Source organism: Rhinichthys klamathensis, unplaced genomic scaffold, assembly GCF_029890125.1.
Source record: "Rhinichthys klamathensis goyatoka isolate OS25496 unplaced genomic scaffold, OSU_Roscu_1.1 h1tg000067l_1, whole genome shotgun sequence".
Classification (NCBI taxonomy): domain Eukaryota; kingdom Metazoa; phylum Chordata; class Actinopteri; order Cypriniformes; family Leuciscidae; genus Rhinichthys; species Rhinichthys klamathensis.
This window is the reverse complement of record NW_026606610.1, coordinates 688,162-760,250: the sequence shown is the minus strand read 5'-3', so window position 1 is coordinate 760,250 and position 72,089 is coordinate 688,162. Positions and strand designations below refer to the sequence as shown.

The following is a 72,089-nucleotide window of genomic DNA, read 5'->3' as shown; positions in this document are numbered from 1 at the left end:
GGACAAGAGCCACACTTTATGCAAGTAGGGCTCCAGACTGCGACCAAATAGGCGACAAGAGGTCAGACTGGTGCGACCACCATGTTGTCCAATTGATAAGAGCTGCAACTTGTGTTACATATGAGAAACATCAAACAAAACGAAAGTGAAACGAAACCCTATTCGTTTGAGCTGAGCTGAACGTTTAGCGCAGCGCGAGCTCAGAACAGGTTTACTTGTGGGCCGATCTCAATCACGTGACATTTTTATTACACAGCGCTGGGCGATCCAGTGAGAAAGCGTTTGAATTCACTGCATTATTCTGTTATAACCACACGTCAGATTAAACAGCGCTGACGTGGAAACCATGACAAGCTTAAAAGCTTCCACCCAACTCGGAAAATACAAACTCTATCGCAACATTTCCAAATCACTTCCATTTGTTTAATTAATAAAATAAATTGAAAGTAAATTCATTATGGATCATTACAAATACTTTGCTTTAAAAGTAACAAGTAGTCACACAGTGAGAAAAAAGAAAATCTGTGTAGAAAAAAAAAAATGCATCGATAATCGTTTTATCATTGCAGCCCTCTGAATCGTAATCAAATCGTGAGGTGCCTAGAGATCCCCACCCCTAGTGAGTACAAATGTCTTACGTGGTCATCAGATGCACTTAGCAGACAGCCACTCAGGTTGGGATTCCAGGACAGACCATAACCTTCTTTCTGATGGCCCCTCAGACGCAGGTCAGGAGTGCACTCTCCAGAGGGGTCTTCAGGGGCACAGGAGAATACAAATTTAGATAAAAAAAAAAAAAAAAAAAAAAAAGAATATACATCTCCTGGGACCCAGGAATAGACTTTTGTCCACTGTAGTGGACATTATATTTTAGTGTATTTCTCTGACACCATGCATGTCACAATTTTATTCTGGATGTCCTGTAAAGAGCACATTCAGGGCTCTACAGAGATAGCAAACGTTTGGAGGTTTCACCATGAAAACAACTTCTCCTTATATTGACATCTGACGCCACAACAGACTCGATAAGAAGCTTGGAGATTAGAAGTAAGAGTTAAGTCTCCCATTATCATGTTTTCCCTAAAAAAAGGGAAGTTTTTTTTTTTAAGTCATGAATTTAAGTTATAAAATTAAGAATTTATTCTTATCTTAGTTTAGGTATTTTTAGTGCTTTGCCATAGTTTAGCTGTTAAACAGTTAGTATTTTGCATGGCGTCTTTAAAGCATTGCCTCTCAATACATTCAGATGGACGTCTTTGGCCATTGTGTTTTTCTAAGTTAAAATATGAACAAAATGTTTCTAGCTCATACCAGGTTTGGAGGGGTGTTTGGTGTAGTCAAAGACCAGCACATCACTAGTGGGAGTCTTGGTGGCAATGATGCAGGGGTTCTGTGGCATGTAGCGAGCCCTGTTAACCTCTCCCTCGTGATTAATCTTGATTTCAATCTCTATCTTGCCACTCACCGAGCCAAAACCACCAAATTCTATAAACAAACAGAACAAAAATGTGATAACTTGTCATAAGTACATAAGTGGAGATTATGGATTCAAATACAACAGTTTATGATCTACACATCTTCATATATGATAAGCCACTCACCTCCTTTTTCACTGTCATAATGTGAGGCATCAAACTGGGCATCATCATTGGGCAGCTGGACGCTGGCAATAACCAAGTGATTCTGCTCATCAGAGGTATGTGTGCCGAGAACCAGGCGGTGGACACTAAAATCCTTCCCTTCAGGTCTGTGAAACATGACAAGTATAAATGTTATTTACAATGACTTTTAGAAAAATGTATACATAATCTCTACCCACACAATATTCATTATCTGCTATTCTTAAAGCAAAAGAAAAGAAAACCACCTAAACATTAAAAAGATCATTTGGAGCCCCACCTAATCAACCAATTGACAATACTTCAAAGTAGGGCTCCGACAACCATTCAAAATCGATAATGAAGATCGACGAGTTTCATTGATTAATAAGCACACAGAAAACATCTGCCAGTCATGTAATTGCCCAGCCATGAATACATTATGGACAAAACGCATGTGGAAAACCAAAGAGGATGCAGAGTAAGCTGCTGCAGGAAGTGCTTGACCCAAGTTGTCCTAAACATGAGACTGTGTCATTAAACACTTCAAACAAAAGCAAAGTTTAAAATAGGTGTGAACCGGAAGTTGCGACCAACTTGAGTATTGTGACGTATTTTCCAAGTGAAACGGAATATTGAAATAGAAAAATAGAGGGTGTGGCTTAGAAAAGCAGGCATTCCATTCAACTCGCTGTCAAAGATCGCATCAGGCTGACAGTTGGAGTGGACGTTCTACCAAAGCAGTCAAACTGACGTCATCACTGGAGGCAAATAGGGTCAATTTTAATTTCATGCCGACTTTAATGCGGCTTGCTTTGACAGATGCGTGTGCAGTTTCAAACTAGGGATCGACCGATATGGATTTTTTAGTGCCAATACCGATACCGATTTTTTCCCCATAAGCCTTAGCCGATGACCGATACGGGCTGCCGATTTTCTTGAGCCGATACATTTTGCTCCCTCAATTTACATCATAAAAATGACATGATGTTAACAAATGTTACAGGTCTCAATTTAATAAAAGTAACATTTATTTAAGGTAAAAAAATCAATATTTAACAAATAGTAAAAAGATGTGAGGTAGAACAAGAACAAGTAGATAAACAATATTTAACAAATATTAAAAACATGAGGTAGAACAAAAAAAAGTTCACTGCTGAAAATAAATATTTAAGCATAAATAAAATAATTACACTATTGCACACAGTAGCAACCAGGATAATAAAGTGCACAGTGCACACTGTACTTCATTTTAAAAGTAACGAACTATTTACTGCCATGGTTTAAAATTTTCTACATAAAATAAAATGAGCATGTCTAGTCTCTAATATCACTGAGATGGCGAGGGAGACACACACCACACGCGTCCAAACCTCAGCCAGGTGGTCGCTGAATAAATCTCCCACAAAAAGCACGGAACAACGTTGGTATTACTTAATCCTATGACCAGTGTTCGTAACAGCTACCGTACGCATACTAGGGCTGTCAAAATTGCTCAAATGGCGTTTGTATATTCCCTCTAAAAAACATATTTGAACATATCGTCGTGCATTTGGTCAATGACGCGCATTACGTCAATAACAGGACAAATTAATACAAAGACACATAACTCAGGGTACCCCCAGGATCCTCCAACTTAAATTCAAGGCTTTTTAAGACCTTTTTAATACCATTTCAAATGAAATTCAATGCCAACTTCGTACCCATTCCGACAGAAGTATGAGGGGAAAATGTCAAATCTGCATACATTTTAAACCCTAGAAAATAATTATGTACAAGGAGGCTACTTGACTGATAATTTAAGTAAAATGTTTTATTTAATTCATTTAATACATACGCAACAGCATTGTAGCGCGCACGTGTATGTAGGCCAGTGTAATTTTGGCAGCCATTTTTTATTTAGTCTTAAGATGAAAATGTTTATTGGTCTTAATCACATTTGAGTCATCCAGTTTTTTATAGTTGTAGTTGACGAAAAGTCTTTGCATTTTTTGTCCACTTTTAGTCAAACTGCAGTTACTTTACTTTTGGTAGTTATTTTATATGTAGTCTTTAGACAGAAAATGTCATAATAATTATTCTCTCTAGGCCAATTCAATTAGGCTTATGAGAAATTATTGACATTGCACGACTTTAGCAGTAGCACTTGTGCAGTTCTAATTATCCCTTTTTTTTACCTTTGTAATACCTTAAAAAAAGACAGAAATAATGCTTTAAATAAAACAATGTTCATTAAATTTGCAATGTTAAAAAACATTAAAATCGCCAGTAGGTGGCGGTAACTCCCTATCTTTATGAGTGAGTCTTTGAGTCATTCATTAATTGGATCTCACGATTCGTTCAAAGCCACATATTTCGTTGCAAAACAGAGCAATAAGCCTAACAATGCTGTTTTAAATGTAGTACATCACTTAATGTTACCCTTTTTTCTTTTCTTTTTTACTGTTGTATAAAATCAATGTCACATTTGAAATCGTGTGGATATTCGGGAAACATTGCATTCTTGCTCGTATGAACACTGGTGGATATCAGCCTGCATTTTGATCGCAGATTTAGTCACACAAACAGGGCAAGCGGCTCGTGACAGAACACAGACCGACTGGATGACACTTTAATTCAAGTGCAACATTTTAAATAAAGATCGCTGAATGCCAACTGTTGCCAACCAGCTTGTCTGTGTTTTCAGATAATCCGCGCTTCAGCAGTGTAGAGAGAGAGCGTGCGCATGGTTGCCAGATACTATTGAAAAGACCGGGTAGAAAATATGTTCTTTTAACAGAAAAGCTCGTATTTGGGGTTTAAATTCTGTCATTTGTGGCCACAGCGGATTAAACTAGGCTAGGTACTATCTTGTTCTGTACCTCACTTGCCTAGTAACCATAGTAACGGATGCGCACGCGATCGCTTTTTCTGCTATGACGTGGAGCGCGAGGTGCACTCAACCAAAATTGTCTCTGACTCAACGTTGCATACATTTTGAATTAGCCTACATTAGTAACAGTTAATTTAGTTACGGTATGAACTTAATCCTAGCAAAGGCAAACACATAAATAAGACCTTTGTAACGAAATCCAAGACTTGGTATACAAAATTCAAGGCTTTTAAGGCCTTAATTTGAGATGATCAAATTCAAGACTTTTTCAAGGCTTTTAAGACCCGCGGGTACCCTGTAACTACTAGTATTAAGTAGGGATGTGCACGAATATTCGATCTGTAATTATTATTCGAAAAATAAAATACTATTCGAATTTTATCGAATTTATGAAGCCGTAGCCTAAATGCTTTGCCGGCCGTAAATGCAGTGAATCCCTGATAAATCCCAAGCACTAACTCGCAGTTATAACTAAATCCTCTGGGTGGCGCGTGTTTAACAAGTTGTTTGTATTTGATCACATATTGTCGTCGTCTGCCTCGCGAAGTTTGGAATTAGACTACTAGTTGAAAATTATGTTACTAAATGATCTTACAGAAGGGAATTACTTTTGATCAAATGAATGAATTAATCTGAGTTATAATATCATCAACACAATGAGAAATCACATGAAATCCAAACAGCAGGCGACTGAGGAAAGACAGCTGTCCATCACTACGACTGCAGGTAAGCGCAGCTGTAGCGCGCGTGATCCGAGAGATGATACTAATCTAATAGTAAAATTATTTTTTTAGACATATACTTCCCTTAAGTTTCATTGAGAGAGACAGGTTTAAGAACAGAAAACGCAAAGTGCTGTTAGAAACTGGTTGTGTCTCTGAATCGTCTGTCAGTGCAGCGCGTTTTCTCACTCGAGCATAAATTGCTGGCGGCGCCCCTGCATGTGGACATTATTGTTTTTCTCAACATAAACGTGAAACAATATACACGATAATCATGCTGACTCGAGTGTGTGTACGTTCTGTTCGATATCTGGCGCAGTCTGCTACTCTGCTTTATTAGGCGTTTTTTTCCCGCTCGCGCTGCTTGAGCTTAAATCCTTTTGTTATTTATATTTTGTTTACACATAGGCCAACTGTTTAATGTTTTCAACTAAAAGAAAACTGTAACATTTATTGTAAGCTTGTTGTTTATTGCCTAATCGTAAGCTTGTTAAGAAATGGTGACAAAAACTTTTTGAAAAATGTACTTAAAAAATAACGTCTTTTTCGTTAAATGTCATTTAAATAGGCTAAACGAATATTCGATTTCTATGAGCCCGAATATTCGAATGCATTATTTTTGAAAAATGCCCATCCCTAGTATTAAGTAGCTTATTTGAGTTTAAACATATTTGACAACGTATTACTATTACTAAAAAAAAAAAAAAGAGTAAATCAACTAATGGCCAAGACCGCAGAGCTCACTCTGGCTCGCCCGGACTCGCAGGCGCACTCTCTCTCTCTCTCTCTCTCTCGCACTCACCCTCACGCTCTCCGCGCATACCGGTTTAAATGAACAACAACAAACAAATGTTGAGTGCTGATCAAGAGTTTTGTGCAAGCAATTTAAGGTATATAGCAGGCTTCATTCAGTGATTGAAACAAATACATTAATTGAAGTTTCACAGTACATAGAACCGACACTGAGCGCTCCGAGCGAGCTGTGCTGTGGTAACGTTAGTCTGCTACCGCGGGCGTGTTTTTCCACATTCGAATATTAATTTTCACCTTCAAAATTCAGTTTTTTAAACTATTCGAATATATATTCGTATTTAGAATATTCATTGACAGCCCTAATGCATACTGAACGGATAGCCTACAGCTATTTGCAGCTCCCTAAATACAATGGCAAGCAAGCAGTTTTATAGACGAGTCATTCGCGTTTTCCATTTGGACCCACAAACTTGCTTAGCTATATAGTTGCAACCACATAACAGTTATAGAGCAACGTGTTTCCATTTTCAAAGTGTTTGACAATATTTCAGCAGTCAAACAGTTAAAAGATGCTTTGAAAGTTTAAAAGTTACCGTTATCTTGAAGCGCAGGTTGCACTCTGCTAGTGGGGGAGGGACAGTGCAGGGTCTGCACGTGAACTGCAGCGTCTCCAGCAGCACAGAGCTGCCTGTGGACGCCTGTCTATAAATAATGCCGGGAAAAAACTATCGCCGAACGCAGCAGCCGCGTATCGGCCGATTCCGATACACGTAAAAACCGCAAATATCGGCCCGATATATCGGCTGGCCGATATATCGGTCGATCACTATTTCAAACGCTTGAGACATTTTCCACAGTGCATAATTTTGTTTTTATTGTTGTATCCTTATCTGTAAATGTTAGAAAGCCAAGCGAGTATTTCTATTTTGCATAAAGGCTTGCCCTGACAAAGAGGGTCTACGTTAAGCTTCTGTGAATGCACAGTTATTCTTGTTAGAAAATAAATATGAGTTTAAAAATCTACATGTCACACAAGTAATTGTATTTTCTGAGAGCAGTAAGTGTAAAGGGCTATTGAAATGTAGTAATAAATGTAATGTTCAGATGAGTGAATCTTTTCCTCCAACCTCATACCAGTGAATTTAGTCTGTACTTTTGTTATTATTTTAAATTAGTGATTTTTACTTTAAAATGGTAGGAATCAGTATTTCAGGGTTTAATTGCACAGATACATTCACTTTATTTGTATTCATTTCACATTGTTTGCAGGACAACATTGGACAGAATGTAAAAAAAAATGTGTGAATTTTTATTAATTACTATTTTTCTCTCCATCCGATTAATCAAGAAATAATCGACAGATTAATCGCTTATCAAAATATTGCCTAGTTTTAGCTCTTTTTTAAAGCTGATGACAGTAGTTGTGAATGTGTTAACTTACCTGGTGACATCTGGCAACCATTGAGCAGTAAGACTGGGCCACTCCAGAGCGTGAGTCATAACCAGATCGTAAAGAAACGGAGTGTTTTTCTTCCATATTTTATATTCTTCATTTATCACCCTCTCCTCCACCGCGTCATCAAATGCAGCTGTAACAAAAAAGGGGCGGGAAAACAAGATGAGATCTGTCAAAACGCCTTCAATGCGGCGTGAATATGTAAGGTCATTAAGTCGTTTATATTTTCTAAATTTCTACCCCAACACTGCTATGCGACAAGTTACTTTACGTATAATCTATTAGCATCACAATTCGAAGATGCAATTAATATTGTCTAATTTTATAGACAAACTCTATGGAAAACGACTTAAATTAATAGCATAGCCCAACATTTTGCATTAAGAATCAGATAGAAGAGAGAGAGAAAAAAGAAAACCCTCAAAACAACACTGAAAGCTTCAAGAAAAAAAGCGACGCATAACATTGATGTACATACTTCAACTTAAAAACTAAACAAACTAGCCGAAGCTAATTCGGCGCTATTTCACCTAAACTATTAAGCTCTTTAATTACTTTCCAACATGTTGTTCCCATCACGAAAGAATGGATTTATACCGAATAACAGTTCATGTGTGCTCATAAGCTCTAGAGTGAAAACTGTATTGATGTAGCAAAGACTGTGTCGTTATGGCGGGATTCGGCCTGCCCAGAAAACACACCAACAAACACCTCAGCTGCCGCTACCGGCTTCATTTAACCGGTCGCCGCTAAAAGAGAGTCCATCGGATGCACGAAACCATACTAACCTTCTTTATCAGCCATAACGACTCGACAGACAGCTATCACTTGTAAACTGAACCGATAACAAGATACCGGTGTAGTTTCCTCTGGAGTGCAGGATGCTCTTTGTCTCGCGCCGGCGTGCACGTTCGCGCCAACTCGGACAGACACAGCAGAGCACGCGCCACCAATGAGCGGAGAGAAGAAGAGCGGCTTCTTCTGCAGAGGAGGCTGATTGCACACTACAACTATTATACTGCCCTCTGTTGATACCACGCGACAAAATGAATATGATTTTTTTTTTTTTTTACAGTATTTGTATAATGTAACAGTATTGAGACTTGAGCAAACAAATGAGCAAAATTGATAATACAAAAAATACAATAGTGTTTACTATAATTTTTTTTTTTTACAGTATGCACATTTAACAGTATTGATGCTCAAATGAGAATAATAATCGAGAATGATACAATACAAAAACAAAACAACTAAAGTGAAACAACCCATCAAATTACAGTAATTAAACCATTAAGGGGAAATATGGTTATTCACCTAAAATGCTCAAAATCTTATTTGCCCTAAAACTGGCTTGTTTATTTATGCAAATTAAATAATTTCTTTGAATTTTTTAGTGTGAAATGTACCCAGTTATTGAGGGTGACTCAGAAACACTTTTTAAAAAGCAATTCATTTTAAGGAAATAAAATTTCATCTTCTGTGAGTTGATTTTAGTTTTCTAATGCATGTGAAGTCTATAAGGTAATTTATAATCACATTTATAATTCTTCTCTCCATGTTAATGTTGAAAACAAATGACTCAATATGTGAGTGAGACAGACATAGTGAAGTCCTTGACATCATTAGCAGGATTTAGGGAAGTAATTAATAAAGTCCTAATCAATATGCAAGTTTGCAAAGACATTGTTTATTCATTTGGCAGATGTTTTTCTCCAAAGCGACTTACAAATGAGGAGATAAAGAGAAATCAGACAAATTAAAAGAGACAAATTCTTGAAACAGAGTACATATAAAACACCTTTTATTCATAAAACAATTCAAAGCAGTCCCATACAACATATACACGTGTCTTTTGAAAAAAAAAAAAGTAATAATAAAATAAAATCAATTGCACAAAACTAATATGTGACTGTGCAGTACCTGAATGGTATTAATATAAAATCCATGTTAAAGTGTTTGTTATTAAAGGCTGTCTATATGTAGCTCCCTGCACTCTTTTCCTAGTGCTCAGAAGCTTTTCCCTGGATTGGGCAGTGTATGTGACTTTCTCTCTCTGAACACAAATGTAACGAACATGGAGCCTAAATAAATATGCACTAAAAAGCTGGTCATAGAGAGTTGACAGTGTAAAACCTATAAAATCTTCAGGATCCTCAAGATTATTAGTCTTCATCCCCCTCTGACTCAGACTCTGTTGGAGAGAATTAAGAAATAATTTGATTGATTTACATTTCGTATGGCAGAGGTTATTTTTATCTAATATAATTCCTCACCTTCCTCCGCATTCTGAAGCCACTCCACAAATTTCTTCATTTGCTCCAGAAATATGCTTTTTCCTTTGGCAGCATGGGCTTCTTTGTACCATTTCAAAATGGCCTCCTCACTAAGGACATCAGCTATGGATTGAGAAACAGATGTCATATCTTATATTACATGCCAATAATATATAATTGAATCACTGATCGGGTGGGACATGGGTACCTTTATAGAAGAGCACCACTATTTTGGAGAAGGATTTCATGAAGTGGATGTTGTCATAGCAGTACTCCTGAATCTTGAGCAGTAAGACCAGCTCTGATTGGCCCTGAGTACTGAACACAGCCAGGAGAGGTGCATAGTGCTATTGGAAAAACAGTAATGAATATAGTAATATTATATTATCCCACAGCTTTCTCTCTAAAAAATTAAATGTATAACAAATAAAATTCATAAAAAAAAAAAAAAATGCATATATAATGTTTGTAAATAAAAACAGTGGGTGTCATTCACTAACCGTGCGTACACATACATTTGTGAGTGAAATCTGGATACAAATGGTTTTCACGAACAAATCATGATTCAATAAATCAACTTTTTTCTAAAATTTTATCTAAATTTACGAAAAATATGTAGGAACAACTTAAACCACATGTTCATATGGAGATTGTTTGCGTGTGTTTTATGCAAATTATTCACTTTTGCCATGGTTGCTCATTTAAAACAAGGTTAAGAACAAATGCACATGTTGTGAATTATGCAGAATTTTTTGTAAGAAGCTCTCCTGTGCATTTAAATACGAATAATTCACACCGTTATTAGTGAATGAGATCCATTGAATTTCAGACCAACATGACATCATGACTTTGCGTAAACATACACGCCACTTTCAATTCAAGTGGCGTGTTATCTATATGCATTTTGAGCTATCCGCGTGTATGTCCACGCCGAAATCTTTTGCGTGTATGTCTACGCCATTAAACGTCCGAGTGATTCCGCGTGTATGTGTACGCCGTTAAATGTCCGAGCGAAACGAAGCAAAATCTATATTCTACATCTGTGGAGCGATATTTCTTTTCCTAGGATGGTAGGAGAAGACTCATAAATGGTATTAACCCCAGTGACGGGTAGGTTTAGGGACGGGGTTGGGGTAGGTCATATATTTATATGTACATAATACAGTAATATAACGTTAAGTCAAAGGCGTTGATAAACACGCTGAAAAGCGATTATGCGTGTTGATAGCACGCCAAAAATGGAAATACGAATTGGCGTGTCATACATACGCCATTTCATGCAAATTATTCACTTTTGCCATGGTTGCTCATTTAAAACAAGGTTAAGAACAAATGCACATGTTGTGAATTATGCAGAATTTTTTGTAAGAAGCTCTCCTGTGCATTTAAATACGAATAATTCACACCGTTATTAGTGAATGAGATCCATTGAATTTCAGACAGACAAAGTGGCTTGAGTAGCTCTACACTACATCAAAAATAGATGTATGCTATAACCCGCTGCAACAGACTCTTCCAGTGTAGACAGCTTCATTGATTATAACTGAAGCTATTAAGTGGTAAGCATTCAAAAAAAGTGCAGACAGTGTAAGAATTCATTCAAGAACTAAAAAGATGGAGTACAGCTACAAAACTCACTCGCATTTAAATGATCATTTAATTGCAATGTGTGTATAGATATGAGCATTACAAATTACAGTGTGGCATTAGAAAGTCAGTGTTGATACTGTGCCTTCAGGTGTTTGAGGGCCTGCTCAGTGACCAGCTCCTCTTTCTTGTTCCATTCAACATCATTCATGAGGCAAGTCCACAGTAAGCCAATCACAGCCTGCTCCTGAAGATCATTCTTTTTCATTTCCTCTTTCACATACACCACGATCTGTACACAATTCACAACAGAACAAATACTTTTTAACATTTAAAAATTTCTTTAGTGTTGTTGAGCATGAAAAAGGTCTGCAAAGCCCCTCCCCCCTTGCTAACGATACTTTTGGGAAATGCACCCCAGAGGAATACTGACAGACTGGGAAGAGAGGTGCTGCAACAATGTAAAATGTGAAAAATAAGGTGTTTTATTGAACAGTAAAGCATGAAAACCTATTCTAGTAAACGCCAAAAACAAAATCAAGACTTTGTAAAAGAGCATAATATGGCCTATTTAAGTTTTTTTTGTTGTTGTAAATTTCTAGATCCTGAAGCCAATTCAGTTGAGAAGCCCTGATCTATAACGTTTAATGTGTGTGAATGGGAGAAGCAGGATGCACCTCTCTGATGGGACACTGTTGAGACAGGCGCTCCTGCAGCTCTTTCTGAAGTTCCTTGCGTGTGCCCAGAGACTGTTGGACGCGCAGGAATTCTGACAGCTCTTTCAATCCTGCATCAGTGAAGTACTTTGAGAAGTGCTCCACATTCTGCTTATTGGCAGGGAAAAGTTCCTGGAGTCAGAGCCGATTACACAATTAGATTCATTACAGGAGGAACCTTTAACTTACTAAGACTTAAGGTGAAGTGTGTCATTATTCCAATGTTAAAATACTTTCTCATTTCCCAGCTTGATTTCAATGGAAGTGATTGAGAAACCATGTTTGAAAACCATTGTTGTTTTTAATATTCTGTTTGGTGGCACATAAATTATACACGTCACCTTTAAGCATCAACACTGTGGTAAACAAAATCTTGAGTTTAAACCCACCAATTAAAAAAAAAAAAAAAAAAACTACCGTTTAAAAGTTTGGGGCGAGTGAGATCTTTTGTTACAAAATATTTTTATTTTAAATAAATGCTTTAAATGCAAAAAACGTATATTCATAAAATGACAGGAGTTATTTTAAACAGTAATAACATTTCAGAATATTACTGTTTACTGTAATTTGGATTAAATAAATGCAGCCTTGGGGAGCATACAACACTTATAACATTCAAAAAAACATTACCATCCCCCAACATTTTAAAGCTAGTGTGTGTGTGTTTACTACCTGTGACTGAATACCAAAACCTTTGCTTTACAGAAATCTGCATTGATTTTTGTTGTACTGTGCACATCAAGGTCATGAGTGAGTTTAGAGGCGTTAAGGCACATGTCTGCCAGGCGATGAATGTCTCCATGGAAACAATTAATCTGCATAATGGTTCATTATCTCCTCATAATTTTCAGAGGTTAATGAATTCAGAATCAAAACTGATGAGCAGCAAGCATCATACCAGGAGTTTCTTATCCAGGTTGGCTTTTCTGAGGGCAGATGTCACAGCATTAGCGTCCTTCTCTGCTATCCAAGCTTTAAACATCTTCACTGCAAAAGAGGCTGATATTCCTACGAACCAGAGAGTGGGGGGGAAAGCAGACTCCATAATACATTTTTTAAATAGTTACATGAAGAATTTGCTCCTTATGCAAATCAATTCTGAATTCTCTTTAAGAGGAAGACGACATAAAAGCACAAACCTTCTTTGACAAGGTTATCGCTGAAGAGGCTGGTCAGGATAGGTGGCGGCAGTGTGCCGTTGGCCAACAGGACGCCTGTAAGCATGGCTAGTTTGGTCTGCTCGGACTCAGTGAAGGCCTTCAGGAAGAGAAGCAGCTATGCAGGGATAAGAAATATGAATCAAAACATACTGTATATCAGCCTATTTGGCCCGCAGCAATACCATGAATATTAAACTACATTGGCATCATGTTTGTTTGTCCTGCAGTGGTGTATTTTTCATATGCGAGACAACATCCTCCGCAGTAAAACACATTACTGAATACTGATAATAGTTACCTTTTTGATTTCCTCTTCAAAGGTCTTCTCCAGATATTTGTACCTTCTGATAAGTTTATTAAACACCTGTATATAGACATAAAGATCCATCAGTAATAACAGTTTTTGAAGCATTTATTTAATAATTTTTTGTATAATAATAATAATAATAATAATAATTAATACAAATGATAATTATTATAAAAATGTTTTATATATGCATGCATTACTGTGCAAATTAATATTTTATCTAAAACTATTATTATTCCTCATGATATGACCCCTTCACGGACGAAAACGCTGAAAACAAGAACACACTTTCAAGCTCGCAGCGGTTGATGATGGAGAGACATTGTAATCCAAGGGATTATTATGAAGTGACCGTATAAATGGTATACTGGTTCGACCAAGGGGATTTGGGTACTAAGTACATCTAATGCAATTTTGAAACAGGATTCCCCGCCTCCCTGCCACCTTGGTATCGGCTGCTCATTTTTCATATACAAAAATGGAAAAAAGCATCTCATTGAACACAGTAAAGAGGGGTGTTCACCTGAGCATAGCTGCGAACAGCAGTGTGGTTTTCCTCCGCCTTGAACACACAGTGCTCCGTCACCTTGGTCTTGTCCACATCGTCAATGCGCGTTCCCCCGGGAGCTGAGACAGGGAAAGTGAGGTTACAGGTTAATGCTGTAAATCCTTTGAGAACACAGCGTTAACACATTGTTAACCCTTACTGAGAAAATCTCACTGCAGTGCCTACTGCACACTTATAATTGAGAAGAATTGCTAGAATGCATGATTCGTCCTGTATCATGTGCTACAATTGCAATGTTTACAGTTTTGTATAATGTACATTATACTGTACAGCTTTATTTATAAAGGGAGTGATGTAGTGTAGATTGAGTTCAGCACTAGCCGCTGTAGTACAGAGTGGATTCATTTCAAAATCATTTAATCAAATTAGGAAAGAAATTTAATCACAACGTTGCTTCCACTCAAAAATAGAACATTCAATTTCAATTTCCTCCTGTTATTATTTTATATGATGGCATAATATCACCAAATTACTATGCAAGAACATTTTCAAAAGAACATATTTTACTTGCATAATGGACTGGACATTGAAAAAAAAAAAAAGAGAAGTATTTTGGGAATTAATTTAATTCATCAGGAATTGACTGGATTATGTTAAAATGTCTTTAGGACAGAGGTTTAAGAAAGGAAAAAAAAACACTTAATGGCATTAACCATATAGGAAAATCAGTTTCAGAGGCAGATCATTTTGCAGAAATAGTATGAAGAACAAGTAATAAATGATGTGTACAAATGATTTGTTGTTCACGATAACACCAGCATTAAGAAAGTAAAAAGTTCATTTTCATGTCATGCCAACTTGAAAGTAGTATAATTATCACACATGCATAATATATCCCACTCTATTTTCACAGAGTTCAGGGAAATACGTCTTTGTTAAGGACTTATAAAGGGCAAAGGTGATGTGTAACAGGAAGTCTAGTGATACGTAACAGAGGATTTGGACTTAATCTCTATTTGAACAGAGTTAAAGGCAGCCTTCTGCTCACCAGGGCTCTATACCGTAGATGGAGTAATCTGACTTCTGACTGGATGCTTGACCAGGGTGCTCTTCTTCCTCTCTCGTGTGCCCTCACTGTTCTGTAGGCTTTATATAGAGCCAGAGTAAACCTTTTAGCTGTAATTGGGTTGACAGAGACAGTCCCTTCCTGGAGACATCCATGTCAGTGCTTGAAACTGAACTAATTCTATATGGACTGAACAGAATGTAGTGTTTGAGAGGAAGAATGTAAACTCACTGAATTGAAGCTGTTCTCGCACAGAGGATTCCCCTGTACATACTGTATAGCAGGGTTATTATAGTTAACAAACTAAAACTAAATCCATCAAATGAAAACATTTTTGTTGCTATAAATAAAATTAACATTTTTCTTCTAAGAAAAACAATTTTATTTCAGTTAAATGTTTGTGTTTATTGACCTTGGATGCACATAAACCTATTGTAGGAGACCTCCAAAATTAAGAATCTTTAAAACGGCATAATAGGGGCACTTTAAAGTTAAATTGCTATAATCTAATTACGTGCTGTGTGAACTACCAGCATATGTGCTTCACAACCCCTTTACATGCATACAATTATAACACATTCAACCTTGAAAAAATCCTATAATATGCCTTCATGCTGTTCTCTACACTGGCTTTCCATATCTGCTCGAACCAAATTCAACACTCTGCTTCTGTACCACAGAGAAGCCGCCCACTCACTCACTCTCAGCCTGCTTATGTGCAAAAGATCTGAAGATTTCCACCCGGCTGTGACAGCTCCTAGGAGACAACTAAGACAGGGTAAAAATCCTGTTGTGTATTCTCTGCAGTCCTCATCTTTAACCATCAATGGGATTTGTACGTTGATGGGCTGCATGGAGGTACTTCACTATAAACACTTTGATCCAAAGATGCGCTGCAAGTGTTGTAGCAACAGCCTGCTGTCCCGGGGGAGTGAGCTAATGACCTCTTATTCTGTTAATCTGCTAAAGATGGTAGTGTCTTTGTATGAGCTAACAGCACAAAGGATGGCTCAGTCGGACCTAGTCTCTATAAGTGTACACCAAGCAATTTTCTGTCCTTTACAATTGTTGCTTGTCAGATTGTACAATATGACACCAGTCATATCTTGGGTAAAAGGCATCAATGGTCTTATGTCAAACTACGCGACACAAAAGTTATGTCATCGAGCGATTCATGTCACGCTGTGAGTGCCATTTTGCCTTATGACAAATTAATCCCGAAAAAAATTTCAATGCAAATTTACAAGCAAAATTACATACACAATACAAAAAAAAAAAGACAAAAAAAAAAAAAAAAAAAAAAAACTGTATATATGGAACGACAACAACAACAGGCTAACATGTTCTCAGGATCTGAATGCTGAATAATGAGCTTTCAAATCAGAGACTTGGTGTAAGAGGTGTAATTGGATTTTTACGTTTATTGACCATACTTTGAAGTACACTGTAGAATTCTATCATAAGGATATTTCCATGGGCCCTGGGTATTACCAGAGACATTAAACAGTAAGAGATGGACCACTGGAAGAAAAATGAATAGGAAAAATCCTAAAGCTCAATATGACGCTTTTAAAATGGATCCTATATTTCAGTAAAAAGAGCCTTTTGTCTTTTTGTTGAGGTTAAAGTTAAGTTATGTAACGGAAGTAGCAAAAGATATTTTTTTTCGTATTCCAATGGTGTAGTGCTCAAGACCAGACCAATCTGAGTCCAAGACCTTTTTTTGTTTGACTAGTTAAGACCAGCTCATTCAAGTCAGAGTCCAAATGCTCCTAAAAAATTTGGTCTTGTCTGGTCTCAAGTAGTGGTCGTCCGATATTGTTTTTTTGATGGCCGATGCCGATATCTTATACACTTTATATTTATTTTAAAGGTGCATTGCGCAACATTTCATGTTAAAAATACCCGTTATTCTAACCCATACATGCTTAAACAATTGCCAGATGGGCTGAATGAGCCCTTCTCTGATCACTGCAATTGCCTCTATAATCCTGTACAGTAAAATAAATAAGAGGGATTCGGGACGGAATTTGAGACTGGGCGTGACGTCATGCGCGTTCACGCTCACCTGGCTATGTCTGGCAGGTTTGTGTATTCGCCGCCATTCTCCGTATCAGCGAAGACAACTCGAGTGACAAAACTTTAGTCAACTTTCGACAAAAGTAGAAGATGGATTCTAAGAGACCGGCTTGTAGTTCGTTCCAAACCCCAACGCAAACTCCACGTAAGACAAAGAAAAGAAAACGTTTGTCTAGTGCCACCAAAAGGGCCAAATTGGAGTCAGACAGGCGTCGGAATAAGACGAGAGTCAACATCGGGAAGGCTTTCAACAAATGGAGAGATCTCCGGTCTGCTCTAGGGCTCAAACGGGATCCTCAGTTGGCTTTTACTAAGTAATAACTTATGATTGTATTATTATGGAAACACGTTCATGAATAATATAAGTGGATATAGTAAACACGTAAAACAGTTCAACATGGAGATAGATGGAAACAAAAACCGAAGTTTTCTACTACCCCCGTTTTCCCCTCACACATAAGTGTGTAATTTACTCAAATGCCTTTCATATATTTAAAATGACTTGCAGATTTATAACTTTATTACCTCTGAAGACATTATGACTGTAAACAAAAGATTTGTGCGGCTGATGCTCCTTTGGTTATGAACAGTTCGTGCAAGCGTGCGTATGCATGTGGTCCATGAGCGTGCACACCTCTGGTTGCAGTTTCGCTTGTCACCAGAGGGGGCATAGTTCTGCAAAAACTCAGAGACTTGCGCAATGCACCTTTAATCAATATTTACTAAATTAGAAAACAAATCTTTAAAAAAAAAACATGCTATAATTTAGATGGCAACTTCTTGAATCTGCAATCCTATTACAGTATTTTTCACAAATAAAGTAATTGTTTAAATATATATGAATAAAAAGGAAGTAAACACTGTAACAGGGCAGTCAGTAATCTGGTAATTTCGTACGCACAGGTAATCATATTTTTTCAAATAAAGACAAGGTAACGCTAATTTTACATACAGCACACAGTGAAAACAATATGAATATGACACAGTGGGCAACTGGATATAGCACAGCATATTTAAAAAAATAATACAAAGTAAAAAATAAAAATAAATAAAAGTCCAGCTTCCAACACATCGGCCAATCAGAAAAACTTATATTTAAAAAAATACCAAATATCGGCCATGGTGATATATCGGTCGACTACTAGTCTCAAGTACAACACTGCCATATTGTGATACATCCGAGTGAAACGGAGTATCGAAAAGGGGGGGGGGGGGGGGAATGTAGGGCTGGGGACTTGCCTTTCACCTTAAGATCGAGTTATGACATTTTGATTACATCTTTTTTTAAATTAAATATACGCATAGGTGAGTTGTTCACAATAAGATAAATAAAGCATTTAGAAAACACATAGGGTGAATTTTCATTTCATGCCAACTTTAAATGCTCAGAAGCGCATAAGCTGGACCAGCCTGAAAAACCAAAACGTTGAAACGTATATTATTAAATGTATCTCTGTATGAAGATGGTATACATAAAATCATCTATAATGGGGTATCACCAAAGTCATGACTCTGGATCTACAAAACAATAATTATGCAATATAAAGTGAACACGAAACAGAACTGATAAGTGATAATTGAAGTAATAATTGAAAAGTGATAGTTTTTCTTCCCTATTGTAACGTATAGCTGAGTGAAACGGCTTCTCAAAAAAAAAAAAAAATGTAGGGCGGGGCTTGAATTTGATTGGATCGTTAGATGGTTGTGGTTTGCTATCACTGTGATGTCATGCGATTGACAAGCTTTTGGACCTTCTCACCAAGCATGCTCCCAGCGATGAGGATGTCAAACAGGGTGTCGGCATAGCGACGGTAGTCTAGTCTCGACCCATTGACATCCAGAAACTTGGCTACAGCATCAAGATCACCACCTGCTTCGTTGAGGCCTTGAACAATTGTGTCTCGGAAAACCGTAGGCTCAAACTTCTCCTTTTCATCTGGAAGAGGGAAAACACAAGAAAGCCAGGGTTACCACAGCAGAGATTCAGAATTCACAATAGCCCCTTATAGATATAATATAATGATTTAATTGATTTTGAGTTGATCCTTAATTTGTATTCATCTGTAAAGAACACTTGAAAACAAAGCAGGTGGTCACACACAAAAATATGCAAGCCGCACTTATACCTAACTTATGTAAACAAGTTCCCTTGCCTCGCTGCTGGCTAGGAATTCTGATTATAGCACACGCTAAAGAACATGTTGAGTGTCTTCCTGTGAGATCTCACATTTGAAGAGCCAGTCACACCTACAGCGCAAGCCAGTGAAGCATAACACTAATGCCCTGTTGAAAACGCCCTCACATTTGTCAGTCAAAAGCTATTAAGTAACGTTCCTAAGCTGTCCGCAATTTCTAACGGTGTTCACCTTTCACTCAAATAATACACCTACATGGAAGATTCAATTTAGAATTGTATAGCAAATACCGTACAGTTTCTTTCTATGTTAAATCATTAAGTGTGAATTACATTTTTAATGTAAGATCTAAAACTTGACTAATTTTGTTTAACCATACACTACCATTCAAATTGTTTAACCTAATACTTCTATTCAGCATGGATGCATTCAAATTATCAAAGGTGACAGTAAGGAAATTTACAATGTTACAAAATATTTCTATTTTTAAATTATTTTGTTTTTAACTTATTCAAATAATCCTGAAAAAAAAAAATCAACTGTGGAATTATTTCACAATTACTGTACTGTATTTTTATCAAATGCAGCCTTGGTGATCATAAAAAAAAAAAACAATAAAAAAAACACTTACCAACCCCAAACATTTGAACAGTAATGCATGTTATGTTTAAATGTCTGAAACAGAACCAATTTGTAGTTATTGTTTTTATTTAGCCTTTTTGCCACAATAATAACAAATTATCCGTACACCACAATAATAATAATATCAATCCTATGATTTTGTGACTGGAGGCACAGAAATTAGACATTTCATATAAACAGAGAATAAGATGTTCTAATGCAACAGGCGATTTGTTAACTTCTGTGATTCTGTGAGATTGCAGCACTAAAAATAAGAGTGTTTTTACACTCGGCCCTTTTCAGGTGTCCGAGTTCGGTTCGTTTAGGGTGTGTTCACACTTATAGTTCTGTTCACTTGGTTCGGACCAAAAAAAAAACATTTAGTCCTGGTCCTCTTAGCGTTCAGATTGGCATTTTTAACACCGAACCTAAAGATACTGAACCTAAAGGCATAGGGATATGTTCCCAACCTGATTGGTCGGCTTTATGTATCGTCTATTTTGAGACGAAACTTACCGAACATCCAAAACAATTCTGTGTGCTGGGATAAATGCACTCGTTGTATGTGCGTAGCTTACATATGATGGTATTTTGACCAGCTGAGAACTCGTGAAGAGTTTATAAAATTTGAGTCCAAACAGCGGCAGGAATCCCTCGGTCTCACACAAATGAAGATCTGCTGCGAGAAGATGCGGTTCTGATGCATGTAATGAACTGTGATGACAACATCAAGACTATGAAAAAACAGGTATGACCAGCTTTTCAGGGGTCTCAGTCCACTTGTTTGCTGCGCACCAGGGTTCGGATAGCAGCGTTCACACTTATTCAAATGAACGGAACTAACAGAGCAATGGTTTTCGTTTTAATCGAACCAAACATGGCAAGTGTGAACACGCACTTAAAAGAGGACTCAAGTGTGAAAATACCCTAAAATAGCCAGATGACAGGGTCTGCACTGTTCTCACTACTATTGTATGAGACATGAAGTACACAGAAGAACACAAACAAGCTATTAATGGAACATGAATTGAGACCCTGCATTGCTGAGTGAGCGTCTGCAACATGTGTGGTCATTTCTACAGTGTGTGTGTGTGTGTGTGTGTACACATATTAAAAACAATCATTGTACACTTGCCCCACAGACTTTCATTGTAAGCGCATAACTGTCAAGTGTCAACATCTGTTATTATAAATTAAAATTATTTTCTGTGGTAATCAAAATCATGTCACATGTATTTGACCTGGAATCTGAAAATAAACTAAGAGGTAGAATGTGAAATATTGGGATAAAAAGTGACTCACCCCTTTTCCGGGTCTTAAACCGCTGGCCTGTAAGCACTGGCTTCTGTTGCTTACCGGTATTCATAAAAGTCCTTCACAAACAGGAAGACAAAATACATTCAAATAAGCAACAAAAACATAGATGACCCATTTTGTGTGCTATGATAGATCCATTATTGAAAAAGCCAGATGACCCACAAAACAAAACAATGAAACAACTCCTGACGCATCTTTACACTACACCCTCCCATCATCACACACCTTGTTTATATAGTGCACTGTACAAGGTGGGGAAAAGCTAGCGATCCAAAGCTCATCAGCTGAGAGGTCCTCTCCAGTGCGCAGCGAGTGCTCCAGCAGAAAGCGAGTGCACCAACAAGCCTTTCGCTGCCCTGTTCTAAATATAGAGGGGCTCATCCCCGACAGTGTAAACTTCAGTCACCCAAGCCTGGGACACGTGTCGTATTACAGCAAGGACATGTCTGATCACCGCTTACAGCCCTGTGTTTGTGTGTGTACACAAGCAAACTGGCAAAGTGCACACGTGCAAACATATACCGGTACACAAACAAAAATCAGCATTTTCCATAGCTGCCTCAACAACTTATTGACACTCAAACTATGCAGATCTACAAAACAATGTGGGATAAATAAAGGCGCTTGTTATTAGCTCCGAACTACCAGTGCATTACCAGCAAAAAAATTCCTTGATGTTATCATCCAGTTATGGCATTTCAATTAAACATTTGAATAATTTGTCTAAATAAACAATATGCATGGATGAATTGTTCACAACAGGATCTATATCCTGTATGTATTGAACATTGTTATTGCAAATTCTGCTGATATGAATATGCACCATGGTATGGTTGTCACCAAGGTAGTGAAGGTACCAAGGTCTGAATTGCGAGAATAATTTGTGATGGTCTTAGAAACATTAGTTACATTGGATATAATATAATATATTGGTTAAATAAATCCTATTGTAAACATATAGTAATAAGGTTTCATTTTGAAATTTAGTAAAAAAAAAAAAAAAAAAAGATCTTTAAATAAACTACCATTCAAAAGTTTGGGGTCAGTAAGAATCTTTTGGAAGAAATTAATACTTATTCAGCAAGGGTGCATTCAATTGATTACAGTGTCAGTAAAGACAAAGTACAAATGTTACAATATTTCAAATAAATGCTCATTTGAAATTTCTATTCATCAAAGAATCCTAAATTAAAATGCATCACGTTTCCACAAAAATATTTATGTTTCTCTCATTATAAGAATAGCTCTTGATTTGTCCTCAAAGCTGCAGCTGCATGAACTCAGTGATTTTTCATTGAAATCTGAACAATTGTATTTAAACAGCATTGTGCACCATGGCTCACTGCTTTTCTAACATCGAGTCCATTCAAGCAGCACTGAACAATATGTACTCATCATGTGCAAGTCCCGTGTGATTTATAAATGATATCAACAACCACGTTCACCAGGGATGAGCCCACAAAGGGGATGATTAAGCTGATTGTCACCCACCCAAACTTAATCCTTTACAACAGACAACGCAGTAAACTGCACCTAGATCAGCTCAAAAAATTCCTCCCTGGACCAGTTAGTACTGGTGTCAATGGAAAACTAGAAACACAGTGAGAAACTCTGGAGAGGAAGTGTCAGAGTCTGGTCTTTGATGTTTTCTGTTATTTCACTCGCTTTCTACATAATAAGTGCCATTCCTATAAAACAAATTAAACTAGGGACAAATATCACATAGCATCTGGCGACCACAAAAAGATGTACATGCAGACTTGTGTGTTGACATATAGCTGAATGTTTATGTTCCATTCCATGGCACACACTCTTTAGGTAGTGTCGCACTCGCAGGTCCCAATTTATAAGTCCTCCAGTGCCAAGAATAACACAGGCTATGGCATTCCTGGAAGAGAATGCAACCTGGTTATATAAAGTCGGAATGAGGTGCTAGGACAAAGCACAGGACCAAAGCTTTGATAGGATATAGATATTATATACTGTAAATATAACTATAAATATTGCAAAAAACAAACAAACAATCAGACCATGAATTGTTTCATGGGCATTCATATTTTACAAGATATATATGGACAACTGAGATCAACAATCAGAGTAAAGTATTCCAGAAAACTAGTTACATGTAAAGGCGTCATGTAATTTAATTATAAAATAACTGTAACTGTAATCCGTTACAATTACGGAGAAAAAATGTGTAATTAAAAAACAGTTGCTTATGAAAATGTTAACGATTACAAAGGGGGTTACATCTGAATATTTTCAGTAAAAAGCAAGGATATGTTGAATAATATAAATTTGTCGCTTTGCCATTTAAAGGCTGTATAGCAATGCTATACTGATGCTTTTGATTGTTTCTCTTGTTTAAATTTGCAGCGCACCATGTCTGCCAAGGACACATGCTTATTCGATAACAGTTTTATTTCCTATTTGAGCTTATGCGTACATGCTTTATTTTTAACTGTTTATTCCAAGGCATTGTTAGATGCCAGTGTTTCCTGTCATTGCTATGCAAAGATTTTTTTAAAACAGTATCATAGCTATTAAACAATTTCTTGCTATGGTTTTAAATCTGTATTTAACCTCAGAATGATCTCAAAGTAAAAAGAGGTGCTAAAGTCTGATTGTGTGGTGGCTGTAGTTTAAAATTAAATGATTATAATAAATTCAAGTGATGGATTCAGAAAGTCTGACAGTAATCAGTGTTGAGTACTACTGTAAGGTAACCCTGCCTGGTTTAAATGCTTGAGAATGATTAACAAGTTGAAAACATTCATTAGAAATGTAATGTAATCAGTTACATTACTTTAATAAAGTAATTGAAATAGTTACACTACTTATTTAACTTACTAAATTACATTTAAATAGGGTAATCTGTAACCCATTACATTTCCAAAGTAACCTTCCCAACACTGTATGCTATAGCCTAATTACTTTATTATAATTATTATAAAGTGGTTAACCCCTTGAAAATATAGATATCACTGTCTGAGACGGAGACAGTGGGAGAAATAAATTTTAGACATGTTTGATGCACTGAAATGGCAGAAGAGTTTTGTTGTGCGCTCGTGTCAAGCAAGCTGTCGACTTGTGATTCAATCAATGCACTTGTTTCACTGCTGGTACATGCATCACATACAGTTAGTAGATTTACCAATGAAGATAAACATCCTCGGATTATACAGACAACGTGCTTAAAAATCATTACAATAAGTAATCCGACTTCACCAGTACTTGCATGCCTCCGTCTGTTCTGTTTACAAATGTGGCATTTTGCACACGTACTTTACTATCATCCAAAATTAATCAGTTTTTCAAGACCAGGTTAAGCTTTAAAAACCAAAGCTTAGAAGCTTGCTGCTCAGACGAAACTCAGGAATATGAGGCACGAATCAGACTTGTTCTCATATTTAGGCTAATAACATGTTGCATTTTGACATTCCATCATGTGATTGTACTTACCTGTCTGTGATTCTGCCTGGTGTGGTGATGATGATGATGATGTCGAGTCGAGCACAGCTTCACGCAAGTATCTCACGCGACAGTTTGAGAAAGCAAGTTAAGTACAGATGGACTGATCTACTCCTGACAGGGGTAGATTGCACGACATAAAGTACTAATGGAATTATAATACAAATATTTTAATTAAAAAAGTAATAACATTTATTTTCAGTAAATATTTTAATGATATAGATGTTTATATGCTAAAATATTCATTATGACTCGTTCACATCGTGTACTCGGATATCCATCCCCCCTCCTTTTAATCTCCATCGTGGTATGATCCGAGGATGTTTTCTCTTTTTTTTTTTTACATTTGAGTATTATATTATAAGGTCTGTGTTCAAAGGAAGAATTTTTTCACATCGATTATCCCTTTAATAAATAATAACCGGCTGGTGTCAATATGTCGTGTGTGACCACTGCAAAAAAAGGTGATTTCACTTCTGAAGAGAGAGTGATGCTACAGGTGGCTGTTGCAGGTAGCCTACTGGACATTTTTAGTTTTCTTCTGTTTTTGTTGTTGTTGTTACATTTACATTCAGTGAATCTTAATGCTCTAAAATCTTGGAACAAACTTTCTATAAAACGTTATACAAGTTATTCATTTTATTTATTTAATTGGTTGGGTGTTTGTTTATTTATTTGTTCAGCAGAACTGTTTTCAACACTGATAATAAGAAAAGTCTCTTGAGCACCAAATCAGCATATTAGAATGATTTATGAATTACTCTAATATGTGTGTGTGTGTGTGTGTGTGTGTGTGTATGTGTGTTCACATTGAAATACTATTTCACAATATTAATGTTTTACTGTATTATTTGATCAAATAAATGCAGCCTTGGTGAGCATAAGAGACTTCCTTCAAAAACATTACAAAAAATCTTACCGACCACAAACTTGAACAGTAGTGTACTTGTTTCATGCTAAACACACTTTGATATTGTAGAGAGAATGGTGTAATATTTGTTCACATAATCCACTTTATCTATAAACTATGACCAGGGCTGCGTTTCCCAAAAGCGATCAAAAGTTGATCGTTGGAACAATTTCCACCAGTGGTCTCTATGATCAGCTTAGGCTTGCGAAGCTAATGGGAAACGCTGCCCAGTGCAGTTAAATTTTCTGCTGGTCTTTGAACTGTATTTTACTGAATCCTAGCATAATTATAAAAGCGTAGATAATAAAACTGTTGAAAATACCTCAATATACTACAAGTGTCTTCATAGACAGTAATTACAGTTGGGTATGCAGACTGTCTAAGGGAATAAAATGGTGTATCATCATTGTCAACTTGTCCATGATACCTAATGTTTAGTTTTTAAACTGTAGACTGTGTTCTCTCAAAAGGTGATGTGCAAGAGGCCACCCAGATGCTCAGCAATCCAAATGTGCGTGTTAACTGTCTGGATGAGGTAAGAACATAAAGATGACAAATGGGTAGTAATTTGCAGGCCATTAAGCACCAGTTATAGCTCATTGGGATTCACCAACTGTAACACAACAAAACATAAAATCAGACATAGGGTTGTTTGTCAAACACAACCCATACTTAATGTCACCGTACTTATATTAATGTTTGTGTTATTTTACTGTAGCCTTATTACTTAAACACAGTCCTTACACTGTAAATAGTGGTATTATGTGGTTGTTTTCTGATGATCAGCCCTTATATAAACAAGTGCAGTGGCTGACGGGCTGGTGAGGTGACGGCATATGTTCCGCGTTGTAATTCAGGCATATGGCAGAGACTCTTGAGTGGCGGATATGTTACTTAAGGAGTCAAGAAGGTACTTAAAGAGGTGGGATAATGGATACATGCCACTAGATGTAACCTACAGACAACTTGAGGTCTTTTTGGGGCCAGAATGGTTCGAAACAGCAGCTGATAAGTGTGTCCCACCTGTCAAAATCAGATGTGTTGCTTGTTCACTGTGCCACCAACGCAGTCTTTCAACTTCATCCAAGGAGCAGCAAAGATTATGACTCACCCTGCTCATGTCACTCTCAACAAGTGCCAGTGTTTTGACAGAATCACCATACTGAAGACATTTCCTGGATTTTCACAATTTGTGAAAGGGTTGAACAAGGCTAAATGTCATTTGCTTTTGAGTCATGCAGATGAAAAGATTGGCAAGAACATTTATAAAGTCTTTTCCCTCATGTCATTTCAGTATGGCATGACCCCTCTCATGTATGTGGCCTATAAGGGAAAAGCAGACATGTGCAGACTGCTGCTGCAGCACGGAGCTGATGTCAACTGTAATGAGCATGAGTATGGTACTGCCCTCATGTTCGCTGGCCTCTCAGGTAAACTTGCTCATCTAGCTAGCAATGCTAACAAGTTTCATTTTATCTAACATTTATTTAACCAGCAAGGTAATTTAATGAATTTTTATGGAAGTCCTGGCATTAGGTTGCACAGCTGTCATTAATAAACCACAGAATTAAGAAATTCGAATAAGCATTAGATCAATGTCACAGTTTCTATATAGGATGATAAGCTTATGCCGAGTTCAGACTGCACGATTTTCAAAATAATCGGGTCACTGTTGTTTTCACACTGCATGACTATCTGGGGTAACATTCAGTTGCTGCTGTGTTCACACTGCACGGTGGATCGGCGACAGGAGGTTTCACACTGCATGACTTTACAACAGAAAGAATCGCCGACAACTTCTGCCTGGTCCGCAAACTACGTTTCACAACCAAACAAACGCGAGAAGTGATAGGAAATAACGGAAGATCACGCGTGCGTGAGACCGGAGTTCTCGCGCGACACTGAATTTATTATTAAAAATGATAGCCTACAAATTGTCTGTGCACTGATTTGTAGCGAAAATGAAAATAATAATAAACAGTTTATGCAGGAAATGGTTGGGAAGACGAGGGGAGCAAGGACTGTGTTTTGCAAAGAGAGTTGCGGGTAAATAAATAATTTTGCAAATGTCCTGCTGTTGCTGCTGGTCATGCAAATGTTTGTGCTTTGTTTCTGTTTGATATAATTGTAAATATAAGCCTATCTACCCTTATATGCTGTTGTTGTTGTTTGCGGTCTTTTGAAGTATCTTGTTATTGCAATAATGTTTTATAAATTTGCAGTAATGCCAAATAAATTTGCAATAATGCCACATAAGTTGCCACTAAAAGAAAATACTTGATTGCAATTACATATTTCAATAATCGAAATTTATAAAATGATTAACTTTAGAATAAGAAATTAATTTTTAAAAAGTAAATATAAACAAAAAACAAAACGCTATAGCCGGATAGGAACAGTGAAGAGTAAACCCACCTGTGTGTCTGTGTGTGTTTGTGTGCGTGCGCGCACGTGCATGTGTGTGTGTGTGTAATCATGCTCATTCCACATTGTTTTTTTGCTCCAATGCCAGGCCCTTTATTTATGTGTGAACATTTTTAGATTCATGCTGGAATTATTTTATTTTTTTGCCAATTTCGATAAAAATGCTCTCTTTTGCAGTCACACCTGTTTGTTTGTGTGTGTCTCTCTGTGTGTGTGATATGTGTGTAGTCATGTTCTTTCCATATTGCATTTGTGCTCTCATACCATACCATCATTTGTGTGTGAATTTTTTTAGATTTATGCAGAAATTATTAATTTTATTTCCCAATTTCTATAAAAATGCTCTCTATTGCAGTCACACCTGTCTCTATCTGTGTGTGTATTTGTGTCTCTGTCTGTGTGGGCGCACATGTGTGTGTGATAATGTTCATTCCACATTGTATTAGTGATCTAGTACCAGGCCTTCATTTATGTGTGAGAATTTTCAGATTTATGCTGGAATTATTGATTTTATTTGCCAATTTCTATAAAAAATGCTTTCTATTGGAGTCACACCGGTGTGTGTGTTTATGTGCGTGTGCACGTGTGTGTGCAAGTGATCATGTTCGTTCCACATTGCATTTGTGCTCTAGTACCAGGACTTCATTGTGGTATAGAAATTTTCAGATTTATTCTGGATTAAATTTTTTTTTTTACAAATGAAAAATAAAAAACATTTTTTTTCCGATTTTCCCATTCATTTCAAGAGTCATGAGTGTGGTCATGAGTGTGATTTTTTTTTTACATACCTTTAGAACAACCGAATCAAGCCCAGTTTTTTTGTGTGTGTATATATAGATAATGTAGGAAAAGTGACAAAATTTTATGCAACTGAGATGAAGGGAACCATGTTTATTTACTTTGGAAAAGTCGATTGGGGTCATATAGACCCCAAAGCACAAATGAGGGTTAAAATACTGACATTCTGGTCTATAACTCCTCCTCCTCCTCCCTGTATCTTGCTCTCTCATTGGCTGTCGGTCATCGCCGATGTAGTTTTCAGTCAGAACACATTCACACAGCAGGATTGTGAATCGCCGACAGGTCCAGATATTTAGCATGCCAAATATCTCACGCGCGTCGGCGATTCTCTCAGATCGCGTCTTTGCTCATTCACACTGCGTGATTGTCACTCGCGTGAACGAGCACCGATTTGCCTGTGATTTTGGGCATTTGTCGGCGATTTCTCAAAACCTGTCGGCGAGCCAAAATCGGGGCTAAAATCGTGCAGTCTGAACTCGGCATAAGAAATGCAAAACATATAAGACTTCGCAAAGAATGACAGAACACACAGGGCTTATTTAGGCAGAGTTAACAAGGTAATGAGACACAGCTGAATATAATCTAGCATAATGAGTTCAGACAGTGGGTTATGGGAAATATATACACATACATACACACATGTATGGGGGTAACACATTTTTCAAATAGGTAAGTTAGTTTGTTTTTCCATTTATATTGACTGACACCTCTCCTGTCCAGTATTGAACTGCTGTAGAGAGAGAGATACTATATATATATATATATATATATATATATCACATAATCCTTCAGAAATCATTCTGATATGCTGATTTGTTCAAAAACACTTCTTATTATTATCAGTGTTGAGAACTGTTTAGTATTTTTGTGGAAATCGTGACACTTTTTTAAGGATCCTTTGAATAGAAAGCTCAAAAGAACATAATTTATTTGAAATGAAAATCTTTTAGAAAAATATAAATGTCTTTATTGTCACTTTTAATGCATCCTTGTTGAATAAAATATTATTTTCTTTCCAAAAATCTTACTGACCCCAAACTTTTGAATGGTAGTCTATACTGTGTAGAATTTACTGAATTGCCCGAATTTCCCCTGCTCATCTAAAATAATCCTACAGGTAATGCTGAAATTACAGAGATGATATTAGATGCCGGAGCAGAGACAGATCTGGTCAACTCAGTGGGACGGACTGCTGCTCAGATGGCCGCCTTTGTGGCCTTGTACACCTTGTATACAATATACAAAATGTATTAACAATATGTTCAATGTCATCAGAATACAAATGAGAAAAGAACAATGAGCTGAAAACTAAAATAAATAAATAAAAAAGATAGAGAGGAAGAACATGAAGGAAAGATATTTATCTTTCATCAGTTACACTGTACAAATTGTTTCATGTTAGGTAATGTAGGGTCCAAAGTTTTAAAGTTGAGACACACATACACGCATTTTTTAAAAGCTTTTTTGTAAAGTAAACATAAAAATGTATTTGCAACCGTTATGTTAACAGCATTATATTTCTGTGGTAAGAACAGCTCTTCAGCTGATGGACGCCGTGTTGCATTGTCATGGGAACATCCCAGGTGAAAATAATGAGGAAATTACGTTGTCTTTCGTTGCTCCTTCATCAAGTGCGTTCCACACGGCTATAATGGCACACTAGAGGCCCACTTTAAGGGCTCTGCCGTCTGCCCTTCGAAGGGAGTAGGGCATAGGGAAGCTCACGAGCAATAAGCACGTCCCAGCCGGGTTCGTCACTTATTTGGTTCCCCTGGAAACATTTCCGTTGTGGTCTGTGTTATTTGCAGCGCGTTTCTGTATTTGGTTGTGTTGTGAACTTTTGCAGCGCGTTTCTGTATTTGGAGCACACGTGTGTTGTGAAACTGATGAAGATGTTTTTTTTTTTTTTGCAGGTGTTTTTTTTTCTATTTGCACACGGTTTTTTCTATTTGCATGTGTTTGCTTCAGTTGCAGTTGAGCTCTCTCGGCCACCGTAGGAAACAGTCAGCCTTCGAATGTTTCAGCAAGTCGTATAAACTAGTATTATACTATAATACTAAATATGCGTATAATATTATGTATATAATATACATATATATTATGTATATACGCAGGTATACGTATACTATATTACTAAATACTATGTATAATTAATACATAGTAAGTGTGTCCCCAGCATTAGTCTGCTGTCAGTGGCTCAAACCTTACAAACCTTACAAACTCTAAAATGACGTTTTGGAATTAGCAACGGAGGCAGTGGCACACATACAATGGACCATGTATCATCCCTGCTGAAAAATTCAGCATAATTCTATGTTGGTCCAGGCTGGTTTATGCAGGTTAGAGCTGGTACAGTTCTGGTCTAGCTGGTGGACCAGCATAGTCATGCTGTTTTCAAGCAAAATTGAGCTGGTGTTGCTGGTCCACAGGTCATGCTTCCCATGCTAGAGACCAGCAAATCTAGCATCCCATGCTGGTCCCAGTATGCAAAACATACCTTGCATACCTACCTGTTGGTGTTTTTAAGGTCATTATTTTAAGATTTGTGTTTGTTGGGTGATAACCTTTGCTAGTGTTATGGAAGAATAAGTTGATTTGAGACATGTATGAGGGGTTTTGGTAGTTAGTGAAATTAACTGCTGTGCCAAACTGAAAGTTGGTAAGGAGAATTGTGTTTTGAAGAGTTTTGATAGGGTGACCTAAGTATTGAGGGTCCTAGTGGTCGTAAAAACTGTAATGGGCGCAGAGAGTAGTTTAAAACACAGGTGGTCTAGTATAGACTTGCGTGTATGCTTAGATCTCGGATGGCATCTGTATATGCGCTATCTCAGCTGTCTCCCATCCAGTGATTTCTGATGAGTAAGGTGTCTCACTCTCAGCGCCACACTCAGCAGGATCAGTTAACAGAATCATGTAGCCTGAGAACATGTTTCCTCCATGAAACTTGCATTGTAAGTAAGTCTCTCTGCTATATTCACTTCCCATATTTTGGGGCACATTTTTCCATCATGCTTTTTCAGATGGTGATGCTGGTGAAGGAGAACCCCTTACTGGTGGACGTGGTTGCCCTGGAGAAGTGCTACCGTGTGATGGATCTGCTCTGCGAGCAGTGCGTGAAACAGCAGGACATGAATGAGGTTCTGGCCATGAAAATGCACTACATCAGCTGCATACTGCAGAAGTGTCTGGCCTTCCTGCAGGAATGTGACGACAAACTGGACGCCCTTTTGAAGAGGTGACATCATCATTATGGTCCTTGCATCTTAGATGGTCTTACAAATGGAGCCACAAAATGATATACTTTTCTTCTGTCCAAGATTTCTGAAAGGAAGAGATGGTGATGGCTTCCCTCAGTACCAGGAGAAATTCATCTGGGATTGTATTTGGAAGTTTCCCTATTGTGAAGCAACCCTGCTGCAACAGCTGGTCCAAAGCATAGCACCTGTGGAAATTGTCAGTACATTTTTCTATCATAAAACACAAGCATCTTTAATTTAACAAAGGGGTCATTTAATGTGGAATCACTTATTAAATAATAAATATATATTTTATATATAATTTTTATTTAGAAAAATATTATTTATATTGTTAATAATATAATTTGATTCAATGTTATATATAAACAGTAAAAATATAATATCATTATATAGAACATTCAGTGCTGTCAAATCGATTAATCACGATTAATCGCATCTAACACAAAAGTTTGTTTATATAATATATACACCACATATATGTGTGTGTGTGTGTGTGTGTCACATATACAGTATATATATATATATATATATACACACACATTTAATAATACACAATATACAACATATATATACACACACACACACATATTATATAAACACAAACTTTTATGTTAAATGCGATTAATCGCGATTCATTGATTTAACAGCACTAATATTTAATCATAATGTTAAATAATGAATCACTATGTTCTTAAAGCATATTACTTTATATACACTACCGTACAAAAGTTTGGGGTCAGTAAGGTTTTTGTAAAATAAATTAATACTTTTATATGGCACCTTTGATCAAAAGTGACAGTAAAGACATTCATAATGTTACCAAAGATTTCATGAATTCCATAAAAATAGTAAGCAGTACAACTGTTTTCAACATTGATAATAATCAGAAATATTTCTTGAGTAGCAAATCATCATGTGACACTGAAGACTATACTAATGGCTGCTGAAAATTCAGATTTACCATCACAGGAATGAATTACATTTTAAAATATACAGTATTCAAATAAAAAACAGTTATTTTAAATTGTAATAATATTTTACAATATTACTGTTTTTGCTGTTTTTTTTTGTTTTTTTTTTACAAACATTTGAACGGTAGTGTAGATGTACATAACTTGCTGGCTGATGCCAAATTATAAAATGTGTCAACATTATGTTTCTCCTCACTCTTGTTTCCAGGGGAACAACCCCACAGCCTTCTCGGTTCTGACCCAGGCATTGACAGGCCAGATGGTGCTTATGAACACAGAGTACTGTGCTACATGTGGGGACAGGGGTGCCGACATGAAGTGCTCCTTCTGTAAAATGGTATGTTTCCTCTTTCCTTGAGTAATCATGAAATATCATTATTCCATTAATATTGAAATTTGATCATTTTGCAGCCAAATAATAAACTCACAAATGTTAACAACAATTTATTGTACAGTTAATCTTACTTACATAATGACCATCCGCAAAGTATAGGCCTAGTAATGATTCTAGGCTGCTATTTAGCATGTAGTTTATGTGAAGGCAAACATAACTTTTCACATTCTCATTTCCAATAACGACCTCATCTCTTTGCAGGTGGTCTACTGTGGGCAGACGTGTCAGAGGCTGCACTGGTTCACCCATAAGAGGCAGTGCAAAACCCCTGTGCAACAAAGAGATGCTCAATTCAACAGCCAACCAAAACTGAGAGAACTCTCTAGCAATGGTATGTTTAGCGATGTTAGCATATTAGCACACCAGTGGTTAGTAGGTAAGTGATCTTACTGAATCGTACCTGTGCATTTGGTCATCTTGACTTTAAGAACAGAATGTGTTTTTGCTATTAAAAACATGACACAGGGCAGTGGAACAAAAAATGCACTGTCTAGAGAAAGTTGAACTTCTTTTAACTTGGACGTCTCATTTTTAGAATGTCTTGTCATGCGCGAGATGCTGGAAAAGATGCGAACAATTTTTAGAACTACAATATCTTTATCGTTATAGTTATCGTGCTTGGTGTGAACAGGCCTTAAGGCTCCATGATGAAACCAAGGCCGTTTTGTTCTTGTTGTAAATGTTCTCATCATTTAATGTGACTTTATACGAGTTAGTTTTATAAGTGAACTACAAAGCTTATTTTATGTGTTTTTCTGTTTCATCCCAGCTGATAACAGTGATGCAGAGAAGGCCGCCAGCTCGATGCTGGCTCTTTGTCTGGGGTTGTCCGAGTGTGCACTTCAGCACAGTCCTTCTGATGACCACCGTGAAGATGATCCTTGTGCTGGACAGGACTAAGGGCCCTTACATAGTCAACGCATCGGTACGCATACGCGTGCGCAAGGCTACACATCGCTACGCTTCGGCCGCCATTATGCGTCGATGCGTAGCCAAATGTGTCATCCTAGTTTTTGATACGCGACGCACCGATGCACGCAATACTATGCGTTGTCGGTGGGGGCGACATTGCAAGTAATGTACATAAAAAGGTATATTATTATGTTTACAGAAGAAGAAGATTTGAATACAATGGCGGGCGAAGAGGAAAAGTTATGCAAGCTTGTCTGGGGTTGTCCGAGTGTGCACTTCAGCACAGTCCTTCTGATGACCACCGTGAAGATGATCCTTGTGCTGGACAGGACTAATGGTGCGTTCACGTGCTATGGAAAATATGATATTTTCCACTTGTGAACTGGTATTTACCAGTGTGTTGCGTTCAAGTGCTTTTGTTGTTGTAATGTGGTAAAAAGATGGAGATCCAGACCTGTTATTTAGCTAAAACTATTTTAGATTGCTTAAGTCATCTGCTACAGCAAGAAAATGATTTATCAAAACTCAAACAGTAAATAATATGCTGTATATTTTCTAGATCATGAATAGTACATATTTTTACCATTCACAACTCTTGCGTTGCTCTCCGCCATTTTGAAAAGGTCAAAGCCAGGTAATCTCATCTCGGAAACTCGTGCATCAAAATATTCTACGAGTTGCCCAGTGGAAAATACCACATGAGGGGGTGTTCATGTGCATTTTCCATGTCGGCTTTTGGTATTTACCATAATTACCATAGCACGTGAACGCACCATAAAGAACAGAAAGATGTTGGCTGTCGTTTCATTGGCCAGGTCAACCCTTAAGCATCGAGTTCAGGTACTGTTTACTGAAGTGTTGGATCGTATACTCATTGTGAGCTGTGTAAGTACTACACAGAATACAGCATTGTGTACAGCGCATGAAAACTACTGACAAAAGGACGTCCTCTTTGGACATCTGTTCTCAAGAGACAAAAAGAAAAGCTTTGAGGATTTTCTCTACCACATGAAGTGCTTTTGTTTAAAGGTACACTATGGCCCTCTCGTTGTTAAAAAACAAAACTGCATGCATTTTGTGAAAGAACATTGTTTTAGTTGCGCTTCGGCTTGGCTGTGCGGATGAATATGACCCTTCACAATAGATGATGCTTTATAATGAACTCTGTAAGGGAGCTATATGGCAATTTATAAAATAAATATAAAATACCTTACTCACCTGTTGAGTAGTTGTGTAGTAATAAAATTTCCAGCGAAAATCATACCGCCCTGTGTAAAATATAAAGACTTTTAATAGGCTTATCATAGTGAATCGGGGTAAGACAAAAGCAGTTTTTGGAAGAAGGATTGATGATGTATTGACTCAATATTTAAATTGTGTTCATCTTGAATTAAAGTTACATAGTGTCAGACCCTTTTCATCCTTATTTCTTAAAAAAACAATAACAATTTTCACTCAGAAATTGCTTTTAAATTTTACAAACGATTACAAAGAATCAGCATTCTCACATTATTTGCTTTAAAAGTAGGCTACAACTATCTCTAAAGTAGTTCATATTGTTATGAAAGCTTATTATCTAAAAATTGAGGATGATTTTTTCCTTGATCAAATAAAGAAATAGATCTTGTATCTTAAAAGGATAGTTCACCCAAAAATTCTGTCCTGTACTCATCCTCATTTTTGAAGAAAATGGGTAACCAAACCTCAGTATGGAAAAAAATCAATGGGCCCCATCAACTGTTTAGTTACCCCATATTATTTAGCAGAAGAAATAAATTCATACAAATCTGTTACAACTTGAGGGTGAGTTACAACTTTCAGGATGACAGAATTTTCATTTTTGGGTGAACTATCCCTTTAATTCAGTAGTTTTGCCACTAGATGGCAGCGTCCATCCTCTGAAGATCAAATATGATCTCAAATATAACATCAGTGTACTATTTACTTCTTAGAATGTGCAGTATAATATCATAAATGCTTTAACCTAGCAGATTTGCAGTGTTTATTACAAACACAAACCTCTTTCAGGTGAAACTTTGACCACAATAATGATCACCAAATGAAGTGGGCAACTGACAACAATTTAGTTTTAAAAAAAGTTTTTTTTAATTTTTTTTTTTTAATGAATATGCATCATAATTTGTCTTCATTAACCAGTATATACCAGAATATTCTCCCAAAAAGTTTTTGGAAAACATTTGCCGTTTAAGGTGCAGTGTGGTAACTGTAGTACAGTGAGGTTTGTGCAGCAGGGATCTCCTCCGTGGACTTTCCCACACTTGGTCCTGTTGCACACATCCTAAGGCACTCGCTAAGAATTCTATAGACGGCTCTGTCTCTTCCCGAGCGCTTTGTTCCCAGTCTCCACATCCCCTCATCCCAAGGGACTATCTCACCCTGTGGGCCAAACGAGAGTCTATTTAGCACACGCATGTCACGTCGCATGTCAATATACCCATAACTCAGTGCCGTAACCTCTCTGTTTCCCCTGAGATTCATCCTTCTCCTGTCTCCATCTATAAGCATGTCACGGTCATTACAGGTGCATGAAAGGACTATCTCAAATATCCGGTTTTCAGATGCAGAAATTAGCGAATGCCGCATCGTATCGCATGACTTTGATATTCCTCTTTCAAGCCCTGAGGTTGCATATTCAGTGATCCCCAATAACCCCCCCCCCCCCCCCCCCTTACCAATATTACTAACAGTGCTTTTTAGGTAATAAGAGATCATTTTAACAGCAATGGCTTTAGAAATACATTTTTTTCTTAAGAATTCAGCACAATATTAAAGTGTTTTTCATCCTAATCAAAGAAGTGTACCTGTGGGCAAGCGCAATGAATTAATCGTAAATGTCTGAGGAGATGGTGAAACTAGACACTTTTGGGGGAGCCACACATTTTCGGAGGAAGAAAGTGAGCATTGGGCTTTTGTGTTTCCTCCATGTCATTTGTGTTATGCACATTCATTTGGTGAGCTCATCGGAGGCACCTGTTTGGATAATTTTGGGGTAAAATAATCCAGGGCTATCCTGTTTCATGGGTTTTGTCATGCATGCCCGTACTTTACAGCACTCACTCGAGCTGAATGCATCATGTTCACATGTAGAGGATCTAAATGCTTGAAAACTCACACCTCTCCTTTAAAGAGAGCAACATCCTCCGCACATGTTTGAGAGTGTTGCAGTATAGAGTTTACTCTGTTAAGCTTGCATTCATTTGCGTGAAAGGAAGGTATCATTTGAGGTTCACAATAGATGGTACCTATTTTCTAGAACCAGGACTAATAGAATAAAAGACTAAAAGATTGTTTGCATTAGTAAAAAAATAAATTTGCATGCTGCTAATTAAATAATTCATTGTCAAAATTGGAGAATACAATAAATCCACAAGCAAAATATGGAAATTCAACGAAATCTAATTCAAGAAAATCCATCCATCCATTTTCCAAACCACTTGTCCTCTGTGGGGTCACGGGAATTCAAAAAAATGTTATCCAAAATTGATCTTTGTTTTAAAAAATGTCATTCTACTTTTAGTGATTGGAGTAAAGTGTTCAAATGTCTGAATGTTCTAAAATGCTGTCTTAGACAAATGTGTAATCTGGATTTTGGTGTTATTGTACTTTTAGGCTAATATAACCTATAGTTATATTAGTTTGAAAGTAATATTTAAAGGTCAGTCAGACTGAATAGATCCTCAAAAACTACACATTTTTCATAGTAAAGGGGTTTTGGTTTGTTGGGTTACATCCTTTTAGGTTGGTGGTTTTAGACCAAATGTAATGTATAAATAGTTTAATTGGTTTCATAACCATACATTTAAAGATTAATAAATAAACAGATAACAAAATAAATAAATTTGCCTGGATACAATATTGAGAATGTTCTCTTTTTTTAGATTTATTGGTAACACTTTACAATAAGGTTTCATTAGTTAAGATGGTAGCACTTTATTTTACAGTCCCGTTCCCCATGCACATACTATGCACTTATTATAGTAACTAGGGATGGCCCGATACCATTTTTTTTCAAACCGATACGAGTACGAGTATTTACATTTGTGTACTTGCCGATACCGAGTACCGATACCGATATTTCTACCGCAAGAGTAATAGGCTCCCAGAAAAGAAGACGACTATTTTAGAACACAGGTCAGAAGACTGTTTTTATTTTCTTCTCTGCTTGTTTTAACAAGTCTAAAAAAAAAAAAAAAATTTGTAAAATAATAAATGTATTAACACACAAACCACTGTTAATTTAACATAAAAGCAAGCAGGCTACTGCGTGCATGGGCATGACTGAATGCGCGCAAAGTGCGCACCCTTAATAAATCCTAAAAGCTGACAGTTCATCGCGATCTCACACATCTCTGTTATTATCAATGAAGCTGACTGCACAATCAATCTTTCATAATATCCACACTTTGTTTGTTATAATTAGAGGATTTGCCAGCATACAGAATTCAGCACTGAACAAAAAAGTCCGTTTTGAGCAGTGAGGGGAGTCTATCTTAAATGCTTCTGATTGGCCATTGCGTTCAAGAAATCAACACATATGTCTGTGATTGGCTACATCGCTCAACGCTGTAACCATGTTATGAATAGAAACTCTGGCCTGTAAATCGTTTCTATTTTGTTGTAGTTGTTCTTGTTGCTTTTCTGCAAGAGATGAATAAAAATCTATTAGTTTTTATGTTTTATTCATAGATATTTCTAGTTTGCGGGAGTCCCGCGAATCGTTTTATTCTCCCGTAACCCGCACACACAGAGTGAGTGCATTACCGCCCGCGCGCGCGCTCGGCCATCAGATCTATGATGCGTCTTCAGATGTTTAATTAGATTGCTGGTGTTAAACGATGTACTTTCTTTCCCTCCTCTCGACACCTTAGCTGAACATAACTCACAGTCTGCCTTGCTGTTGTCATCATCCCTTATCTTGAAATGAGCCCTAACCGCCGACATTATAGGCTACTTTCCTATGCCTCAGTTCACCTCGACAAAGCTCTCGCGGCGGCCAGTTTCGTTTTGCAAAATGTACGTGGTATCGGTGCGTGGTATCGGCGAATTTTTATGAGTACGAGTACGAGTATATGAGGACAGTATCGGCCCGATCCCCGATGCCAGTATCGGTATCGGGCCATCCCTAATAGTAACAATAACTGGGTAATAACTAGGTACTAACACTGAACCATGTTTAATCCATGTTACCTTACCCTGTACTAAAGTACACTGTAACTTAGTAGTAAGTGCACGTACTGTAAAATAAAGTGGAACCATTAACATTAGTTAACTACTTTAGTTAGCATGAACTAAGAATTAACAATAGCCTACTTCTACAGCATTTATTAATCTTATTAATGTAGTTCATCCTAGTTATTTATTTTATTTAATATTTTTTTTATTTAATAAATTATTTCGTATCATGTTTCTACGACGATTGGCTAACATCAAGATCTTTTTTCACGTGCATATTGCAGAATGATGTTGCTGTAGGTGGGCGTGCCTCCAGCAGGGTGAGGACACGCCCATTTCCAGCACACTTCAATATTCCACTCGCTGCTGCTGTTCAAAGAATGGGCGGGTATATAAACATACACGAGTAAACAGGTATAATCATTCTCTGAATTTTCAAAGAGACACTGAACCGAACTGCTTTGCAATGCCCAGGAACACATGCGAATACCAGCTGCTGTTTCTGCTCTGTTTTCTGATGAAAAACTGTCATGCTTTCAAAAATGATGCCACTGAAGAGTTGTATGGGCACATGGTCGCATCACCTCACGAGACTCCGAACAACGCCTCTTTAAATCGAGCACGCAACGGAGGAAGACGAACGGAGAGCCGAGACCAAAAAGGTGCGTGTTTACTCTTGTGTTTATGATATACTTTTGTAGGATCCATATTTATAATAATGTTACAATATACCAAACCATCCAAATGCACGTCTGCTCGCTTTCATTTTTTAAAAACATTTTTTAAAATATATTTTTGTATTAACTTGTCATATCTATCTATCTATCTATCTATCTATCTATCTATCTATCTATCTATCTATCTATCTATCTATCTATCTATCTATCTATCTATCTATCTATCTATCTATCTATCTATCTATCTATCTATCTAGCTATGTTGCTGCCTTAAATTTTAAACTTGGACGTTTAAGAAATTTCAACTCAAATTACATTAAATTAACAAAGTAGTTGATTCTTTTATGACAAAAAAGTTGAAAATTGCTTAACTTATTTTGATGAGTTAAAGCAATGTAAAAACATATGTTGTCATAACTTATTTATTTATCATATACTTGTTTACAGTCTATCTATCTATCTATCTATCTAGTTGTCTATCTAAGTTTTGCCTTAGATTTTTAAGTACAATCAACTTGGATGTTTAAGTCATTTCAACTTAAATTACATTAAACTGACTTTATTCATGTTATACAAGAATCAACTTTTTTAAATTGAAAATTGCTTGAGTTAAAGCAATGTAAAAACATACTGTATGTTGTCAACTTATTGATCAGATTTTGTATTACTATCTGTCTGTCTGTCTCTTTAACCTTCAAACTTAAAGCTTTTAAAGCTATTTAAAACTTTCAGACAAGGATATTATATTACTGTAATAGTTATTTAAAGTGTTATGTATCATGTACAATTTTACGATAATTCCTTATCAATCCACTGATTTCTAAAGCATGAAATTTCCTTTGCAGAACAGCACCAGGTCGGTTGCAGGGAGCTGAGGTCCACTAAATACATATCTGACGGCCAGTGCACAAGCCTGAATCCTGTAAAGGAGTTAGTGTGTGCCGGAGAATGTCTACCCACCCACCTGCTTCCCAACTGGATCGGTGGAGGTCACTACTGGAGCAGACGTGATGCCCAGGAGTGGCGCTGTGTCACTGACCGCACACGCACCCAGCGCATTAAACTCCAGTGCCAGGACGGCAGCACACGCACCTATAAGATCACCGCTGTCACATCCTGCACGTGCAAGAGATACACACGCCAACACAACGAGTCCTCTCATGCACCTCAGAGTCCCTCAAAGGATCCTCAGAACCCCAAGAAGAGAAAAAGCAAAAATAAAAATTCAAAGCTCAATCCTAAAAATGAATAGCGTCTCTCCTTTACTGAGAATAAGCCATACTGGTGCAGATTTGACCAACACAACCCTGTGCTCATTGAAGGAAAGGGACTATGAACTACAATGACACTGACTTGGATTGCAATGATGTACAGCTGTTTTTCTTACTATTTTCAGATGTGGATTCTTTTATGACCATGCATAAATGTATGCATATATGTGTGTGTTTGTGTGTGTGTATGCACTTTTTTGAGTGTAACATGGTAACATCCTGATTACAAAAAGCAATGATGTATACGACTACATTTGACAGACAAAAGTTGGAAACTGAACCATAACTATAGCTATGTAAATATTTGCATTCCATATATAGTAGTTTTTGAATAGAATTACATATATTTTTTATATAATAGTTTTTTTTATGAATATTTCAAGTTGGCATTTAAACAGGTAAATACACATGTATCCAATAAATTAAGTAATTTACATATGCTGGTTTGTATTATTTTGAAATGGAGACCACTGATTGTAGCTAAAGGCAGAAACTATATAACAAATGAGGAATTAGTTCAAGAAGCGAGTTCTTTCTCACTGTCTTCGTAACTCTACGCTGCATTGTTGTGAAGGGTTGCCCTTACCTGCAGGCACATCAGCTACTTTTTGGCGGCAACATGTTAAAGCTGCTTCATTGTGTCCCGTATCCTTTCACTCTGCCATTCTGAAAGTCATGTTGCCATGCCTGAGGTTATATTCCCAAGTTATGAATCAGATTCCTTGTATTTTGAATCCAGGAATGCAGAGGAAGGTGACACTGCACAGGTAACATTGCAAGTCATTGGAGGATGAGACATTTTGTGGATCACAGAAATTTGACAGCAATAAAAAAAAGCAAACTTTATGTAATGTCAGCTTTCCAAATCAAGACAATGCATTCCAGTTTTGTTTGTAAGATGCATCAGAAGGTCAGCGTACAGTCTGTGGGCGGTCCACGGGTGTGCCGAGACTAAAGCTGAGACATTAAGACAGGTAATATCATGAGTCTAACGGAAGACGTCTTTACAGGATGTCTGGAGTCTCTTGTGTGTTGACAGGTGCAGTCAGAAACGGGTGCTTTTGTCTGCACTGATTCTCCATCTCTGTAATTATCCCTGACAACAGATTTGCCTCCAGAGTTTTTGAGATGCAAGGACCACCTGCTGTTATTTATAAGCTCAATTACCAAATGCATTCCCTAAAGAGCGGGTTGCTGTGATCCACAAAACTCGGCATACTCCCACTTACTATGGTATTCAAACACAGGCTTTTCATTGGTAATGTTTTATTTGTTTACTCAAGACTTTGAACTGAGGACACTTTGGTTTTCCCAAAGTTTGCAAGGTTAGTGGCATCAAATCTGTGGCAACATCAAAGTTGCGATGAAACAGAAGTAGTGATATTTTCTTCTGTATTGTGATGTAAGAAAAAAAAAAAAATAGGACGGGGGCTTGATTCTACGCTCTTAAAAATAAAAGTTCCAAAAGGGAGTTTTTGCAGTGATGCCATAGTAGAAGATCTAAATATTTTCCAAATACTAGTATTTTATGCATTTTAATATTAATTTTAACAGTATAAGTTGTTTAACAGTATACATTTTCACAGTATAAATGTGTTCTTACATGATAATATATAGCTGCCTTTTCAATTTTAGGATGGGGGGTCCATGGCATCTAAAAGTTTGAAAACCCCTGATCTAAAGAATCTTTTTCCACTATAAAGAACATTTTTGGCACTCAGTAGTGGAGGCAAATAAATGAGAACTTGCAAGGGCGGGTTTTTATGAAGCGACGATACTTTTTGTGCGAAAAAAACCCTGACTTTATTCAACAATTTCTTCTCTTCTACACAGAAGAAAATAAATAGTTGAATTTATGTTATTTTTGTTGTTTTTTGCACACAAAAAGTATTCTCGTTGCTTCATAAAATTAAGGTTGAACCACTGTAGTCACATGAACTATGGACTAATTATGTCTTTACTACCTTTTTGGGCCTTGAAAGTGGCAATATTTGCAGCAAGAGGGGGGAGATATAAAATATATAAAGATATAAGATAAAAAAATATCTTAATTTGTGTTCCGAAGATGAACAAAGGACTTACGGGTTTGGAACTACATGAGGGTGAGTAATTAATGACAGCTTTTTCATTTTTAGGTAACACTTTAAGGAAAAAAGGCCGAAAAACATCACCAGAAAGAATTTTCTTTCCGTACGTCCCAGTTATGACATTTTGATTAAACATGACAAGGTCAAAACTTTAAAATAAATAAATAAAACACAGGTTAATTGTTCATACTAAGATATATAACATGCATTTAGAAAATAGACGAGGTTTTGTTTGTGGTACAGTTGTAAGTAAACAATATTTATAATTAACTGTACATTCTGTATTGAGTTAATATTTCAATAATTTAACAACACATTTTCATGTACATGATTATTTAACATTCACATTTAGCCATATGCTGTGATCAGTGAACCTCGAAAATCCCATAAATGTACATGATGACATAAATACGTACATAATTCTTATACTTGTGTCTCATTGGTTCTCGGAATTCAACAGTTTACTTTACTCAAAGTTTAAAATAAAATACAACCCATTAAATCTGGTAATTTACACACTATTTCGTTTGTTTCTCCTCACATGGTTTCATCACTCCATATATTTTTATGTTGCTGTGCATCATTTCACAACAATTGTCAATTCTAAACTGTCATTGTTTATACCATACAGCCCTGGGCAGAGCTTAACTTCAGTTAATTCCTGCAGCAAGTAATGTATAACTCTCTCTGTCAACACAGTACAATGTGCCAAAATAGCCTGCTGTACCGTAACTACCTACCTACGGTTTGGACCATTACCAAACAACACAGCAACCTCAGTCACACACACACAAAAAAAGATGTCTTAACATTTTATGTTGCATCAACTTGAGATGGAAGTTGTTTAAACAGAACATACAGGACTTGAAGTCACCATGAAATCAAAATTGACAGATTTTTAAAGCTGCAGTCCGTAGCTTTTTTTGGGTTAAAAATGATCCAAAATACATATTTGAGAAAATACATAACCAGCCAGTGTTCAAAACTATCTGCTTGCCTTAGCTCGATTCAAAGCGGTAAGCTTGTAATAATGTTTTTAACTCCAGTGGTAGTGGTGGATTTCCGCGGGAGATTCGAGCATGTCTTTGCGTCATTACGTCACATCTGTACACATAAAGAAGGAGTCTCGGCTAGTAGGCTATATTGCGTGAGGATGTTGGAGGTGGAGATTTATAGCCTTTTCTCACAGCACTTGATATAATTAAACTTATCAATTTGATGGCGGATCCAGAAAGGTTCAAATGACAATCACCAGTGACAACAGATTCACCCGCTGTAAAATGCAAAAGACTTCGTTCGGACTTCGGAGTGGCTACAGAAAAAAATAATAATAATAATAAGTTTATTTTATATAGCGCCTTTCTCAAACCCAAGGTCGCTTTACATAGTGGAAAGGCAAGAATACACACCAGAAACAACCAAAACAATACAACAAAGACAAGTAATCTGTGTGAAAAAAGAGACTGTAACCGATCCCATGCGAAAACAAGGATACATATCGGAATGACATTATATGTAGTCACGCAATGCTGACGTTGTTAACATTAACAATTTGAGAACAAAGTATAATTTGCACGGTTTTGCGTGATATGATAACTTATAAGCGATTGTTAGATTTAATCAGCGCGATTTACTGCAGAACCAGAACAAAGGTGGATGTTTCTTACTAGTTTAGATTACATTTTCCGGTGAAAATTCTTATGTTGGTCATACTTCCAAAAATAATAATCTGCAATTCTGAATGACAGTATCCACACCGGGGCGGTGACTGACAGCTGCACACTCTCCTCAAACATTGTGTTCATCCTCGCTGTGCCGTGTCGAGGGTGTTGAAGTACAACTCACGTAAAGTTGATAATTCCGCGAATGACTGCAAATGCATGTTTCGAACAGAGATGGCGACAAAGAGGAAAAACGCCGGACTGCAGCTTTAAGCAATATTAAAAAATGTATTATAAATGATTTATACGTGCACATCATTGTTGTTATTGTTGTTGTTGTTGTTTTTTAATTCATATGCCCTCATAATCTTTAATCAGATTGCAGTTTGCAAAACCCCGGAGAACTCTTCCTGCCTACACCGTGACGTCATTCATCACCACAGTTGGATCTGAGAGGGAGAATCTGGCTTGGATTGATTCCATCAATAAACTGGAGTAACATTCTACGTTTTTTCCTCGGTTCTGCTAGCAGCAAAGACTCAACATGCATGGTGCTTTTATCATTAGTCCTCATTTTATCTTTGACTACCAGCGACGTGATTCACAGAAATTATGAATATGATGAGCTTTCCCCACATTCCCAGAAATATCTGGGCACCATCTGGGATTTTGGCCCTATGGACATCAAACTCAGCTGGAATCCACAGACTATTGGTGACTACAGAACTTTATATTTATCTGATCTAGTTAAGTTATTTGGTCTACATGATTGGTCTAACCCATCCTTCTTATACTCTCTGGTAGTGTTCATCCTAACCCTGGTCCAGTGCTAAATAATTTGAATACTCCTGAAGAATTCAAAACTAGAGCTGGACTAGGTTTTCCTTGTAACATTGTGTATTTGGTATAGCCTACATTAGTAAGCAGCTAGAGCTTTTAGCCTTAAAGATGGAGCTCACATTGGGGCAAACAATGACGGTCATAGGTTGCTATAGACCACCCTCAGCAAGTACTGAGTCTCTTTGCTCTTTAAATCATCATCTATCGAGCATTGAATTTGGAGAGGTACTTTTAGCCGGGGATTTTAACTTGGATTGGCTGTCCTCTATTTCAGATAGTTTTAAATCTGTCTGTGACTCTTTTAATCTTACCCAGTTGATTGATAGTCCAACTCGGCCAAACCCCAAATGCCCTGAAAAGTCCTCTTTACTTGACTTGTTTTTAAGTAATGCTCCACACAAATTCTCAGAGATAGGTGTGTTTGCAAATGACCTGAGTGATCATTGTACATTTGCAGCAGTTAGGAATGCTAAAATCCCGAAACAGAGGCCTCGGATTATTTTCAAAAGGAATATATGAAGCATTTCTGTGAACAAGCCTTTTCACGTGATCTGTTTCATTTTGATTGTAACAAAATCTTTCTTAAGTAGAATTGGCCTGGAATATATTTTTATGATGGTTTTCTTACGATCATAGATAAGCATGCTCCTGTACGCAAATTCAGAGTCAAAGGCCGAAACAATCCCTGGTTTTCTCCTGAGATTTCCTGCCTTCTCAAGGATAGGGATGCTGCCTGGTCAAGGGCCAGGAAATCAAAGACTGATATGGATTGGGTCTATTTTCGGCAATTGAGAAATAGGCTTACATCTCTCATTAAAAAGTCAAAATCAGAGTATTTCCTTAGAGAAACTGCAAAAAATCTAAAAGATCCAAGCAAGTTCTGGAAAATCATTAAAGCCTCCTTTGGAAACATTAGTTGTAGTGAACTGCCCCCTCATGTTATGATTGATTCAGGCAAGGTGACTGATAAACCGACAATGTTAGCTTGCTTTAATGAGCACTTTATTTCTTCAGGATCCTTATTTGAATCCTTATGCCCTGCTTCTTCTGGTTCCAGCGCGCAGGAGCACCCCTCTGACCCATGTTTACCTCCTGACAAACTATTTTATATTTCTCCTTTATCGATTTTCAAAGTCCATAAAGCTCTTTAGGAACTAAACACAAAAAAGTCTGCTGGTCCTGATAATTTAGATCCCTTCTTTCTAAAGTTAGCAGCTGACTTTATTGCAGAGCCTTTATCTTATATCTTTAATTTAACAATTGTTGAAAATGACATCCCTAAGTATGGAAGTCAGCCCATGTTACACCACTACTAAAAGGGGGCGATCCCTCTATTTTAAACAACTTTAGGCCTATTTCCAAGCTGTGTATTTTAGCCAAGCTCCTTGAACACTTGGATGGTGAGCAGCTAAAGGAATTTTCAAATACAAATGATATATTATCCCATTTTCAATCTGGGTTTAGGAAACAACATAGCACCATATCTGCAGCATTGAAAGTGATAAATTATATTGTTGGGGCATTGGATAATAGGAAAATATGTGCTGCACTGTTCATAGATCTTTCAAAAGCTTTTGATACAGTTGATCACTGCATTCTTGTGAATAGTCTATTGAGCATTGGCCTGTCTAAGCATTCAGTAGATTAGTTTGCAAATTATCTGTCAGGTAGAACCCAAAGTGTTCCAACGCACTGGCTCTTTCTTCCTTTTTGCCTATTGTCAAGGGGGTTCCTCAAGGCTCAGTACTAGGGCCCATATTATTCTCAATTTATATAAACAATCTTTGTGATAATCTATCGAATGCTGTATCATTTTTATGCCGATGACACTATTATTTACTGTACTGCATCATCTACTGCACAAGCCCTTGATCTTTTGCAGTCTGCTTTCAATACTGTTTAGAACCATTTAAAACAACTTAAGTTGGTCTTAAATGTAGAAAAGTCCAAAGTAATGGTATTCACAAACTCAAGACAACTTCCAGTTTCTTCTTCAAGCATCTCAACTTCTGAAGGAAATGAAATTGAGTTAGTTAAGAGTTATAAATATTTAGGTATAATCATTGATTTTAAACTGTGTTTCAGAACCCATGTTAGCAATCTGGTTTCTAAGCTCAAGATAAAGCTTGGCTTTCTCTACAGATCAAAATCATGCTTATCCATTCACGCTAGAGAATACCTGGTGATGGCCACTTTTCTTCCCATATTAGATTGTGGTGATCTGATATATATGAATGCTTCTGCCCAATGTTTAAAGAAACTGGATGCTGTGTATCATTGTGCATTGCGTTTTTTCAATGGTTGTAATTATAGGACACATCATTGTATCCTTTACTATAAAGGTAAATGGCCCTCTCTTTATGCAAGAAGGTACACTCATTGGCTATGTTTAATTTATAAGGCACTTCTTGGACTAGCTCCTATTTATTTGAGTATCTTTTTAACAAGTACTCACGGCCATTATGGATTACGTTCAAAGGATGTCCTACACTTGTTGGTACCCGGTGTCAAAACAGAATTAAGTAAAAAAGCCTTTATGTTTGCAGCTCCTTCTGCTTGGAACCTTCTTCAGAAATCGTTGAAACTGACTACCTTTATTTCTTATAGACAGTTTGTTTCAACTCTGAGGGATGTGGAGCAGGTGAATATTGGTCAGTGTTACTGTTTATAAAGTTGTATTATGCCTTATTCAGCACAGGTTCTTGTGTTATATATGTATGTGTACTTGATGTCTTTTTATATGTTGGAAACTGTTCTTTATGCTGCATCTTGGCCAGGTCTCTCTTGTAAAAGAGATTTTAATCTCAATGAGACTCAGGTTAAAAAAAATCAAAACAACTTCCCCTCCCTCTTGCAACAATATTTCATCTCTTCTCTGATGAAGTGTTTACTGGCATGAGGGCATGACTGAATTCAATAATTTATCTACCTTAATTGTAAATTATAGGCCCATGTTTAACCCTAATTATAGTCTGAGATAGGCAATTGTGAAGACTCTTCAGATGAACAATCTATAAATAAAGGTGCAGTAAGCGATTGATAGTGGATCAGACGGAGCACCACAACACACTTGTAGCCAATCAGCAGTAGGGGGCGTGTCCACTCACGATGGGGGAGGAGAGAGAAGGAGCAAGAGGGAGATTTGAAGAAAGTCTGTAGAATGAGAGATGGCTGAGATTCATTACAAAAAAGAAAAGGTCAGAGGAATATCACTGGAAAAAGAAGAGTTATGATTGGGCAAGAGCTTCAGGACCCACGTTAATATTAGTAGGTTGCGTTGTTTCTGCTCCATACATGAGTAACATTGGTTTTGAATGTGTGCTGCTGGCAACTAACAACAAACTCTTGCTTGTATAATGTACTCTTGTACTGTGTTCATTTTATGTTCTTCCTTGTCGTTCGTTCGCCATCTTCGCATAATCTTTTTTACGAAGATTTATGTTGCTTCGCTTCTGCTATGATAAAGATACATCTACTCTTGCATTGCGTGTTCGTGCATTTTGGGGGCGGAGCAATGAAGGGATGGGTGTGTTTGTTTGGGTTGATTTCAAATATCAACTGTGTTGTTCAACAATGATTCTCAGATATCGCTTTCTGCAATTTTAAAATCACAAACCACAATAACGGTAACAATGAACAAATAATGAGCAAAAAGACAAAAAACTGAAAATGACAAACACAACAATAACAGCATAATAGCAGCAAATAGTAAAACAGTAAAGGCACGTTCGGACGTGCCTTGATGCCTTGCTACCTTGTTATGCATCCTCCGAAGGCAGTATTTTTAAGATTTCGGACGCAGCCCTTATCAGAGAAGAGAAGAGATGTCACTGAGGGGAAGTTATTTTGATTATAGATTACAAGGGCACATGAATTAGAATAACAAATATAAATAGTTCATAATAAACACTGCAGTATTACATAAAAAAAATAAGAATGGCAGTTTTTGATTCATGGTAATTCATGGTGTTCAATCATCTGCCACTTACTTTTGCTAAATTCAAAATAGTTTGTGAGATTACAAAACTCGCAAGGTTGATGTTTTCATGATTTAACCCCGCAGAGCACACCTGTGAAATAGCCAATGAGGGTATATTTGACTATTCCTCTCAGCTCTGGAAGTGTGGGTTAGATGGGGGCCGGCTCTATGCATGTGGGAACAATTCTCACAGTAATGATGCACAATTAATCATGATAATCATGATATAACCAGGAAGAGGGCCAGGATGCTGGGATAGGAAAGTTCACCTAATCCTTCCTTTAACAAGCCCGGTAATATCCAGACAAGAGGTCCGATAAAGTTTCGATTTGTACTGTGTGTGAATGTGAGAAAATCTATTGTACAAATGGACTGAATTAGACAAACACATTTGCTTCATTTAAAATAACAACACACAAGCCACAGCATAACCTCCGGCTGACAGGTTTGCACCTGTTGGTGATTTTGATGATTTTGCCTCGTCTTATAGAGCACAAATCAAGGTTTTTGAGATATGCCACTATCTGCAAAGCTTTTCATACAGAGGTCAAAGTAGGTCAATGTCGCTCGCATTGAATCATATTTGAGAGCCTATCCAGCTGATGCAGCTTAGCCCATCCACTCCCAGACATGAGAGAAAATGTGTCCAATTGCCATCACACCTGTTTCTCATTCAACCAAGATGCTCTTGAGATGGTTCCATCCTCCAGCTACAGCACATCTTGTGTAAAACAAAGACCCTCAGTGTTTCTGGGGCCCCTGGTTCATATGTTAATACATCCAATTATGAAACTGTTACTGTTATTTGAGTTTGGGCTTCGTAGGAAACAGAAACAGAGTGAAGTAAAAATGACAGTTGGAATGTTAAGCACCAAAATGCGAAATCTGAGTAAACAATGAACAGGAAACTAGAATGGTCTTAGAAATACTGCATGCAGTTTGTAATGAATGGATGGCTAAGATGGCCAAGGCAGGTAAGCTTGTTAAGGAAAGAGCAACATGAACTAAAGATTTAGTTTAGTGATTTTATTTACTTTGGCAAGCAACAATGCCACATTCCACTGTGTGTTTCTGCCCTTTTCATGATGCTATTGACATTGATCTGTTTATATTATCACAGGCATGTCTCAGCCGAGGGCAGCAAGAGGATAGGCACAAACCTGCTGAGCGCTAATGTCTGACATGTTAAGTAAACAATTAATCTTTATGGTTGTGTTTGATATCTATGGTTTTTTATTCTTCAAAAAGAAGCCATTCAATACAACAGACCTAAAATCTTATTTTTTGCTGATTTATTTAGTCATTTATAGGGGCCTAAACATTTTAATCAATTTAATTACATTACATAGCCTACTGATTAATCAGATTAATCACAATTAGTTTAGATAAATTAAATGGCTCTTTGAAAACCTTCTGTGACCAGCTTGTGCCTATTTTCAGACAGGAGGACTAATCAACCTTATTACACTGCGCTCTGGAATACGTGATTCTGATTGGTCAATCGCGCCATTCAGGGTCTGATATTTCATAATATTTGCCGTCGTTCTTAGCAATGCTGTATATCAGTCCGCTCCATCCGGGTAACAGAATCGGCGCAACTGGCGCCATCTTGTGTCTCGAATCGATTATAGCGAAATTTACCTCAGTGGACTTCAAATTATAATCCAATTTTGCAGTGTTCGATTGTTTTTATACATTGTAGTGGACTTTTCTAAACAGAAGCTTTAAGACACAGGTAAGATTGTACAATTATTTCAACATTTATTTGTTTATTAAGTAGCCTAGCCAAAAGGGCACCTCTTTCTCTCTCTTCATTTAGGCCAGTGCGGCAAAGTTCCCTTTCTGGGTTTGGATTCTTTAGTGAGATTCATGTTACATTTGATGTTTACACCGCATTGGTGTAAAGTATGAGTAAATGCAATGGTACTAAATATATTTTTTGGCACCTTTGTAGTTTGGCAGAGTATCAAAGATATTAGCAACTATTACACTGCTTGACTACATTTTTGAACAAGCATGTAACTTAGGCCTAACGTTACTCTTTAATCCAATACATTAAGAGTAACAAATTACTTGTATTTTGCATGGCACCTAACTTTTTCTGCAGTTTATTTCTGCTTCAAAAGAAGCAATATTAAAGGTATACTGCTGTATCTCGTGCGTTTTGCCTTTACTCAACGAAACTTGTCCTACAAGACTACTTTATGGGAATGTGTTTGAAATGAGGCCGAAACCAGCATGTCCGGTGCAAGGCATTGACGATTTAGGAGGATAATTTGACTTAAAATTATTTTATTTATCCATTATATGGAAAATACCTTTTTGAAGGATTTTGGTTTAATTATGCCATTTTTAGGCACTTGAGTTTAACTGAGACTTGAGTGTTTTTAGGCTTTTAAGAGGCTGTTGTGTCGACCTTGATTTATGGCAATATTGAGGTGTAGGCCTAGAGTTTTGTACAGTCGCACAAATCAACTGTTTCTTGTTTTTCACTGGCATCTTAGGCAGAGGTGTAGTGGTAAAAAAAAGAGGTGGGTAAACTATAAATTCTGGTGGACCACGACGTGGTCACCCGGTAAGGTGGGCCACTGCCTACCGGTGAATGTGTATCCTGATGACATTGCTATAGGCAGGGCTCGACATTAAGCCTTTTCATACGCTTGGTTTGTGTTAATTTATTCTGAAACAATATTCTCATCAGTGTTCAATTAGCTTTGATATTTAAATCGGCATATTGCAATATTTGCACCTTTAAATGGCATCCCCTCCCCCAATATTATTAAATGTATGCTTCATCTTTCATTTTAAATTCCTAAATTTGATCAATAAATTCAATTATTTCGAATAATAAGACACTATAGGGCTGATCAAATTAAATAATTTACACTGAAAAATTACAATTGCATAAAATAATGTTATGAAATTGATTTAAATTTACAAATAAGAAACGTTGGAAAGAATGATCTACTTTTAAACATAACACGAAACCGCCAGTAGGTGGCGGCAGGCGCCCGTCTTAATGAGTGAGTCATTGATTCATTCATTCAAACGATTTATTCAAACGGCTGATTCATTCAAGATTGAGACAGATGTTTATGATGTTTATGAATGGGTCATTGAATCTTTGACTTGATCGATTCGTTCAAAATGCTGAATCATTCAGTAATGAAAACAGGTTGAGTGTTCCTGTGAGATGCGCCGTGGTTCTGCTGTGATTTTTGTTTGGAACTATTTTCGCTGCTGAAACAGAACAAAAACGAGAAGGGTCTGGCTGCAGACTTGCACTCGACTTGCACGCTCAGACTTGCACGCTCAGACACGAGCGCTTCCGCTGCAAGTGACGTCACTTGCAGTCGACACCTGCTCTCCGCTACCGGCTGTGGCGTCACTTGCAATCCCTTGTTCTCCATGTTATTTCACAGAGTCGATTGATGCCAGATTTGAAGATAGCCAGCAAGTGGTGTTTGGATCAATCTAGTGCACTGCATGGTTCTGTTCATTTGCCCAAAGTAGTGTGTATGGAGGAACAAGACGTTGCGGAAGCCATTGAGACATTAGAGAAGGCTGAGTTTCCACAGGACAGAATCGATGCTCTGGAACCCTTTTGCTAGCCTCGTGAGACCATCCTGATCTCGCGAGCTTTCAAGGTTTCACTCGCAGATCAGTCTGGATACTTTCCGTTAAAGAACATTTGGGAGCAGTTCACCAAACGAACGTCCAATCAGCGTTGGCTTTGAGGCGGGTTGAGGTGTGACGCAACGAGAAGCGCGACAGTTCAGTCTAAAGTACATGTCGGCTTCAGCGGATGAAACTAGCATCAGCGTGGCTATCGAGCAAGTTTTATCGGAATTACAGAGTATTTCTTCACTGAAAGAAGAGCAAAACACTGCTCTGGAGGCTTTTCTCAGAGGAAAAGTTACGCTCTGTTAGTACGTCATATGCTTCGTTGATCTGATTGGTTGATTTGGCCCGTCTATCACCAACATAGGCCAATCAGCTAACCAGTATTTTCGCCCCTTACCAAAACTACTTCAACGGAAGGTTTCCAGATGGATATGCGGAGCAAATCCATCTGGCAGAGTCAGGTTACCCTTTTGCTTCATCTTTACTGTAATGAATGACATGCAAATGTTTCTTGAACATGTAGTCGATGTCATGAAATTAAAGGTAAACAGTCGAACTACACTAGAGCAAAGTGAATAATGTGCTAATGTGTTTTTATATATGTTGTATATTGTCTATTTGTACCTTGTATTTGTCTGTTTTGCACATTAACTGTGTACTGTAAATTGACATTTACAATAAAAAGAAAAAAAAAATGCATCATCTTGATGTTTTTCATCTACAAACTGTTCCCACAAAGTTGGGAGCATGAAATTGTCCAAAATGTCTTGAAAATAATTAAAAATAATTAAATATATAATAATAGTAAAAATAATTTATTTATTTCTCATAACTGAGTTTTGATTTCTAAGTGATCAATTTATGTACAAGTGTTTTCCCACATGATTATTGGCTGTAGGTCATCAGTAAATGTGGTAATTTGGTAATGTGGCATTTAAATGCCAGTGTTTACCAGATGAAACACAAGAGCTGTTAGTTTTGAATGATGTGTGTAATGTAGAGAAATGTGTTTAGAGTTTTGCAAATAGTTTGTTTTTCAAATCCAAACTGAGTGCAACTAATGTCCTTGTATTTTTGCAGGCTTGGTCTAAAGATTGGGTGAATGGTTTCACTGAGTGAGCCTCAAATTCCAATTGTAGTGTTTTAGCAATTTGAAAAAAACTGTCAACAAAATGACAAATGACACCTTAACACGACCAAAATGAGCGTGTCTACGCGTTCAAAAGAAACACGTAAAAAATTGCCGCGGACAAACACTGCGTGTTGACGCGGTCAAATTTCACGCGTTTCGTTTATCGCGTTCCGTAGAGAGCAGGCGTCGATTGCAAGTGACGTCACTTGCAGCGGAAGCGCTCGTGTCTGAGAGTGCAAGTGACGTCACTTGCAGAGGAAGCGCTCGTGTCTGAGCGTGCAAGTCCGAGAGTGCAAGTGACGTCACTTGTCTGCAGCCAGACGCTATTGACAAAAACAGCCAATATTGCATCTAACATGTAAGTGACTTAATTTTAACTGTTTATTGAACTGTTGTAGGAAATCAATGTCACATTTTCAATCGTGATGGTGTTCAGGAAAAAACTCCCAATTTTTTTTTTTTTTTTTTTTTAAAACTCCACATTTAGATTTTTTATAGGCAGTTTGTTGTTAACTGAGTGTGTGTGTGCGTTCATTTGTGTAGATTTCTCCTCGAGAGGCTGCGCGAGAGTCAACAGCGCAACCACCGTCAGTAATAGTCAACAAGTGACAGTAATGCAGCGCAATATGAAAGAGTTCGTCTTAGGGAACGGTTTAACAACCTATGAAACTAATAATTAACAATATGAAACTAAAACGACATAAGCTTAATTTATAGCTATTTAGAGGTGGATAAAAGCAATTTAGAGGTGGATAAACGCACTTTGGAGGTGGGTAAACGCTATTTCCGAATATTGGGAGGTGCGTAAATGGCGTTTACGTGCGTTTAGCCTCCACTACATCCCTGATCTTAGGTGTTGAGGACTAGTGCATCTTTGAGACTTACTTTCATGACTTGAGCTACTCTTACTCAAGTGGTATTGGAATTGATAACTTTGTGTCATTTTCGCTGTAAGGTATCTCTGCTTTTACATTTGTTGTGTTTTCACAGGTACTCTTTACACATCTGTTACAGTTTTGGCCTTGACTTAAAGACTTGTGAAACACCATTTTTTTTACCTACACCTCAACCATCAACAAGCAAGTTTGAGCAGCCAAATGGTAATAGGTTAGTCTAATTATGAAAACCGCAACATATCAAATAATAAATCAGTAAAAAGCAACTTGTGTTGTTATTATTTGATGTTATAGTCTCCTAGGACAAGACGCTCCAGGTGTAGACATAGCCATATTTCTTCTTTGTCTGTGTTGACACATGCACTAAAAGAAATTCTTTATAATTTCTGTACCTGGCAATGAAGGTTTCTTATGTCTTAAAGGTGCAGTAAGTGTTAAAAAAAAAAAGCTGTTGAAAAGTGCATCGGACCGAGCACCAAAGCACACTTGTAGCCAATCAGCAGTAAGGGGTGTATACCAGAGTTTCCGCTAGAAAAAAATGGTGCCGGTCAAAGTGACCGGCAGAGGTTTCATTTAACGGACATTTTGATGATATGCCAGTCAAATATCGCCTCTTAATTAGTCAAGTTGAGGAAAACTGGAGGCAGGTTATGTAACTTAAAAAATGACATAATCAGGCCGTATAGAATGCAACATGTTATTATTAGCCTAACTTTCAAATAGACGGAAAAAAAACATGAACGTCCAATTGGCGTCAATCAACACTAATTGTTTTTTACTATGGTTTCACACACATTCACTTTTTGAAACATTGAGGCATGGATGTACCTAATACAAATAAATAAAACATCTCCAGTTAACTAGCAGATCATTCATTTAGTTCGCAATTAAATTAGAGATATAGTGCTAAAATCTGTTGTTTTTGAAATTTGATTTGATTTTGATTTGATTTTGATTTGATTTGATCAGTTGCATGGACGATGCGCTGCGCGAGTTGCGCAATCTTCACTCGGACGGAGTTTCAATCTATCGCCATTGCGGAGACTCTCTTTTCATTCCTGTGAAATCACAAAATAAAATGCACACAAACGTGTCCCTGCTTGATATAGACTGTAACCACTGATGAACACAGGCTATTCAGTTTTGATGAGAGAAAAAAAAAACTGTAGCCTACGAGTGCGTGGATTAGAACCAATAATGAGATGTTCCTGATTCTGGCCTCTGAAAACAGCTTTGAAGGCTAGCCTGCCTGGGGCTGGCCATATTTGAAACGTCTCACTCAATCGTTCGTTGTTTAGGTCTATATTACAGCCGTTTTAGACGTCTGCTTTATTTGAAATGCAGCATGCGATGTTGTTTAATAACTTTCAAATGGTAGAGCCTGTTCCTTTATAACATAGCCAAAGGTCGGTGTATTTTTCCTTTATACATTTTAGGCTTATTCTCAAATTCATATTGTGTTAGGGGGGCGGGATTATTACGGAATTTTAATCGGACAATTTGACCGGAGAGATTTAATTTTGTCGGACATTTAATTTTTTTCCCGGCCAATGTCCGGTGATTACCGGACAACGGAAACCCTGGTGTATACACTCATGATGGGGGACTGGGGGAGTATGCAATATGCTCGTGTATCATCTTGGCTTGTTTGTTCATTTGCATTATTATTGTATAAGCCTGGAACGTCTAAACCTCCTCCACCGCCCGTTTTTAGTATCACCTCCCAAAGTGCGTCTGATCTAGGGGTGGGCGATATGGCAAAAATATCATATCACAATTTTTTTCAGGAAAATCACGATTAACGATTTTATCACGATTCTTTTTCATGTTGGTTTTACTATTTTGCAAGTGACTGAGCATTACAGCCAAACTAATGTCCCTATTTAAAAAAAAGCCTTAACAAAAGAAAAAAGAATGGCAGACATTTAGGCCAAAGTGGCGAAGATAAAAATCTTTATCATTATTTTCTTTGTTATTAAGAATTAGGAACAAAGATACACATTAAGCATACACAACTTAATATACAAATGAAATAAACAGTGCTTTATTTTTTCAGCTACAGTAGGGGTATTTAACAGTAGCATTGAAGAAAGTAATTAGGCTAAATGAACAAATACGAAAATAAAACACAACATAGACTTCACTGTATAAACTATACATTGATTATTATTAAAGCTACTACTAAAGTTCTCAGTCAAGAGCAGTGAGTGATTTCCTCTTTGTATTTTGTTCTTTTATTAACATTAAAGGGATAGTTCTCCCAAACATTTTAATTGTCATCATTTACTCTCTCAAGTTGTTTTAAACTCGAATAAGTTTCTTTCTTCTGTTGAAAATAAAAGTTATTTGGAAGAATGTGGCTAACCAAACAGTTGCTGTACTCCAGTGACTTCCATAGTATATGTTTTCCTACTATGGAAGTCAATGGGGACCAGCAACTGTTTGGTTAGCCACATTCTTCCAAATAACTTTTATTTTCAACAGAAGAAAGAAATTAATACAGGTTTGGAACAACATTAGAGTGAGTAAATAATGACAGAATTTTTATTTTTGGGTGAACTATCTCTTTAAGGACAAGAGGCAGCTTGTTTACTAACTGGCTACTGTCGCTTTAAGAGCTGCACGCGACGCGTCTAATATACACGCATTTGACAAGCAGTTTTTCTCTCATTTTTTTTTCTGTTTGCTTTCACTTTAGACATAACCAACTTTGTTTATGTAAACCTTGTGTGTATTTGACAATATTAGCGCAATAAGACTCGAAAGATAACTTATAACGTAGTCCAGTAAACAGACGCTGTTAGACAGGCTTTTAGTGCCCGTGTGCTTCGGGTGTATGCGCTCAGAAAGCACACGTCAGAACAGCGCATCAGCACGTGAATTACATGTTTAACCAGCAAGGCTTTAAAGCAAATGCAAATAATGAACTTCTGTGAACTGCAGTGTCCCGTTCCTCTGCGTTAACATTTGTTGTGTGTTGAGACGGAGCTCGGCGCCAGAACTGGAACTGATAAAATGCACGATACTACGATATTTCTTCAAAAGCAGATCGTGGAGACATTTTAATCGTCCACGATCAAAAACCGTAATATCGCACACCCCTAGTCTGATCTGAAAGTGAGTAGGGCTGGGTATCGAGTTCGATACTTTTTAAGTACCGACCGAATTGCCTCGATACTATCGAGTATCGAAACATGTCTTGTTTTTCGGTACCAAATTTCGATACCTAAGGGGTTAATCTCGTCAACGAAACAATAAGCATGCAACATGATTGGCTGTGGCGGAAAAATAGTTTACGCGAGAGATTTGCCCAGAGAGATGGCTCGTCGCACCCTTTTTACAGTCTATGGTCGCACCACGTGAGGCTGTAGTGTGTGTGTGTGTGTAAGCGTCCCAACCCAGATAGATAGAAAATATGTGGAAAAGATCAAAAGTGCTATGTACCAGACTCGATGCCAGAAGCACGTGTTCGAATATTTTCAAATAGGTAATTGCTGCCAAGACCGGTGTTGTGCCTAATTTCGACTCCCTGACAAATTATTACCCCCCTCGTTGAAGTCAGTACCTGATTGCCTAATCCCAACCCCGCCCCTAATCCTAACCCCTCCCCCACAACTAATCCTAAACCTACCAATGCTAGGGGGGTAGTAATTTGGCGGGGGTCGAAATTCGGCACAACACCGGCAACACGATAAATCCGATAAGGCACTTAAAAGCGCACAGAATACACTTGAGAGTAGAAAGTTTATCCGTCTTCGACAGCAAGAACTGGAGCGCGTCACAAATGAACCGAAACTCAGTGTATAGGATATTTGCCTCACAGACATGAGAAATAGGCCTATAGACGGTCAAAATATGTCTACTTTTAAACGAAACAATTAGAAATAAATAGTTTGATTATGTAATCCATATAGGCGCGCGCGCGTGTTCACTACTGCAGGAATGACGAGTCAGCATCGCCATATTCATCTTTGCAGCCAACACACTCAGTAAACACTTGTTTATTAATAAACAATTAAAATATCTTCTTGCTATTTTTTCTTGCCAGACACATCCATAATCATTAGGCTACTTTCACCAGTGCTTTGCGGCAAGCTTTATGTGTGTTGAGCGTGAGGCATATCCCGCACCCCAGTAGCCTATTTTTAATTCAATTCAGATTTATTTGTATAGCATTTTTCACAATACATATCCTTTCAAAGCAGCTTTCCAGAAAATGCATGCATCTAAATTACAATTTAGAGTGATCTGTTATCAGAGGTGACTGTCTGTAATGCATTTCAATTAATTTTCATTCAGTTTCATTGTTAAACAATGCATTAAGTTAAGGCAGAAACAACGAGCTGAACTCATTGGAGTAAAGAATACATGTTGTTAAATGATTAGGAAACATAGAAAACTTTAGCATTGGTGCTTTTTTACAGACTCAAAATATGAGTGTAAAAAAGTCAACAAACTGAAAAAATAAAAGTTTTTTTTTTAGGTAATGTAATATTGTTAAAACGGATTTCATAAAATTGGTATCGAAAAAAGTACCGTTCAGGAACCGGTATCGAAGTCAAGGTATCGATATCGGTATCGGTATTGAAAATTTTGTTAACGATACCCAGCCAGCCCTAAAAGTGAGATAACATAGGAGTATTATCATCACTGATGCAAATTATACTCACTTTTCGGATATATGGTTTTTCTTTTAGTTCCCCTTTTAGTGATCGCTATAACCTCTTAATCTTGTCACATATTTTTAATAAATCAATTACTTGGACTATCATGTTATGTAGGGACCTGTTCATGAAAACTGTATTTTTGGGATGGAAGGGATGTCTTTGCCATCGAAGGAGTAGAGGAGCTAAATAACAAATAAGACATTCGACCTGAATTATCATAGTAACACAAATTGCTTGACTTATTGATGAAATCATACTCTCGGGCAGCAGGCACAGCAGATTTCACCATAGTCGTTACCTGTGTTGCATAGCGTGTACGTGAATGTGGGTGCTGAGGCATTCATCAGCTTCATGACAGCAGAGACTGAGCACACTTAATCCTTCTTATTAATGCAGAGTTGATGATTAGTCCCTTCAATGCCTAGATTTAGGGTCCTCTGGCACAATGGTGTATTTTTCCATCATTAAAGGACGTGTTGGTTCTGTCACTTCATTTGAGAAATATGACTTGGAGTTTGGTATGGCAGCTGGCAGTAGTATTGAGGGATACACAGAATGCAGTGTTGTATGGCAGTTGGCAGTAGTTTTGAGGGAAAAGATATGACACATTAATATATTGCTTTCCTTTGATACTATTTTGAGGTGGTGCTGTGTATTTCTTTCAACTGGCAGTGAAAACGCAGTCTTTGGAACATTTGGGAAAATCCAAGCAAGGCACCAGAGCAGGATTTATAACCCGCTCATAGCTGTTAACATATGAATATTAGACTATGCTGTGGTTGCAGGATTTATTGGACATAATAACTCTCCATCATAGATCAGATTATTTATTTATTTATTTATTATTATTATTTTCAAAAATCACTGCAAAAGTAAACAAAGCAAAATCTTCCAGTGAGGACAACTCTTCTATTGGGTCATTCCGTCAAATCAACCAAATTTCGGAAACTTTCCTCAGCTCAAATTTTTGATTTAATATTTTTTCTTTAGAAAGACAAACATAAAGTGATGAAAGACAAAATATTAAATGTCATGGATGTATATTTCCTGAGTAATCCACTATTTTGTAGAGGGTGGTCAATATGACAATTTTTTTTTACCTGAGATTTGGAGCCAATTTACAGGGGTGACTGTAGGGCTGGGCGATAAATCGATTTTATCGATTAACTCGAATGTGTAGTTTACGCGAGTTTACGCCGATTTTTTTGAATGAAAATCGATTTTCTCTTTAACAACCGCCGACGCGCCAATCTGGGCTCCCGTAGTTCCGACCGGGCTCAGCGCTTTCCACGATAGAGATACAGAAACAACATGGCAAATGAACAAGACCGCGGCAGCAGAAGCACACCCGCCGAAAACATTTACAAACTGAATCTGCAGGGCAGCCAACTCTCACAAATTCACTGTGAGAGACGCAATTGTCACTTTTTACACGCTCTCACGCACACATCCATTTTCTAACGCAGAGAAACATCGCGCAGAAAAGATCAAGAGGACACTGACACCGACAGACTAGACAGAGCAGGTTACTATTGATATGAAACAGATTCTCAGCTCTCAGATTCGGTCAATTTTAATACGAAATTCAAACAATAAACACAGACAGTTTTGGCGCTTGTAAATGTGACTTGAAAGATCGCTGACAGATCTCAGTTCAAGCGGCACATGAACCGATCATCTGTTACTCTTTACTAAGTACTAACTTACCCAAATGTAGCTAATAAAATCGATCGATCAGTGTTTTTCAACCGCGGAAAGATGTCCATAAAACGTCTCCGGTTACTTCGTAACCTCGGTTCCCTGAAAGGCAGGGAACGAGACATTTACGTCGATGACGTAGTATGGGAACTCCTCCCCTTCTTCACTTCTGCTGAAATCTTATGGGCTAACGCCAGCTGGAGACAGCTGGCCAATTGACGCAAAATATGCAAATACTGACACGCCTGCTGGCAGTATAAATTGCATACGCACGTCAATTGCATCAGAATACGACTGAATGCTCGAATGAACAAGCGACACGGCGTTCGACGTAAATGTCTCGTTCCCTGCCTTTCAGGGAACCGAGGTTACGAAGTAACCGGAGACGTTCCCTTTCAAGGCGGTCACTTCGACATTTACGTCGATGACGTAGTATGGGAACTGTGTCAAATCCCGCCGTGGAGCAGAGAACCCACCCACTCGAGAATGACAGAACCCTCATCCAATAGCTGTGCTGCTAGAAATACGAGCTCCTGATAGGGCGAAGCGAGCCAATAGCGCGCTTTCTAAACCTCATCAAAATTTGCATATCCCAAGCAAATGAATAGAGGGAAGTCTTGCACTGAATCATTCAGGGCAGAACAACACAGAGTAATAGCAAGTATAATACAAGTCAGCAGCAAAGCAGCGACAGTTGCATAAGCACAATACATAAATCAAGCATTCATGCACCTCCTGAAGGCTCAGCTCACCGAAAGCACTTGAGACGCAACAGAAGGAACATCCAACTTATAAAATCTGGCGAACGTATTCTGAGAAGACCAGCCAGCAGCAAGACACAAGTCCCTTATAGACATACCTCTGGACCAGGCCCACGAAGAGGCGATCGCCCTCGTCGAATGAGCCTTAATGTTGAGGGGACAGACCAACCCCTGGCAATCATAAGCCAAGGCAATAGCATCCACAATCCAGTGAGCAAGCCTCTGTTTCGAAACTCCACGTCCCTTGTTGCAACCGCCAAAGCATACAAATAGCTGATCCGATTGACGAAAAGCGGCTGAGCGAGTCATATACATCCGTAAAGCCCTGACTGGGCAAACAGCGCTCTGAGCATCAGTATCACGCGAGACTGACAACTCAGAAGACAACGCCGGCAGTAAAACAACCTGTGCTTTGAACGGAGTACTGAGTGACTTCGGAACGTAACCCTGTCTTGGCCGAAGAGTGACATTACAATCTCCCAGTCCAAAACGAATGCAGTCCTCGTGAACCGAGAACGCTTGTAGGTCCCCCACACGTTTCGCTGAAGCAAGAGCGAGAAGCAAAGCAGTCTTCAGGGAAAGCTCCTTGATCGCAATCGAAGCCAATGGCTCAAACGGTGGAAGAGACAGAGCCCTCAACACTAGGGCTAAATCCCACGGCGGCACAGAAGGCGGCCGTGACGGACATAATCTCCTAGCTCCCCTGAGAAAACTGATCACCAACGCATGTTTACCGATCGACTGTCCTTCGATCGGGGGGTGAAACGCAGAAATAGCAGCCACGTACACCTTCAGAGTGGACGGTAAACTCCCATTATCCATCCTGTGCTGAAGGAAGCGTAGAATATCCGACACGGTGCAATTACCCGGGTCAATACTGATATCCTGGCACCATTTAGAGAAAACTTCCCATTTCAATTTGTATAAACGCCTAGTGGATGGGGCGCGCGCCTCAGCGACAGTGCTCATCGCTCGAGAGTGCAGAGCGTCCCGCTCATTCAGAGTCCCCGCAGCGGCCATACATGAAGGTTCCACAGCCCGGGGTTGGGGTGCCATACCGTGCCGTTCGCCTGCGATAACAGGTCTCTCCTGAGCGGAATTTCCCACGGGGAGCCCACTAGTAATTCCATCATATCCGCGAACCAGGGCTGATTCGGCCAGTTCGGGGCTACGAGAATCACAGACGCTTTCTCCTCCCTGATTTTGCATAACACTGTAGGCAGAATCTTCACCGGAGGAAAGGCGTAAAGTCTGGCTCTCGGCCAGCGCGAAGTCAAGGCGTCGTTCGTCCGTCCCAAGGGGGAACGAGACAGCGAGAAGAACGCCTGGCAGTGCGTGTTCTCGCTCGAGGCGAACAGATCGACTTCCGCCCTCCCGAACCGATCCCAGATCATCTGCACCGATCCCGGGTGAAGCCTCCACTCTCCATGAGGAATCCCATTCCTCGAGAGCATATCCGCTCCGCGATTCAAAACACCGGGAATATGCGCTGCTCTCACGGATAGAAGGTGCCGGTCTGCCCACAGCAGGAGACTCGCCGCCTGCTCGAATAGGAGTCTGGAGCGCACGCCTCCCTGGCGATTTATGTATGAGACCACCGACGTGTTGTCGGTCCGAATCAGTACATGCTGACGCTCCAACTGTGACCGGAAGGCTTTGAGGGCTAAGGATACCGCCATCAATTCCAAGCGGTTTATATGCCACTTTCGCTGCGACTCCGTCCATAAGCCTGAGGCAGTTGCGCCCATGCACACTGCTCCCCAGCCTGAGGTTGATGCATCCGTCAAGACTGCGGTGCGATGCGCCACGGTGCCCATCGGAACCCCTGAACTGAATAACGCTGGGTTTTTCCACGGTACCAAAGTGCGAATGCAGCTGCCGGTGACCGTGATGCGCCTGAGTCCGGACGACCACGCCCCCTGAGGGACTCGGAGCTTCAACCAGATTTGAAGAGGGCGCATATGCAACAGCCCCAGATGACACACTGGGGAGGCTGCCGCCAACAGACCTAACAGCCTCTGAAATTCCTTTAGTGGCACAGACCTGCCCGGTCTGAAACGGTCCAGAGACAATGTCAGAGACTTTATGCGCTCTTGAGAGAGATGGGCTCGCATCGTTATTGAGTTCAAGCACACTCCCAGAAATGTTGTGGTCTGACTCGGTGTGAACACGCTTTTCTGTTCGTTTACACGCAGCCCCAGCGAGTCCAGGTGACGAAGTAGTATTTCCACATGACCGATTAGCACCTCTCGCGAGTGGGCTAGAATCAACCAATTGTCCAGATAATTTAGGATGCGCATTCCGCTCGACCTGAGGGGAGAAAGCGCCGCGTCCACACACTTCGAAAAGGTGCGGGGGGCGAGAGCCAATCCGAACGGGAGTACTGAGTACTGATAAGCTGTGCCCTCGAACGCAAACCTCAGAAAGCGCCTGTGGCGCGCTGCTATCTGGATATGAAAGTACGCGTCCTTTAAATCCACTGAAGCGAACCAATCCCCGGGGCGAACTTGTGCCAGAATCTGCTTCAACGTTGTCATTTTGAACGCGCGCTTGTGAAGTGCTCGGTTTATGGGTCTCAGGTCCAGGATCGGACGGAGACCCCCCCCCTCTCTTGGGTACCACAAAGTAGCAGCTGTAGAAACCGCTCTCCCTCTCGTTCGGGGGAACCGGTTCTATCGCTCCTTTCTCGAGCAGACTGAGAACTTCCTGTTTCAGAACGGGAACGTTTTGGGGCAAAGTTAATGACGGGATCACGCCGTTGAAACGGGGTGGTCTGCGTCTGAACTGAAGCGAATACCCGTGTCGAATTAAGCCCAACACCCACGGTGAAATGCCTGGAATTGATTCCCACGCACCTAGAAAATGACTCAGAGTGCGAGCTCGAACTGCGGTCATAGCCGCCCCCAGTGTAGTGTTTAGACTGGAGCCGCACTCCCGCGAGGCTGATAGCCCTGGTGGGAGTGCGGCTCGCAGTGGGCTGAGTGTAGTGCTGGCGATCTCGTGCCCATGAGATGCCATTATAGTCATCAAGTGTGACCCTGCGCTGTCTCGTGAAAGGGCGGGTGACACAATGTGAGGTGTAAGAGGAAGAAAAAGCTCTTTTTGTGAAGGGATACATGCTTTTATTAATTTTTTGTTTGAACAAACAACATTCACACATATGCCGTCGTCGCTCGACTGAACATGAGGGACACGATGGTAAATGGTAAATGGACTGCATTTATATAGCGCTTTCACAGACCCAATGGCCACCAAAGCGCTTTACAATTTGCCTCACATTCACCCATTCACTCACTCATTCATACACCGACGGGCGACGGCAGCCATGCAAGGCGCCATCCAGCTCGTCGGGAGCAGCTGGGGTTAGGTGTCTTGCTCATGGACACCTCGACACTTGGTCAGGTGGAACCGAGGATTGAACCACCAACCTTCCGGTTTGTAGACAACCCACATGAACCACTGAGCCACTGCCGCCCCACGATGCATAAGAACAACATAAGAGCACACGATGCATAAGAACACGGCGCTTGGAGTCCGGTCCTCCTTCGCGCTCTCTCTTCCTCTTGGCCGCTCCGTCAGGAAGAAGGCTTTGACGCGGAGGGGGGCGCGCTGACCTTCCCTCGGCGCGGGCTCCTTCTCTGGCCCTGGCTCTTTCTCCCGGGTCCCTGCCACTGCCTGCCCCGGGAAGCGCGAGCATCCGGCTCGGTGCGCGGCGCAGCCGATTGTCTCACCGAGCTCTGGGGTTGGCCCCGGCTAGCCGATGACGAGCGCGAACGCTGACGAGCTGGGGGCGCTCGACGCGGGATCACGTGGCTCATAGCTTTAGCGCGTTTCTGGGTCTCCGAGAAACGCTCCGTGACAGCCTCCACCGCGTTCCCAAAGAGACCGGCTGGGGTGATGGGAGCATTAAGCAGGGTTTTCCGGTCGGAATCCTTGACATCAGACAGTGTCAGCCACTGGTGCCTGTGGAGGACGACCAGAAAACCCATGGAGCGACCGATGGCTTGCGCTGAGCGTTTAGTGGCCATCAGTGCAAGGTCCGTAGCTGAGCGGAGATCCCGGATGACGTCAGCGTCAACAGAGGCAACGCCATCCAGGGACTTAAGCAACTTCGCCTGGAACACCTGTAGAATAGCCATGGCGTGGAGAGCTGATACTGCCTCTCCCGCCGCTCCGTACGCCTTATCCGCTTGGTGGGCCGTGAACCTGCTGGGCTTGGACGGCAGGCTGCGGTCCGCGCCCAGTGCAGACGTCGATGGGCACAGGGGAGTGGCGATGGTCTCCTCGACGGGGGGCATGCGCACGTAACCGTGGGCTACCCCCTCGTCTACATGTGCGAACAAGGACTGAGTGGCGGAGTGGGTGCGTGCCGACTGGGGCGCAGCCCACGCCTTAACCACGTGTTCGTGGACGTCCGGGAAAAACGGGGTTCCCCTCTTCGACGCGGCCTGGCGGCGGCTCGACTGAAGGAACCACGTGTCCAACTTGCTCTTAGCTGGCTCATCCGGTGCGTCCCACGAAAGGTCCAACTCGGCGACGGCCTTAGTAAGGACCCTAAAGTGCTCCTCCTGGAGGTCAGGGCTCCCTTGCTCGGGAGGTGCGGCCTGCTGGGATCCCCAGTCCTTCTCCGACGCTGAGAGGGACATGGCGTCCTCTTCCTCGCTAGCTCCAAAGGAGATGAAATCCGCAACGTCGCGGGGGGGGCGGAAGCTAGCGTCCGAGAAGCTGACGGCGTCGAGCTCCCTTTCCCTGGGGGTGGGTGGGCCCACCAGCGGCTCGCTGGCGGCAGTGGGCCCAATCCCTGCAGCTGCTCGAGCCGTTTCTCTCCTGGCCTTAAGGGCGCGCACTGGCATGTCCGCGCAGTGGGCGCACACGAGGTCGTCCGACAGGGCCGTCTCGGCGTGGGCCAGGCCCATGCAAGCAACGCAGAACAAATGGGTGTCGGGCGCCACAATAGGCCCCGAGCACAAGTTACAGATGGATGCCATCGGATGCCAAAGACAGTGAGGTATCTTTTAGATGCACCTTCGACGATGGCGAGATTTGTAGAATATCTTCCAATTCGAAGCACACGTCGATTTGAGCGTGAAGAAAAGGATTCTGATGCAATTGACGTGCGTATGCAATTTATACTGCCAGCAGGCGTGTCAGTATTTGCATATTTTGCGTCAATTGGCCAGCTGTCTCCAGCTGGCGTTAGCCCATAAGATTTCAGCAGAAGTGAAGAAGGGGAGGAGTTCCCATACTACGTCATCGACGTAAATGTCGAAGTGACCGCCTTGAAAGGGAACAGCTGGAGAACAACATATGTCATGTAACGTTACATTTACCTCAGGATGCCTTTTAGTGACCCATATAGCACGCATGTTAGTTGGACTTAAAATAATTGCTATAGAGAGGAGTATTTTGCTAAATATGATAACTATATTACACATTTATTATATTTTACCTATATCATTAAAATATTATAACGTTGTTTGTTATTATAAAAACGCATTGTTTAATTTGAGTTAGTTTTAACCTTTAATAATAATAGCTGACAGGGCTCTCTGTATGTTTACAGCATTAGGTGATTTATTTTTGGAGAACAATTAACATAACACATTAACGTATCTACTGTACCTAATATTTATCCAAAGGAATTGATATTGAATCAATATCAGAATCAAAATCACAAAATTTAAAATTTGTGTTAAGCAATAATAAAAACAGTAGCATACCAGTCTTTTTGTACCATGTAAACATTGTGTTTATAGTTAATAAACTTGATACAATTATGTTTAGTTACCAAATAATTTGACAATCACAATAAACTTATTGTGATGCAAGTTTTTTTTTTTTTACACATCCCCCCAATCCCCCCATTTTATGTAATGTTACATTTACACTATTTACAAAGACTGGGCCTGCCCTCTTGTCTTTTTGGCTTGTTGTTTCTGATTACACTTTAATCCAGATAATATCCCAGAAGGGAATATCAAAACAAAATAAAGTTAAAACTTGTTTTGAACAATTTCTTTGTCATCTGCAGATTTATTTTAAGTAGGGAGAAAAAAAAAATCGATTTAAATCGTAAATCGGATTTTTTGTGAAAAAATCGGGGATTTTTTTTTTAGGCCATATCGCCCAGCTGTAGAAAGATGACGGCATCATAATTTTATTTTTGCACAGAGATTGATAGGTCTATTAGTAAAATCTGTTGACTTTAGCCATTTTTGTTGCATTATATGCCAACTGTGACAGTTAAAAAATCGCAAAAAGCACTTCTTGTGATGTTTGCATGCCAGTAACTGAAGAAGTATTAAATATATCTTAATATCCTTTTAGACTTTGGTTCTTTCCTTTTGAGTATATTCATTTTAAAGGCCCTATATGTATGGAGGACCAACTCTACCATATTTAAAAATAAATACAGAAATAAATAAATGCTCAATAAATAAATAAGCATACAAATAATTGCCCCAAAAAATACAATAAACAAATAAATGTAGGTAGAAATTAAATTATACAGTGAGACATAAATGTATATATCTCTTTTAATTAGCTTCTTTATTTATTCACCTTTGTAATAATTACATTATTTATTTATTGTCCGTTATAATCTTCAACTTTATTTATTAATTACTTATTTTTTTAAGTATTTATTTATGTGCATGTTATAATATTTTTGTCTGTTTTATTCTTCCTTTGTATTTTTTTACCCTATTTATTTCTTCAATGCTATTTATTTCTGCCTGTCGTTTTTACATTTCTGTATGCATTTCTGCCTCATTATGTAAATGAGGAGGGGCTGTGTCTTAAGGGGTCAACTTCTGCCCATTGGTTGGTTAGCATTTTACTGCATCGGTCGAATCTACATGCCACCGGCCGCGAATTATTATTTTTTTTTTCAGGGTGGTAGGGGAAGACTCATTAATATTCATTAGGGAACTCATCCCTGATTGTCAATTTAAAAGATACATTTTAAAGTCAAGAAAGTCGCAGTTTGCTGTAAAACTGTTGAGGTATAAGACTGTGAAAATACGTAATTAAAAAGACTACAAACCCAAACGGCGCACATTTTCTCTCAATGAATAAAGCTAACTTTAATGAAGCTAACGTCTGTCATTTCGTCTATAGTCTGACGTTATAATCGTCACGTTACGCCGTCATGCCGGAGTGTTTTGTACCAGACTGCACACACACGAGCAGCGGATCTCGCTCGTTGTTTCGCTTCCCGGGAGATGTAGTTCATTGAGCGATTTTTACATAAAACTAAATGTTACTCTTCTGTTTTATGACAAACTGCGACTTTCTTGACTTTCATAATTATCTTTTAAATTGACAAACATCATATGTGTAATTCAGGGCACAGTTCAGACGGAATAAAAAAGATAAGTTGTCTCTCGCCATTGACCATACATATTTTTTCCGAAATAAGGTCCCATGAGCCGGAAGCGGAGGGGCGGGACTTAGGCTCTTAAGACACAGCCCCTCCTCATTTGCATAATGAGGCAGAAATGCATACAGAAATATAAAAACGACAGGCAGAAATAAATAGCATTGAAGAAATAAATAGGGTAAAAAAATACAAAGGAAGAATAAAACAGACAAAAATATTATAACATGCACATAAATAAATACTTAAAAAAATAAGTAATTAATAAATAAAGTTGAAGATAACGGACAATAAATAAATAAGGTAATTATTACAAAGGTGAATAAATAAAGAAGCTAATTAAAAGAGATATATACATTTATGTCTCACTGTATAATTTAATTTCTACCTACATTTATTTGTTTATTGTATTTTTTGGGGAAATTAATTGTATGCTTATTTATTTATTGAGCATTTATTTATTTCTGTATTTATTTTTAAATATGGTAGAGTTGGTCCTCCATATATATGGTTCAGTCCCAGAGATATGGAGATCTAAATGCGGCTCCATGAGTAAATTGGTAAATTGTACTCATTTTCAACGGTCAAAAACCAAATGTTGGTCACTTTTATACAGCTGATACTTTTTTCTTTTAAAGTAGAATATCTGAAGAACAAATTATCATTATGTTGAAACTAGAAATGTATCTCGTGTTTTTCTATCAACTCAATTGCATAGAACATACCTGTCTGAGTGCCTTAAATATTGTTTTTTCAAAGATTGCATGCAACTCTAAAAGTATTCAAAATATCTTAATATCTTTCTAGATTCCCATTCTTAATGAACTTTTCTTTAGAAATCTTCATTTTCAAGGCCCTATATACTTCAGTCCCATAGATATGGGGATCTCAAAGCAACTCCATATTCAAATTGTTGAATTTTACCAATTTTCAGTGATCGAAAACCAAATGTGATTCAATTTGCACATTGCTGATACTTATTGAATTTAAAGAGGAATGTCTGAAGAATAAAAAATGTTTAAACTAGAAATGTATCTCGTTTCCCTCTATCAAAACAATTGCATACAACAAATCTCTCTGAGTACCAAAAATCCACTGAAAATGTTTAAGTTGAGGCACATTAACTTGCTCTCAAATGTGTATTTATAAGAATCTATATTTGAATCAGTTTTAGAGATATTTGAAATATGGGTTAATTTTAACAACATCTGAAGCTACCAAGACAAGAGTATAAAAAATATGCAGTATTGTAACTACACGTTACCGCATTGACATCCCTATATCAATGAGGTTGAACCAAATAGGGCCTTAAAAGATTCCAAGATTCCAAGTACAAGAATCTAAAATTACATTAAGATATCTTTAACACTTCTTGAATTAAAGACATGTAAACTTTGGATTTTTTTTTGTTTTTGGCACTCATGAGGGGTGTTGTATTCAATTGTTTTGATAGAGGAAACAAGATAAATGTTTAGTTTCACTGTTATTTGTTCTTCAAACTTTCTTCTTTAAACACAATAACTATCAGCTATTAAAATGTTACCCATATATTTGGTTCTTGACCATTGAAAATTGATAAAAATTCAACAATTTGGACATGGTCACATTACGGGTCCTAATATCTATGGAACTGAACTATATAGGGCCTTAAAAATGAAGATTCCAAAAGAAAAGTTTAGTAAGAATGAGAATCTAGAAAGATAATAAGATATCTTGAATACTTTTACAGGCATGACAACTTTAGACAAATAATATTTATGGCACTCAGAAAGGTTCTATGCAATTGAGCTGATAGAAAACAAATTAGATGCATTTCTAGTTTTAACATTATTTGTTTTTTAGGTATTCCTCTTTAAAAGAAAAGAGTATCCGCTGTATACAAAGTGACCCACTTTTGTTTTTGACAACTGAAAAT

At 38.4% G+C, this 72,089-nt stretch overlaps 4 protein-coding genes across 5 annotated transcripts in view; 2 read left to right on the top strand and 2 right to left on the bottom strand.

Annotated features, from left to right (window-relative positions):
* Nucleotides 1-8,347, bottom strand: part of rbbp4 (retinoblastoma binding protein 4) — a 10,914-nt gene extending 2,567 nt beyond the window's left edge. The window contains exons 1-5 of the mRNA XM_056250087.1: nucleotides 8,190-8,347; nucleotides 7,387-7,534; nucleotides 1,602-1,747; nucleotides 1,312-1,485; nucleotides 639-754 (exon numbers count right to left, since the gene is read on the bottom strand). Of these exons, the coding sequence (XP_056106062.1) occupies nucleotides 639-754; nucleotides 1,312-1,485; nucleotides 1,602-1,747; nucleotides 7,387-7,534; nucleotides 8,190-8,205 (600 nt within the window). The 5' untranslated portion in view covers nucleotides 8,206-8,347. The remainder of the gene's footprint in view (nucleotides 1-638; nucleotides 755-1,311; nucleotides 1,486-1,601; nucleotides 1,748-7,386; nucleotides 7,535-8,189) is intronic.
* A 1,005-nt stretch (nucleotides 8,348-9,352) lies between these two features.
* Nucleotides 9,353-24,663, bottom strand: bzw2 (basic leucine zipper and W2 domains 2). 2 transcript variants are annotated; one of them, XM_056250086.1, is made up of 12 exons: nucleotides 24,633-24,663; nucleotides 21,156-21,226; nucleotides 18,857-19,033; nucleotides 13,968-14,071; nucleotides 13,436-13,501; nucleotides 13,117-13,252; nucleotides 12,876-12,985; nucleotides 11,939-12,109; nucleotides 11,407-11,553; nucleotides 9,883-10,021; nucleotides 9,675-9,797; nucleotides 9,353-9,592 (listed from the first exon to the last, which is right to left on the bottom strand). In XM_056250086.1, the coding sequence occupies exons 2-12, from the start codon at nucleotides 21,217-21,219 to the stop codon at nucleotides 9,564-9,566; spliced, it is 1,266 nt and encodes a 421-aa protein (XP_056106061.1). In that variant the 5' UTR covers nucleotides 21,220-21,226; nucleotides 24,633-24,663; the 3' UTR covers nucleotides 9,353-9,563. The 2 variants fall into 2 exon arrangements, with proteins under 2 accessions (XP_056106061.1, XP_056106060.1); XM_056250085.1 differs by lacking the exons at nucleotides 9,353-9,592; nucleotides 9,675-9,797; nucleotides 9,883-10,021; nucleotides 24,633-24,663 and adding an exon at nucleotides 21,396-21,488 and having other exon boundaries at nucleotides 11,348-11,553.
* Nucleotides 24,664-31,417: 6,754 nt separating this feature from the next.
* LOC130084661 (ankyrin repeat and MYND domain-containing protein 2-like) lies at nucleotides 31,418-34,298 on the top strand. Its single transcript, XM_056250049.1, has 5 exons — nucleotides 31,418-32,011; nucleotides 32,094-32,229; nucleotides 33,213-33,341; nucleotides 33,600-33,729; nucleotides 34,168-34,298. Exons 1-5 carry the CDS (start codon nucleotides 31,632-31,634, stop codon nucleotides 34,296-34,298), a joined length of 906 nt encoding a protein of 301 aa, XP_056106024.1. The 5' UTR covers nucleotides 31,418-31,631.
* A 5,571-nt stretch (nucleotides 34,299-39,869) lies between these two features.
* On the top strand, nucleotides 39,870-41,519 carry sostdc1b (sclerostin domain containing 1b). The gene is made up of 3 exons (XM_056250046.1): nucleotides 39,870-40,165; nucleotides 41,026-41,437; nucleotides 41,482-41,519. Exons 1-2 carry the CDS (start codon nucleotides 39,970-39,972, stop codon nucleotides 41,430-41,432), a joined length of 603 nt encoding a protein of 200 aa, XP_056106021.1. The 5' UTR covers nucleotides 39,870-39,969; the 3' UTR covers nucleotides 41,433-41,437; nucleotides 41,482-41,519.
* The last annotated feature ends 30,570 nt before the right edge of the window (nucleotides 41,520-72,089 follow it).

Excerpts from the sequence above, each read along its gene's own strand:
- sostdc1b (XM_056250046.1), top strand. The coding sequence starts at position 39,970 with ATGCCCAGGAACACATGCGAATACCAGCTGCTGTTTCTGCTCTGTTTT. Across the intron at positions 40,166-41,025 it reads GGAGAGCCGAGACCAAAAAG|AACAGCACCAGGTCGGTTGC; the intron begins GTGCGTGTTTAC and ends TTTCCTTTGCAG.
- bzw2 (XM_056250086.1), bottom strand. The coding sequence starts at position 21,219 with ATGAATACCGGTAAGCAACAGAAGCCAGTGCTTACAGGCCAGCGGTTT. Across the intron at positions 12,986-13,116 it reads CGATAACCTTGTCAAAGAAG|GAATATCAGCCTCTTTTGCA; the intron begins GTTTGTGCTTTT and ends TCTGGTTCGTAG. Across the intron at positions 12,110-12,875 it reads ACCTGGATAAGAAACTCCTG|GAACTTTTCCCTGCCAATAA; the intron begins GTATGATGCTTG and ends CTCTGACTCCAG.
- LOC130084661 (XM_056250049.1), top strand. The coding sequence starts at position 31,632 with ATGAGTAAGGTGTCTCACTCTCAGCGCCACACTCAGCAGGATCAGTTA. Across the intron at positions 32,012-32,093 it reads CTGGACGCCCTTTTGAAGAG|ATTTCTGAAAGGAAGAGATG; the intron begins GTGACATCATCA and ends CTTCTGTCCAAG. Across the intron at positions 33,730-34,167 it reads GAGAGAACTCTCTAGCAATG|CTGATAACAGTGATGCAGAG; the intron begins GTATGTTTAGCG and ends GTTTCATCCCAG.